We start from the raw sequence: 54,955 nt of genomic DNA on the forward strand, positions 1-54,955 counted from the left end.
TCATAAAGACGATGGGCATTTCTAAAGGAACGGAGCTGAGGAGTCTGGTGAGAAATGGCGAGAGATCTGGCAGCAGAAAAGCAGAGGAGCGGTGGTGTTGGAGGGAGAGAGTATTTGAGTGGGCGGCATTCAAACACTGTCTCAATAAATGTTCCAGGGCATTTACTAAATCAGGCTACAGCAGTGAAGCTACATGACATTCAGCTGTTATAAGCTAGAATGGACATTCAATGCAGCAAAAAACAGCATAAACTGCGAAAATCCGAAATGTAGTCTCAGGGTCGTGTCATATTACTGAAGCAGGTGAATCATCGCCTCTTTTTGGGAAGATAGAAACACCTGTTTCATCTATGATGTGATGAAAAGGGTGAATATGGAAGTTAACAACAACATTATTAATTGAATTGAACCTTGTGCAAAAAACACATACATACATATAATACAACAAAATGAAATAATTCAATATTATAATGCTTCCCAGCTGGCTGCTGTTTTAGAATATGAATACATTGGCAGCTGCTGTCGTAATTATTACAAATGTTAAGTCATTCTTTTTCAAATTTGGTGACTTTTTAGATAAAGAAAAGTATTAACTGTCCCTCTATAGATTGAGAACATTCACTACTTCTTAAGATATATGAACACTCAACTATAAGGCTGAAAATAAGGTTGTTGGTTTTAGCAGCTCATGAAAGCTGATGAGTTTGAGAGGCGTGATTTGACAAGACTGTGACAATATGTTAGATGTGACCGGACACATCTATGAGGCCTTACAGAAGGTAAGGTGGCGTATTAGTAATGACAACTGAGCAGAGTAGTCATTTTCATGCATGTTCTGCTGCTACTAATTCCTCTGGGGACCTTCTGTAATCCTCTCATGGACACCTGGAGAACGGCTGATGTTTTACTGGTGACATATTTTTGTGTGTCAAACACCACTATCTCATACGTATGAATGAATATGCGCTGCCAGATCCTTTAAAGCACATAGACACATTTGGGATCTTTGGTCCCAATTTTTTAATGGTTGCTTTATTTTAGTCAGTTAGTGATATCATTATGAAATGCAGTGATTTCTTTATATCTCTTAGAGTTGTAATGCAATAAGGCAATAATTAGCCTCATGTAACCTTAAATGAAACATATTCAAATCACTTCTTTGCAGTACGCTTGAAAGATTGGGATTTCAGGAAAATGAGAGCACTGGTGTTGGAAAGGTATTCTGTATCTTGAATTAGGTTATTGGAAACACTATCAGGAGAGAAAGTGTCAAAGTGATAGATCAAAGTGACACTGTCTCACACAATCTTCTATAAAAGCTGGTAGAGAATTAAAGAAATGCTGAGAATGACTTGCACGAGCCAACAGAATGAGGTCACTTTCTCTTTCTTGATTTTCATGTTGTCCGACAGACTTATGCACGCACACACGCACAAACACATACACACACACACAAGCACACTCACCCCAGCAGCAGCTCAGGAGAGCGGTACCACCTTGTAGCCACATACTCAGTGTAATTGGCATCTGTTCCTTCAGACAGGTTACGAGCGAAACCTGAGCCAGAGAAATATGGAGATGAATACATCTCATAGATACTGACACTATGTTTTAGACATGCAGCACTGTGTGAAACATATAAATGGCTAATTAGTAAGAGTAAAGTGTAATCAACACTCTTGGACGGCGACAGTAACAACATGGCCATCATCCCATGTGACCAGACTCTAATTAGTTATGTCACTCCAGGAGGGCGGAGACCGTGGTGCGGCTGTACAAAAGTCCAATTTAAGCATGAAACATCACAATAAGCAGAATGCCAGCTCTAACAGTGAATAACAAACAATTCTCACCCCAGCTGAGTCAGTAGGATTGCATTAGATAAAAGTATGCAAAGCTGACCGACTGTGATTTTGAAAATAGGCACAGAAATTCACCTGGGAAACTCGAATATTACAAAGCAATGCTCTAACTATACGGTTAGTATTTTACAGGGGAAACAAAAGCCTAACCTTCACTGGACTTTCTTTAGATATTACTATGGCAGTTTGATTGTGCAAAAAACCACCTCAGTACGTTTGACACAGCCAGTTGGCTGCTTTCCAGTGGCAGAATTGATTTTTTTACTACTTGCAAGGGGACAAATTAATGGTGGGATATTTCACAGAGACGTGAGGCCAAAGAAAACAAACTGCCAAGGTTAAAAACAAAGATATAACTTTAAAAAATCGCAGATAATGTGAAAGCATCATAATGAACCTTCATGTACAGCAGGATGTCTAATCCTGCTGTACATGAAGGTAATAGCTGATTCCCTCTGTTGAACCAATGCAATTAGATATATTTGACAAGTAAACGTGTAAAACACTGCACTGGTTTTACTGCAGTGCCCATGTAAATCTCAATAGCTCGAGGTGATAATATGGCAGCTGTAAGGAGAAGATCAACGACTCACCAAAGTCACAGAGTTTGAGAACATCCTCGGAGCTAATGAGGAGGTTCTCCGGCTTGATATCTGTATTAGAGACGTAGAAAAACAGCTTTTAGCAACATGTTTCAGTGATATAATTGCAATTGTAACACAATCCCAATATAAGCCAATTACCCTGTATTTAAAGTGAGCTAAAACAACCTGTGTTACTTAAGATGATTGCGATTTTCAGTCTAAACACCAGGTGACACTAACGTTGAGACATTGATGTAGAAATAAAAATGCACTCCTCACCTCTGTGGACTATATCATTGGTGTGACACCAGTTGATGGCTTTGATGAGCTGGTAGATGTAGCTGCGGACTTTATCAGGCGGTGCACCGTTGGGCAGCTCCTCTAAAAGCTCCAGCATGTTCTGCAAACCAGAGAAGAGAGAGGATGTGTGGCTGCAGGTTGAGTTTGCTGGAAATGTGTTATTCAAATATGAATGTTGCTGAACTTTGTCCTGGATTATTCCTACAGGGGGGATTGGACCCCCTGATCTCACTTTTCGTTTAAACCCTGATCAAAGGAATCAGAGGGGACACCATGCTAGAATTACTTACAGTATGAAAAAAAACCTGTCATGAAATAAACTCTTGGCTGGATACCCTGGCAACACAGTGGGGAATACCATTATTCACCAACAGCATAGTTCATATGTTGCCATGGTGATGCTGTTTTTATGCTTAACTGAGCAGTCTCAACATGCTGAAACTAGATGCATCAGAGTGGAGATAAGCAATGGAAGAATCAGTGAGGGCATAGCATGAAATAATAATGATAGTGTCAGGCTGACCCTCTCCACATATTCAAAGACCAGGTAGAGTTTCCCCCTCCTGCGAAAAGCCTCCTTCAGCTCCACGATGTTGTCCTGCTTCAGGGTCCGGAGCATCTTCAGCTCCCGAAGCGTCGTCTCCTTGACCTCCTCATTTTCTGTGCGGAAATTAAAAAGTCTGACTTAAATTGCTTCCTTTTTTTATCCCTCCATTTCTCCCTGCCTCGCTCCTTCACTCACCTTCGCTGTCTTTGAATTTCTTAATGGCCACCAGCTCATTGGTTTCCTGTGAAGACATCAGGATGTGAGTTGTGTTAAAACGAAAGGAAAAAAAAGCATTGAATTAACCCTCCTGTTGTGTTCGGGTCAAATCTGACCGATTTACTACTTTCATCAATCATAACTTTTTTGTTTTACATTCGATTGCATTAAGGCTTTATGATATCCTTCACAGTAGACATTTGAACATATACATTTGCTGATCACCACTTTCATTGCATTTTGGATGATTTTGTCAACTTTGTAACACCCATGGTGTTCCCGGTCACAAATGAAGAAATTGAATTAATAACCATCTGGATCAGATAACAAACAAACACACACACACACACACACACACACACACACACACACACACACACACACACACACACACACACACACACACACACACACACACACACACACACACACACACACACACACACACACACACACACACACACACACACACACACACAGAACAATTTGACACATTTCCCATTCTTATGTGCCCATCCCCCCACATGGATCACACCTGGGACACGCAACATGTTCCGTGTCTATTCTTTGTATATTTACTGCAGTTTTTCATGTATACCAGTAGTCTGATACAATATTTACAGTTTGAAAGGGTGTTAAATGAAATTTGGTGATGATTAATGGTTTTTGTGTTAATGTAATAGCAGTTAAAACAGGACCGGTCAAATTTGACCACGGACACCAAAGTAATGGGGGGGGGAACAAAGACAACAGGAGGGTTAAATAAAGGCTCAGTGATTTTCTGAGATATAATGACAGATACAAAGATACATGCAACATTAAAATAAGATGTCAGACATAGAAAGTATTTGTCGAGGGATTGGTGAAAAAGAGAAAAGCTAAAGATATTCAAATGAATTTCCTGACCTCTCTATAAAAAAAGGAAGCCCAAGTTTTTTAATTATTGTGCCACAGGGTAATCCCAACCCAAGAAACAGCACACCCTGGCATAGTTAATGTGCATCGTAGGTTTCCTTCAGCTCCTTGCTGGTAGCTTGAGTGACCTTGCTGAATTTTACAAGCTGCTGTGGATGCAGATACAGAGATTTAGCCGTATTTTGTTTCAAAGGCTGTGCTGCAGCTTCACACATCAAGTCTATTGTCCAGCTTTACTGGAAAACAATACAACTGTAGGTTCTGCTGCAGGTTTCCACATATCAGGTTGATTATTTGTGGGATTAAAAAAAAAAACATAAATTAGATGTTCTCGCAAATAGGACACTCATAGGGTAATTGCACATGTCTTCAAATCCTCTTCAGGTTTTAATAGATGTTCTACTGGCTCTGTCTATGATTGGGCAAAATACAATGAACACAGCCAGATATAAATCATGCTTTCATGATTACCCCGCAGTATTGTGTTTAAGACCATGAGAAGCTCCTGCAAAAGGGAAGTATTTCCCACAGTAAAGCAATCTATGTGAGCTACCTCTTGACACTGCAGTGAGCATTTCCGTGCCTTATTTCAGAGTACATAAAGTAACTTCATTTGGTCCCAAGTATGCTGGAGGACTAACATTAAAGGTAGGGTAGGTAAGAATGGAAAAACCAGCTGGAAAAAAAAAATCTGCCCCTTCCTTATAGAGCCCCTCCTCCAACACACACGAACGCGCACATGACCAATGAGGGCACGAGATAGGTTTGTGCACAGATGGAAGTCTGACAGGCAGGTAGGGCATCCAGTTATTTTAGCCGGGCCGGCTAAAATGATTGGTGGTGCTTTTTACAGTACTACGGCTTCCACAGATGAAATTGTTGTATGTATTTATTGTCAAAGCACTTAATTTATTCATTGCTATCGGGATGTTAAGAGCATTCCATGGAATATAACAAAAAGTGTTTCTGAAGTGAATTACCTACCCCACCTTTAAATCGCCAAATTGTCTCTGATGATTTGTTTCAGTATGCTCCAGTGAAACCCGATAAAGCTTCTCCTTCCTAACATAGAGTAGCAGTTTGGTCTGGCGATGATTTTCCTTAGAAACTGTTGAGAAATAACTATCTGGACTGAGGTAAAATTAGTCAGTGGTTATATGGTTTGCATTTTAATGAACAGTGACTATTGTAAGGCTTTAGATTAACTTTGATACATGAGAGGGGAGACTGAAGTCCTTAGATGCACACACAGACACAAGTCAAGCAGGTATTCACAGGTGAGAAAGATTATATACGTAAATATGTATTTTTTATTAAAAGATAATGCCCTTGATGGCATTTCTATAGCTTGAAACAATACATAACAGACCCTGATGTTAGACCCTGAGGAGATGTTGACAACAGCAGTCCAGAGAGAATTACAGCATCGAGCCAGTGTCCTCTGTCCTCTGATACTCTCATGTTTATCTATTGTCCTTTTGTCTAAAGAGGGTCAGAGAGACAGTCAGCCTCAGTGTCGAGAAGAGGACCACGTGGTTAGGAACAGAAAACAAAATAGCATGGGGCAAGAGCTCTTATTTACAATTAATTATAAGTAGAGCTTCAGTTTCCAGTGAAAGAAAGTACATCCGTGATTTCATTGTAATGTTCTTCTTTGTCTTCAATGATGAGGCAAAATCAGTAACACAGATTACACACACCCTGTGGCAGCACCCTGTAATGTGCTGATGATGCTTGTGGCTCTGACCTCCACTGATTTACCTTTTTTGAGCCACTGTAAAGTCAGCACATCTAAAAATAACCTCTTGCTAATTTTCTGCTGAGGACATGAACAGCCACTGATTGTCACATTCAACAAAAGAGCTATAGCTTTCACATCAGCAATGAAGGTTTATCATACAATGGCAGGATGTGTGTAATAATCAGGCTACCATAATCTGTGCCACAGAGGAGGTGATGTTAGTGCTCCTATCTTTCATATTAATACATGTCTGTTATATAGAGGTCAGCATAATTATGCTAAATGGGAAAAATACACCACACTTATATCCCATTTCTACCTTAAAGCACGTAGCAATTGGCCTGTCATCTATTTGCAGTGCTGTATTTTACTCATCTCAGCACCCCCCCATCCTGAAAACTCCATATTTTGATTGTCCTTATCTCCTTTATTTTTGCCCTTTTATTCAATTACATTTGCTTTCTGACACAGGTCCATATCTATTTACACATTTAGTTTTCTTTTATTTGTTGTCTTTATTTGCCTCCTAAATACTATTTCCATTAACTGTTCTATTATTTTCTCTCAATGTTTACTGATATTGGGATATGTACCATGCCGCTGAACTTGTGCTCTTCAACATGTAGAGTAAACTCATCTTAAACTGTGACAAAATCTTATATTAAACAAAAGCAACGTTTATTCTCATCCAGACTGATATCTTACATCAACAATCTTTTTATCGTAACCCAGTTCCTTTTATAAATATATAAAATGTCAATCAAAAGTAACTAGAGCCCAGGCACTTACTATGGTTTACCAACAGTAAAAACCACAAAAGCATTCTGCCTACAAAGATTCCAAACTTTAAAAATAGCAAAATCCCCAGGTTTTTACAAAATACTTAAAAAAAATTCAAATAGTAACTAAAACAGTTCCTGTTAACCCAACCAGTGGAAATTAATTAAAACCCCTTAAGCAATACAATACAGCAGATAACATTTAGGCACCAGGAATAACCGGCTAGCGTGTAGGTTGAGCCATTGTCACTCCCAACACACAAATTCAAGATAACACATAAGCCTCCACATACACACACCCACATACGCTAATACAACACTTCCATAAAGTGGCAGAACATTGCACAAACGCGGGCACACATTCGCTCAGCTAATTAAATGTTCCATCAAACACATGCTGTACTGTAAAGTATACATAATTTATACAGGGGCACACATTTATAATGCATTTCGTGTCTTGGTAGTACAGTTAGGCTCTTCTGAGTCACCTGCTTGGGTTTGAGCCCGCTGCCTCGCACTACCACAGACTGCTGTCGACTCCTAACAGGGTGACCCATTTACTGTAAGCATAGTCTCCATATTCAATACCTCCCTTTAAAAATCTTACTCTCCATCACACACACACACACACACACACAACACACACACACACACACACACACACACACACACACACACACACACACACACACACACACACACACACACACACACACACACACACCACACCCACACCCACACCCACACACACACACACACACACACACACACACACACACATACACACACACACACACACACACACACGCGCTCTCCCTCTGCCACACTTTTTCTCTTTTGCCCTCCTTCCAGCTGAGAAAAGTAAAAATAAACTGCTCTCTCGCAGCAAAGCTAAAAAGCTTTCATTGCCATGGTCTGATTCTCTGGCTTTATGTGTGAAAATGAATCCTCCACAACTGTTATATAAGTGGGAAACGTGTCACATGTCACTTCTTAGTAAGTTAGTGCCATAGAAAGGGTTTAACATTATCACACTTTGACAGCTGGTATCTTCATTTCTTTGGTATTGTTGGGAATCTAATATGTGGTGCAATAAAATGTAGAAAATAAAAGAGATTGAAATGAAAAAAATTATGAATTGGTGTTGTTGACCTTGGTTTATAAGTTGTTATCAAGCATTAAAACATATTGTTATTCAGAAACATTTTACACACTATGTAATTTCTTTACTGATTAAGTAGCCCTAAACTTTCATTTCTCAGTGGTTGAACACTCTCACACATTTACTGGTGCTTTTATTACAAAGAATATAAATTATAATTACTAGAGGCTCACTGCCTCTCTCTCCAAAGTTAGCAGCAAACCAAGTCATTTTTATATGTGTTCCTTTCTTGACTAGTTGATATGGGGAAACATTTTCTTACATAGGCAGCTTTACACAAAGACCTTAATCAGAGAACAGACACTTTACAGACACACACATCTTTGAAAGACAAGAGAAATGTGACAACAAATGCCCAGGTTACTTTACTTAGTCACTTTCTGTTTGCATTTAACACATCTGATCATGCAGATTGTGGTTTACCGTTTAATCTGTCTCTGCTGGGGTTGCAACTTCCTCTCTAACCCTCATGTTCTGCTAACCACCTCGTTCATGTCTCAAGAATGCATGATTGCATATTTAGAGTTCTCACTCAATGTATATAATTTATGGCTCACTTGAAATGTTCATGAAGTGTAGCGTTGAGAAAACTTGGTCAAGTGAAAGGGCCTGAAATGAACTAAACATGCCAAAATGGTGTGCGGGGACCACAGGGCAAACGCCCAGCACTCACAGTAGTCACATAATGAATCAAGCCATTTTAGTTTCATTTCCCATTCAGCTGTCACGCAATGTTAGCAGTAACTACCCAGATGTGTTTGCTTCCAAATACATCTTTGAATTCTAAACATACTTGGGTTAGCGTAGGAAACAATAATAAAAATAGCCATTTTGAATACTCTCTAAGAAACACATAAGGGTAAAAGCAGCATTAAATATTTAAAAATGTCCTTTTCCTCTCGTTGACTTCGCTGCGACTGTCACTCCTCCCACATTAGTCCTCTCTCGCTCTCGTGTGGAGTGAGGTGTTTTTCACAAATATATTATGTTCATAAATGAGAGAGAATGATACAGAATTAGACAAAAAATATGTAATGTTATGCAGTCAAAGCTGAACCTATTACTCTATCCACGCAGATTATTCTTCACTACAGAACATTTTATAATGAACGTTCCTCAAAGTGGCTTGGTTTGGAAGAGAGAAAGTATTTATTTATAAACTCTGAGAAGCCTTTACTTTGTCTAAAATAATTGTTCAAGTCTTCTCTTTCTACATCACATTGAGACAGTTGCATCATAATCACTTCAAATGGAACATTTCTGGCATTGGTTCTTTAATTTTCATTATTGTGATATATTACATCACATAACAATGTCATCATCAAAAGGAGTGTGGGAATACTTTCACCAAAATAACTTGTGAGTTTAAGGCAAAAAGGCCCTAGTTTTTTCTTTCTGTTCTTAATGACAGTACAGATACTCACTTAACTGAATAGTTTCCCCTCTCATATCTGTTCTAATCTATTTATTTTATTTTGTCAAGAACAATTTGTTTGTACGATGTGTCACACCCAATCCTACGCTGATTGTTGATGGTTAATTTGAACAGTGATGGCTTTTTTCATTCAGATTAACCTTTTCATGACTTTATTAACCAGGATGTGTTGATTGTTTATCTATCCTTGTTCCGCTTTCTTTTCACAGCTATGTAAAAAACAGCAAGAAGAAGAAGATAATACACAACAGCATTATATCGACAGTATATTTCAGCTTGTTTTCAAACTGTTAAATGAAAAAGTACTTTAACATTGGTATGCACGTTTTAGATTCAAGCTAGCAAGCAATTCGGTGTTAGCCATTAGAATTGATCATTGTTGAGGAGATTTACAAACAAATAAAATATGCTAGTGACAGTAAGGAAGGAAAGAGGTTATCTAGTTATTTGTTGCCAATTGCATTTTTCCGAGAGAATGAGTACAGACACAAAGTTGGCAATTTTTGCTTGAAAATTTACTGATTAATCCAGTCAACATATTTTATCATCTCAAAATGAACTATGACACAAAGACTTTTAGAATAATGCTAAACATAAATATTGTCATATTGTCATCTCTAAAAGTCTTACCTTATGCCTGCACTTGAGCACCACTCCATATGCTCCTGGAAAAAAGAGAAAAACAAACAAACATGTTCGTAAAAAATTGTTGAGAATTCTGGCTAAACAACAGTTAGTAGGTGAGGTGGACGCACTCTCCCACACACTCTATACACACACACACACACACACACACACACACACACACACACACACACACACACACACACACACACACACACTCACACATATGCCCATACCTTTGACAACACACACACACACACACACACACACACACACACACACACACACACACACACACACACACACACACACACACACACACACACACACTCACACATATGCCCATACCTTTGACAACACACACACACGCACACACACACACACACACACACACACACACACACACACACACACACACACACACACACACACACACACACACACACACACACACACACCTGTATTTCACTAAGAGGTCAGGTCTATGTTGGGCCTGTGTTTCAGGCATGTCAGACAGACTTGCATTGGTTGTAAGTACATTTTCCTTGCAAACTGCTTTTGTTTCCATTCAAATCACACACAAAACATAATGAGGTCCAGTCTCAGTTGTAGCTGTTTCAGTTTAAATGTTTAATTTAACCGGGGACCAAGGCGAGAAACAACTAATTGTCCTACATGTTTACACCAACAGTGATGACATAAAAGTAAAGTGCAGTTTTTCAGGAGACTACATTCTTTGTATTATGAGAAATAATTGCCTCCTTTAATTGCAGCTCTCATGTGTCATACTTTTTGATTAATGTATCCTGACAAGCACTGTTGTAGATCGCAGTTAGTGAGAATTATCTACAGAACAATAAACACTCGGTTACTCTGACTTCTCACATTAAAGTAAAGCCAGGGATACATGTCAGCCTGACTCACTGAAATAAGCTAAGATGAAATCATTCCTGCGTGGTTTAATGTGTCAAGGTTTTATACTACTACTCAATCATCATTGGCAGAAAGATTAGTTGTTTTCTCATTTATTTACCAATTACCAATTTGGTTACTCAAGCAAATTTGACGTTTTTGGTTATTCTGCAAAACACAGAAGCACACATTTACAGAAACATACAACGCAAACCATCTGGGGTTATGCTCATGACCTCTGCACTTTCATATGTTTTCCTGAGAGTGTAAAAGTTAATAAAGGTCTGGTCTCTCATCAAAGAAACTCAGAGCAGCATAGTGGTGAGTGATGACTTTGTTTCCATCCATCCATCCATCTTCTCCCGCTTATCCGTGGTCGGGTCGCGGGGGTAGCAGTTCCAGCAGAGAGCCCCAAACTTTATTTTCCCTGGCGACATCAACCAGCTCTGACTGGGGGATCCCAAGGTGCTCCCAGGCCAGCGAAGAGATATAATCCCTCCACCTGGTCCTAGGTCTACCCCTTGGTCTCTTCCCAGCTGGACGTGCCTGGAACACCTCCCTAGGGAGGCGCCCAGGTGGCATCCTAACTAGGTGCCCGAACCACCTCAACTGGCTCCTTTCGACGCGAAGGAGGAGCGGTTCAACTCCGAGTCCCTCCCGGATGACCGAACTTCTCACCTTATCCCTAAGGGAGACAACAGCCACCCTGCGGAGAAAACCCATCTCGGCCGCTTGTATCCGCGATCTCGTTCTTTTGGTCATGACCCATCCTTCATGACCATAGGTGAGGGTAGGAATGAAAATGGCCCGGTAGACAGAGAGCTTTGCCTTCTGGCTCAGCTCCCTTTTCGTCACAACGGTGGGGTAAAGCGACTGCAGTACCGCTCCCGCTGCTCCGATTCTCCGGCCCATCTCACGCTCCATTGTTCCCTCACTCGAGAACAAGACCCCGAGATACTTGAACTCCTTCACTTGGGGTAAGGACTCATTCCCTACTTGGAGTGGACAGTCCATCGGTTTCCTGCTGAGAACCATGGCCTCAGATTTGGAGGTGCTGATCCTCATCCCAGCCGCTTCACACTCGGTTGCGAACCGATCCAGTGAGTGCTGAAGGTCGCAGACCGATGAAGCCATTAGAACCACATCATCTACAAAAAGCAGTGGTGCAATCCTTAGTCCACCGAACTGCAGACCCCCTCCCCCACGACTTGAAATACGATCCATGTACATTACAAACAGGATTGGTGACAAAGCGCAGCCCTGGCGGAGGCCAACCCTCACCGGAAATGGGTCCGACTTACTGCCGAGGATCCAGACACAGCTCTCGCTTTGGGAGTACAGAGATTGGATTGCCCTCAGTAGAGACCCCCTCACCCCATACTCCCGCAGCACCTCCCACAGTAACTCCCTGGGAACCCGGTCATACGCCTTCTCCAAGTCTACAAAACACCGGTAGACCGGATAAGCGTACTCCTAGGCCCCCTCCAGGATCCTTGCGAGAGTAAAAAGCTGATCCGTCGTTCCACGACCAGGACGGAATCCGCATTGTTCCTCCTCAATCTGAGGTTCGACAATCGGCCTGACCCTCCTTTCGAGTACCTTAGAGTAAACTTTCTAAGGCTGAGTAGTGTGATGCCTCTGTAATTGGCACACACCCTCTGATCCCCCTTTTTGAAAAGGGGAACCACCACCCCGGTCTGCCACTCCTTCGGTACTGTTTCTGACTTCCACGCAACGTTGATGAGACATGTCAACCATGACAGTCCCTCAACACCCAGAGCCTTCAGCATTTCTGGGCGGATTGCATCCGCCCCCGGGGCTTTGCCACTGTGGAGTTGTTTGACGACCTCAATGACCTCCCCCCAGTTTCCACACTGATAAAATTGTCTAACAAGACAACAGCATCTGTGCATAATCAAGAGACAGTGAAGCTTCTTAGTCAAATCTGCTAAGATATAAAGCAGGGAAAAATAGAAATAAGGCCCTGGTAAATATAAGCCTGTTTCCGTCCAGGAAAATAATGGCTTGGGAAAATATTTGAGAAAATGTAGCAAACAACTTATTAATTCTGTAATTTCCCTTGTGAGGTCAGACATGGTTACATCCCACTCTATGATAAACGTCTGCAACCTTTCAGGCCACAAACTCCAATAATATCCCTCAGAATTGTGATAAAATGATCAGGACATGCCGGAGATATAACATCTGACAACTGTGATGTGCAGGTTTCAACTATACAATGCAAACTGAAACAACCCCACACCCAAATCCCCATTAAAGTGCACACTGTGGATATATGACCTCATCTGATTACCAGCCTCAGAGTTGAAGGTTAACAGCGCACATTCTCCTCACGTTCCACAAACATGCAGTCAAATCTGCTGTGTAAAAAACACCCACCTTCTCCCACAATGCCAAGGACTTCAAACTTATTCATCACATCACCGAGGGTGGGGGCTCCTCTAGCAGGTGAAATAAGCTGCTCTGGGTTTTAGCGCGGAGAATCCTGCTTTGACCGGCGGCAGAAGGGGTGAACTGTAGAGTCCATGAGAAACGACGTCTGACCACACCCCATCTTCACAAATTATTCTACGGCTCTCTTCCTCAGTCTATATCTGGCTTTTGAATGTCAGGGTTCTTTTATTTATGGATCTGATTCAAGTCGTTTCAGTTGCCTCCCTTTATTCCTTGTTGTCCTTCTCGCATTTATATCTCCACACGGTCGTACCTGCAGGACATGAAACAAAACAGAGAAGCAAGGTGTTAATAAGATATGCTGTCGAAGGGTCACTCCAAGGTCCAACTTCCCAACATGCTTTGCACCGGCAGTAGCATGCTGATGGTATTCCTGGCACAGATGGTGCCTATGTATAGGGCATGTGCATGTACAAAAAGGCAGCATTTCCTTGAGGACACATTTAAATCATGGATGACTAAAGCATGATTTCCACACAGTCATTCTCTCCCATCAGCCACACATTCTTTCTGCAGGATTCTGCGAGGGGGACAGTCTGGAGAAAATACTTTGCACAGGTCTAACTTTGAAGTTTACTGTTGGTCAATTGGACCACAACCCAGCAGACCCCCAGAGGATGAATCAAACAGGTGATCCCCCAATCCCTCAACAACTATTGGCTGGATGTCAGCTACATTTGGTATGGATAGGATGATAAGTCTTGAGGAAGTGCCTCTAGCTTGCCACAGTTTTGGCACAATTCTTGGTACAAATATACTGTAAAGGTTTTTAGAAAGATCCTAATAATTTGGTCAAACTGACGTTTCCTCTGCAGGTGAATGCTTGTGTTTTTTATAGAGATGTCTAAACAATTTAATCAATTTGCATGATATTTGGACCAGACATTCATGTTCCCGTACAATACATTTCAATTACTTCTGTGATCCTGTGGTTTATGACCAAATAGCTGGAAATATAGTTACATTAGTAACTATAGCTAGTACCACTACATGTTTTTAAAGCTCGGTTGGATGCTACAAAATCAGATGCTGTTGGTACCTGTACTTGTGGTTAAATATGTAAATTGGAATCCCTGTACATTTTGCTGTATGATGTCCTTTTGTTGTTCTGTTGTTTATGTCTTCTTGTGGAACCTACTGCTGCAGGTCTCCCTTGAAAAAGAGATCATTGATCTCAATGGGATTTTACCTGGATAAATAAAGGTTTTGAATTTAATTGAATTGACATTATAAATATAATGTAGTCACATTATATGTCCACAGTACTATACAGCTGTACAGTTTTATGCGGAACAGCAAATGATAAGATGCTAACACACTCAACTAAAATGGTTAACATGGTAACATAACACCTGCTAAGCATGAGAATGTAAGCTTTGTCATTGTTTTGAGCATGTATGCAGGTTGTAAGAGCTTCCATCTCTTTGGTTTGTATGGACCCTACCTGCAAAACTAAGGATATTCCCATCATCCTAAGGTGCCTTTAATGTTTAACCCAATGTATAATTGCATTTGAGATGTTGAACAAAATGTGTAAAATATAGGATTACTTAACATTCTCACTATTTAGATTGTTCCTTAGTGCTAATATTTAGCCGGTGCTTTACCCTTGTTTTCCAAGATAATGTTCTACATTTATACACACTCAAAGATGACGTGTTCTGGTTTAGGAAAAGAAAAAGGCTCAGAACAATTATATCCTATAAGATCTCCTCCTGTCACACGTCCAAAAACTGGCCACGATTATTAAATGCCTCTTTTGTAATGCGAATGTTGTTGGACTGGACCCATCCAAGCTTCTCGCAGTAGCAGTCCGACTTCATTTGTTTAACACTTGATATATTCAGCAGTGCAAAAACACTTTAATGTTGATTTGGCTCATGTGCCTGTGTGGGCGTTTTCTATGCAGTGTACACTCCACACAGCCTTTCCAGGGGAAGTGATAAGGTGGACGATGAGGCCATCAATGGTTGTCTTTAAGGATATGGTGCTGCCTCTGGGGAGTCATTATCTATACTGTCTGTATCACTGAATGGGCATACACCCCAAAACCCTGCAACTAGAGCAGCCTATAAGCATTAAATCCAGTAGAGGTAAATCTTCCTAAAAAAATGGGTTTAGCACACAGTCGGTTTATTGATAAGCTGCTGCTTCTCCTTGCAGCCATCAAGCAGACAGTTGGTAAATGGAAATACCGTGAAAACGTCAAGAAAGTGCAGAACATAGTCTGGACTGAAACATTCATCTCGCAAACACACGCCTGTTGATGTGTTCATGCAAAGAACATCACGGGAATTACTGAGTTTGGGATTGTGAATGTAATGGGCTTGTGCGTGCTCCCGCGTGCACGAGAGAGAATGTGTGTGCGTGCGTGTGTGTGAGGTGAGAGAGAGAGGATAGTAATGCTGCTCTCTCTGCATCGAAACTGCGTCTCTCTCCTCGCTGCGTTGCGGAGCGCACCACCATTCCGTCGCTGTCCACGCGTTTCTCTGCCTACACAGCAACCAGTGCATATATTATAAGGTAGTTCACGGACCATGTTCACGACAGTGTTGCACAACAGAACCCGCAAATAGCGTTTACCCATAAAGCCCTAATTAGACATAAATTCACGCACAAAAATCCATGGCAGCCCGTCCATCATTAAACCAATGAAGACATGTTTACCTGCAGATTTGATGGCTCGCCTATGTGAGGTGAGAAAGCTCAATCTGTGGAGCACACAGCATCATGCCCATGGAGATGATGATGTGGGAAGACGAAGAAACATCATGTGGAGCGACAGGCGGTGAGGGGGGTGAAAAAGCCCGGGCCTGTGCGTCGTGACACGATCAAATATCCTACTCACTCAATCTCCAGATGGGTACGAGACCAAATCTGCAGCCATATCGCCGATGACAGGGTATCCATGTACCGTCAACAGTTCTTCAGAGGCTCCGTGTTCATAGTCTCCGTATCAGCTGGTTATAGCAGCAAAATCGTCATTCCTCTGAGCGACGCTGCGGACAGCCAATAGGAAAGAGGACTGCTGCGCGTTCCAACAGTGGCTTCACATAGTGAGAGCTGTGATCAAATAAAACTTTGGAATGAAAATGCAATCCATCTCCTCATTTGGTAAATCTTTAAATATGCCTGATATGAATCACCCTACCCAGATTCCACACTGTCTGTGTCTGACAGTGCTGTTGCATCCCCCCTTTTGGTCAAACCATGTTGTGACACTGATTAAACATCTTCCTGCAGCACGCCCTCACTCTCTCCCACACCTCCCCTTCATTACTGCACTAATTGGTGAAATCAGTGTGAATTCACTCTCAGCAAAGACACTGGGTCAGTCTGTTTCGTAATAAGCAGGTGATATATATGTGTACATTAAATGCTGCAAAAATACCTCCTTAGCCATCTGTTCGGTTTTGTTACCTCCACACCATCCTTTTGGCTCACTGTTGTCACTGCAACAACTGTATCAACGTTATTGTGTTTAAAGCAGATTGTTTTTATCTAGCAAATTATTCTCTGACAAAAACACATGCTTTTTCTTCCTATCCAGCCAATTTATACCAATGTAAATTCATAATTCATAATTCATAATTAATATACCTAAACCAACATACAAGTGCATGTGTGTGTTTTTCTTTTTAATAAAATACCCTTCTTATCATGTATAAGGATTAATGTTATTGAATGATGGTATTGCTGAAGCATTAACATTATAAACAATTAGCTTTCAGATTAATGTTGAGGTAATATTGTCTCAAATGCAGTGGGGATAATGTCGCCTAAATATTTGAGTAAAGTAAGATAAGTATACATTATTTAGGTTTTCACAAGTGACCTGTGAGGGGACAGTGACTCATCATTACTGCTGTAATATTGTCAAATATAAAGAGACATTTGGTATTACAGTGCAAAGCTGTAATAACATGTGCAACATTTGGTCGTTTCGTAGCCAAATAAAAACATTTTCTCATCTCAATTTGTGGCACATTTGTTATTTGAGATAAAACTATTTTAATATTTAGAGATCAAGAATTGAAACAAATATTTCACATTTTGTCTGTGACCTTTTCACAAATGGAATATTTGGAAGACATTTTTCATTTTGCACCTAAAAGCAATTACACATATGTATTGTTGTTTTGAGTAACTTAGTACATTTAATCAAGTCCTGTACTAATAAAGAAAGGTATTTGTGCATGCAATTATGCATTTCAGAGGGGAAATACTGATGTTTTTTTATCTGAGCTTGAAAGATGTTTTTTTCTAACTGCCTTTAAATAGATATAGGCTACTGTAAGTCTACTTTAGAAATCATAAGATTATAAATATGCACAACATAACTATTCACTCGTAAATAATGCAGCAGACTACTACAATACAAAGTTAATATATGTTATCACATAAAACAGACTAAAGGTGGGGTAGGTAATTCACTTCAGAAACACTTTTTGTTATATTCCATGGAATGCTCTTATCATCCCGATAGCAATGAATACATTAAATGCTTTGACAATAAATACATACAAAAATGAATCTGTGGAAGCCGTGGCGCTGTAAAAAGCACGACCAATCATTTTAGCCGGCCCGACTAAAATAACTGGATGGCCTACCTGCCTGTCAGCCTTTCATCTCGTGCACACATTTATCTCGTGCCCTCATTGTTCATGTGCGCGTTCGTGTGTGTTGGAGGAGGGGCTCTGTAAGGAAGTCTGAAGGAAGGGGCAGATTTTTTTCGGCTGCGTACTTTCAAATTCTAGCTCACCCGAGCTGGTTTCTCCATTCTTACCTATGATTCTTAACTATGGAATGCCATTCAAGCCAAAATTAAATGAATACATAAATAATTATATATAATTATATATATATATATGCCTATGAAATAAATTCTGAAATAAATAAATGAGGCAATAAATATGTATACATGTACATTTAAATACACATTTATTTATTTCATGGGACTTTTATTTCATAATGACACATTTATTTATTTCAAGAGACTTGTATTTCATAATGCCACATTTATTTATTTTAGGGGACTTGTATTTCATAATGCCACATTTATTTATTTTAGGGGACTTGTATTTCATAATGACGCATTTATTTATTTCAGGGGACTTGTATTTCATAATGACACATTTCCATTCCTTATATGCAAATGAACGGGGCGTGGTTAGCTCACAGATCCAGACCAAAGCAATAGCACCACAACACTGACTCAATAGCTCTTGTTTCACACTCCAGTACTCTTAAGTGGTTTGCAAACTGCCAATAAACCAAACCGGTTCCGGTTCAAGAACAGTTCTTGTGCTTTTCTGGTGCTTAACTGGTTCTTCTCTGGTTCTGCCCCTTTTCCACTAAATCGGTTCCAGAGCCAGTTCTGGGCTAGCCTGATTTAGCTCTGGTTCTTCTTGTTTCAGCCGCAGCGGAGCCGGCTCTATACACCGAAAACCGGTTCTTAGCTGACCCCACTTGGCTGCCCGGCAAGAACCAAGAACCACGCTCACGTCGGAAGGGGACGAGATTAACCTGAGCCATAATAATAGTTTATGGCGAGTACGGAAAATGAAAGTTGTAACAAGCAGTAGCGCTGAGCAAAGTGACTAGAACGCAACCACACACTTATACAAAAATAACACACTTAAAGTCAGGCAACATTAACCAGGCTTCGTGTGATTCTGTTTATTTGTACCTTACTTTGACCATCCGTTCACTGTTATTGATCATTGTGGAGAGCAGGCAGAAGTTTTGTTTTGTATTAGCTATCGGATGTAATCAATACATGGGCTGCACAGGTTGTCATGTCCGACTATCACAAGTAGAATCATAATGAAAAATACGCCGGTAAAATGTGCCTGTAGAAAACGGCTTATGCCACAATAGGATAGCAATAGCAAGTAGTCAGTTTAGCTTTGGTTGCTATGCTAACATCACCCATTTTATACCAGAGAAACTTTAATAACAGCGTTGTGATGTCAAACAGCGTCAATTCAGACTGACACACATTCACTTAAGGGGAACTGGGGATATGTATCAGCTGCTTGTGTGACAGTCAGACAGTGAATATACTTTAGAGCGGCCGCTGCCGTGTGAGCTAACCCGGAACTAACGGGAGAATACACTCCTGTGGAAGAGCAGCACTGCAGCGGTCGGTAAATGCCGCAGAAACACATTAATAAACAATGAACCACGGCACTCTGGAGAAAAGTATAAGGTTGGAGAAGTCGTTATTTAATTTAATCTGGCTTCGTATGATTAAAAGCAACACGATCATCGACCCGACGCAGTCCCCCGTTGTTGTTGTTGTTGTTGTTGTTGTTGTGAGCGCCGTCGGGATCAAATCAGCGATGTAAACGGTGACGTCATGACGCAGCAGCGGCAGCACCAGTCGGGCTCAGGGCGGTGTGAACAAAGCGTGAGCAGAAAAGGGAAACCGGAGCTGAACCAGAAAAGCTCTAGCACGGAGCTAGAATGGGAAAAGCACTGGTGTGAAAGCCGCATGAGTCAGTGTTGTGGTGCTGTTGCTTTGGTCTGGATCAGAGCCATATAATAGAATTATATGTATATTATGGATATATTCTATTATATGGCTCTGGTCTGGATCTGTGAGCTAACCACGCCCCGTTCATTAGCATATAAGAAATGTAAATGTGGCATTATGAAATACAAGTCCCCTGAAATAAATAAACTTATCATTATGAAATAAAAGTCCCATGAAATAAATAAATGTGTATTTAAATGTAGGCTACATATATACATATACATATTTATTGCCTCATTTATTTATTTCAGGCATATTTATATGTATTTATTTAATTATTTATGTATTTATTTAATTTTGGCTTAAATGGCATTCCATACTTACCTACCTTTAAATGATGCATCAGCTTATAAAGTACAGAAGAACCCCATCAGCTGTTTAGTCTGCAAGAATATTAATACAAACCTGAGAAAAGTTTCATTCTGGATAATGAGTACTTTTACTTTAGGAACAAATTGCTTGTAATATTTTGTGTTAGTAAATATATATACTTTTGCAAGTTTTATTCTTTTTACTCTGTTGTGTTAAAAGGATGTAAACAATGATGTCGGTTATTTCAACATTAATAATCATCCAATGTCCTTGTATTGGGCTATAGTTCATATTGTTATTACAAACACTTAATCTACTAATGTTTCTCATTTTAACTCAGTGTTTTTTTCTTATTCAGCAGTCACTCACTCAGGTCTGACTAGTCTTCCGGTGTCTGCAGTTATATTAACCCGTGGCATTTTCACCACCCTCTCCTGCATTAAAACAGAGAAAAACACAATAAATGTTAATGTTTTCGTTTCCAAACGACATGCAGTTTATTATAACAAGCGAACATTAAACAATATCTGTTTCAATAAAACGACTAATTGACAATTTCCCATTACTCGGTCTGTTTCTTCTTTTTTTTTTTTAAACCTCCAGTGGAAAATATGAATTACAGCACTGCGTGGTGGACATGCGCGGAGCTGCAGCGGATATGGCGGCTTGCATCTGATAGAAAGTGAGGAATCTCCCATCAAAATCCAAAAAGGTTGGTACGGCTGCTGTCTCATTATTACTCTGATGTGCTGCCAGTGACGGGTTTGAAGGGATAAGCGGTCATGTTAGCTGCTGTTTGTCCCTGTACTGACTCAGACAGCGTGTATACTGTTTTCTGTTCAGGCGGACAGCTCGCTGCGTTCAGGAGCTACGTTGAACTCTGCAGATTCCCCCTTTGCTTTTTGTTTACTGGATTCCTGAAGAGGTTACACTTCAACCCAAAACACGTTTACGATCTTCCAGCCTTATAATGTTCCTATCACGCTCCGTTTTGTAACGAAACGTTAGTGGTGGTTAGCCCATATATTGTATGGTTTAGCCCTGTATAATGACCACTGTACCGCCCACAAACTGGGACCATAACGCAAAAGAAAATGCGTCACATGCCTTTCTTCAAATCTAATTTCTTCTTCTGCTGATTCAGTGTTTCCCCTCCGAACCTGCATCATGCAAATGAAAAAGATGTGTGCTTTTCATCAACCACACGTTCAATCTTAAGTCACAGAGATTGGACCTAAATGTTGGTATCAGGAAAACTGTTTTTATGAAAAACATTCTGAAATGAAAGTTTTTTTTGGATATGAAACCATGTTTTAAGTTACCTCCCTGGAGGTGACGGCCTGCAGCGGGTCACACCCCTCAGTCTCCCGGCGGTAATGTGTGTAATTATTATTATATATATATATATATATATATATATATATATATATATATATATAGGCTACTAGTGGATAGCCAAACCTTTAATTGTTAAATCAAGTGATTTTTTCTTCCATAGATTGACTGCTTTTCTTTGTCTTGTGGGAATGTATTTGGGCTTTGAACTTCCAACTACTTCTACTTCCACTTCCAATTGTGGGTGATACACCAGGCCAACTTGTAAATTTCTCCGAAACCTCTCACATGTCTGAATTTGTTTTGTTTTGTTTTAAATTAAGTATCACTAGAACAAAACATCGTAAAGTTTTCAGTATAACGATTTGTGCACTTATTTTATCACATGAGAAAAACTACTGTCATAAGTCACACTGTGACAGCTCCTCATGTCAAGGAAAAGTTATGACCCCTCCTGAAACCAGATCTCAGGGTAATTTTTCAGATCTTCTCACTGTTCAGGTTAGTGAACATTACTCTTCCTAGATAAGTGGTTGCCTTAGTGCAAATGGGGGTTGTAAAATGAAGTGCTTCCTGGTCTGATGGGTGTTTTGTGTCAGACTCTCTTGAGCAAGAGAGGCAGAGCAGAGCAAATACTGAAGCAGGCTGCAGCTGAGTGAAGAGCAGAGTTGGAATCCTTTTCATGTCGCCCCGCATCCACACGTCTTAATGGCTTTTTATGGCAGCTTGGAATCTTTATGGCTCCTTCTGGCTCAATGGGATTCGCTGCAGAGACAGAAGGGTCTTCAGAGGGAGGGACAGACACAATGCATTGCAGATGCTGAGATTTTTAAACCAAGAAAAGGAGACATTCTCTGGCTTCTGGAGCAAATTTAACCTCTACATTTCTGGATTACAGTGCATCACAACATTTTTTGATGCTCTCATACTGTGGATAATTTTTTTGCTTCATTCTTGAGCTATCACCATGTACAGAATTTCCAGGGAGTGGGAGTATGTTCAGAGTTTTTGTGAACCTACATGTTTGGGCCATTTGTTCAGCATTGATCGTGTGGTAACTATTTTATTTTATTAATATTATGTAACCTGCATCAGGAGTAAAGGTTAGTCCTGAAGCAAAACTTGAAACGCAGAGACCTTTGATACATTTCAAATCGACATGAGTGAACATGTTGTTGGTAGGGTTTATGCAGTGTCATAATTATTTGTTCTGCAAAATGAATACATGTTTTTATTGGAATGTAATGCATCCTTAGAGACTGTCAAATATTATCTGTTTTGATCCAATTTGATTATGATATTATTTAGTTTTTCTGTTCCTCAAACCAACTTGTTTACCATGACCTTTATGCCTTTATTTGTCTCAAATGTGTCAAAGGTCTCATCTGTTCGTACTGCAGACAACAATATTTATTAAAAAAAAAGTTCAAGTTTCGATTTTAAACAGCTAAGTAGCTTTAGCAAATGTTACTATTGCATTAGTGGGGGAATATTTAAATATATTATACACCCATTTGGAGCTCCAGTGAATATTTAGGTATAGATTGGAAAACAACCTTGGCCTTGGCTACACAGACCGTTTTTTATATAAATGACAAAAAACCCTTACCCTGTAAAATGTTAGTGCAGGATATAAATAAACGGACCCAAATCAACCAAATAAAATAAAAATAATTAAATTAAATTAAGGGGCAAACATAAAAGACTGAAGCCTTAATTGGAAAAAAAAAACCTAAAAGTTTCCCTGAAGTTTGTGTCATGGCATAAACACTTTTCCATGTTTAGTTTTACCAGAGGTAAATCAGAAATGTATTTTAGAACATTAGGTACTTTTTCACCCAACATACACATAGGATCCGATGCAAAGTCAGTGCAAAGGGAAAGGATTGTTGCACATAAGTTTCAAATCTGTTAATGTTGATGCGGATGTGAATCAAAGATGTGTATTTACTATTGAAACAATATATCTAAACATACTGTCATCTTTTTACTTGAAATGCTGTTCTGTGTCTGTGCAGGTAGCAGCCTGTCTGACTTCAGCTCCCCTGCAGCGGCACGTTTAACTGGTCATCATGGGCCGAACACCACACAGAGGTAGGCCTTCACAGTGCTGACTGAACAAATGTACTAGACTTCAACACCAGTTTGATCATAAAACAAACACAGAAGGATCAAAAATACTCACTAACGCTTTCCAACCACATAATTCGATTTTTTGGTAGTCTTTCTTTTCTCAGAACTATTCCCATAGCAGGTTTTATGCCTTCATTCTCACAGTAATTACAGTCTGTATGTCAGCAGCTCCCACATTCTGATGAGCAGTTCAATCATCTTTTGATTTCAGATCAGAAAGAGGAGAAAGAGAGACGCAGCAGCATCACAGCAGGATCTCCCCTCGACAAATCTAATGGTTGGCAACTCTGATCTCTGGCTTCTTTCTGTTCATAGTTAATCTTTTCATTAACCCTCTAAAACTTTCAGATAATAGCTTTTGTAATCCAGCCGCTTCGGTTCCAGTACGAGCACTAACCTATGTTTATTATCTTTTATCAGTACATTTCTGGTGTGGGTAAATAAGATATTTTAATCTATATGTTAAACTCCATTTTAAGAAAGTTTCCCCAGATTTTCCCAAACATTTTCAAACAAGTTTTGTTTGAGTATTTCTCTTCAGCTTCCTGGCTGGTGCAGATTTAGCAACTAAGGTATAAACAAGTAAACATGGTTGTTTTGCTCTCTAACTGCAACTCATTACTTCCAAACTATCAGTTGAATAATGCTAAGTGTAGTTCAATATTATGTTGGATAATGCTCTGTGGCTGAAGGCCTTTACAATAAATTGAAGAAGAAAAAACACTTTCCGAAAAATTATTGATTAAGCTATTTGTTTTTTATAGCATGTCTTATGTGTCCTTAGTAATACAAACATTGGGTCAGATTTGAAGTTGATTGGTCACATTGCATGGAATCTATTGGAAAAAAAGAAACAATATATATGTTCGATTTGATAACAAACTCTATTATATTACTGTTATATTAAAATACATTATATCAGGATGCACTCTGCACCAACTCTTTTAATAATCTTATTATGTTGTTTTTCACCTAGAGCACATACATACTTATATCTTAGGTAAATGTTTAACCTTATTTTACCTGTCTATTTCTGTGTATGTGAGCAATACACAGAGCAACCCAAAAAACTCAATGACATTTTTTGTATGTCTACTCATACTTGAACAAGTAAAGCAGTTTCTGATCTTATAATAATCATCCGTTTGTTTTTGATGCTAGAATCATTCAGATGGGAAGACTATCTGAGAGAAACGTCCTCGACTGCAGCCTCACCGACTTGCTTCAAACAGGTTAGCTGCTTTTTTATTATCATTGCATTTAAAGGGTCCAATGTTATTCATACCCCTTGTTGTTTTCTTTAAATGTTTGTATCTTAAAAATGGTTGAATATAGTCTGCTATAACTCAGGAAAAGCATGCCATTTTTTGTTTTAAAATTAGGGTTGTTTGGTTATAATGTGTTGTTTGAGGTATATTCTCTATTTATCTCACTGTTAACAAAGACCAAGTGCCAAATAAAACCTAACAATTGTATACTGAGTATTTTTCCGTGCCATAGAGCTCCATTCTTTTCCAAAAAAAGATTAAAAACACATCCCCTTGTTGTAGTGAGTGATATGTTTCTTTATTACGATGAACATGAGTTTATTTTTGAATATAGTAAAATAAACTGCTGCTGGCTGAAAATAGTCCTAATCAAAGAGTTTATTTAATACTGCTACCCCACCAGCTTTTAAAGGAAAACAATTTAGTTTTATTGACACATTTTTAAAGATTTACATTTATTTTTTCCAGTAGGAAGAAATTGGCTGAGTAGGCTACATTAGACGATGAATATCGGCAGCTTTATTCTCTATTTACTGTAAATACATATGAAGTCGCAGTATGCACAATATTACAACGTAGCCTACTGTGTTTACTGTGTTTTTCAAATAAATCACAATTTATTAATTGGAGTATAATTAGATGTGTAATAAATCAAGAAATATGTGTCCTCACAAAACATGATAGTGACTGAAGGCCCTTGTGTCCCTCTGCAGTCCAGAATCCCCCCCTCTAATGACTTTAAAGCGGGAATGAAGCTTGAGGCACGGGACCCTCGCAACTCTAACTCTGTGTGCATTGCAACGGTGATGGGCATGGTGGGCACTCGCCTACGCCTGCGTCTGGATGGAAGTGACAACACCAACGACTTCTGGAGACTGGTTGATTCGTTAGACATCCAGCCAATAGGAACCTGTGAGAGGACCGGAGACATGCTGCAGCCACCGCTGGGTGAGTGTCTTTAAACATAGATACTTGAGGGTATGCAGGTGATGTCGTGATGCTTTTGGAATGACATCGTTTTTTGTTTATGTTCAAAAGGTATTGTAGCTGCCTTTACACATTGTTAACTGTTGCATGCAGAGTGTATACAATATGGACATTCTACTACAGAGAAGCATGTTGACCTGTAAACTTCAATCGCAACCGGAGGCAGAAAGACATCCAGGTGTATTTGGCATACTGCATTTGACATCAGAATCAGAGATACTTTATCCATTCCACAGCCAGGACATTTTCATTGCTACATCTTTTGTCTTGGGATATACTCAGTATGCACTTTCTTGTATACTGAGCGTTTAAACTGGGAAGTTTACCTGATAAACAGATTCACTATCCTCTCTTTTCAAATAGTCTATTGATAATACATACAAATTGGGCCAATGGCGTCACGTGACGTACCCGGAAGTTGTAATTCCACTGTTTAGCCACTGTGAAAATTGGTTAAAAGCTGGCACTATGCACAGTTAATTTTCAAAAAAAAATGTTTAACCAAAAAAAGTGATTGTCAGAAATGACATTTAACTAAAATAAACACAATGTTGCTCTATTATGACTCGCAAGCTTCACTGCTAAGAAAAAGTCCCTGATTGTCAAGTTTTCACCACAGGTACAGAAGTTAGAACGCTAATGTTATTAGCATAAGCCTATGGGATTTTACCTTGAATATATAAGCATAATGGCTAGTGGACTAACACAATACTTGTAGCTTAACAAATTATTATTTATATACGCTATTTACTCACTGTTTCGTGGTTTTAGTTATTGCATTTCCTGACAGAAGAGTATGGTTGACTTTCAGTGTGGATGCACGTTTTACAGTGAAACAGCAGCTTGATCTGCAACGTGAGGTTATGATTCCTCACCCCATCTCAGTGTTCATTGACTTTAAGTTAGTGTAAGGAAGGATCACTATTGAATCAAACTGATTTTAATTAAGGCAGACACTATTTTGTTTTTCTGCCGTTTTAGCAGTTTATCAGCCGTTTTCCATTCAGGTGGAAGGTGAGGAGAGCGTGTTATGCAGGCTATGGTGTTATGCTGCAAAAGCGCCGCAAATGACCGCGGTGAAGTTAGTTTCAGGTTGTATATCCAGACCATGGATGTATAATAAGAACTGGATACAGCGTGGGAGTCGGGTCCTCGTTCATTCCTATGAGAGTTGCTCATTGGCGTATGAAGATAAAATGGCCCTACTTTTGAGAGAGTGAAACGTCACGAAAGTATTCATATAATCATATAATCCGTTCTTATTGTGCATCCATGGGTAAAGGTAAAACTCATGTAGTACTGCACACGTCACATGAACGTGCCGGGCGGCGCGGTCCCGTGGGTTAGATCCATGGATGTAGATCCGCGTTCATAATGCCGAGGAAAATAACGTTATTAGCACATTTTACAACTTGAGGACCGAATGTTTTTAATAAGGGCTATACAAATGTTCATACTGGGTAGTTTATTTATGTTTAAAAAATATCCAACGATTTACAGACGTCACTTTCCCAATGTAAGTCAATGAGAAAAAGTCTTTCCGGGCCCAGCAACTGATACGGAAGTGTAGTACCGCCATTTGGCCACAACGAATATTTTCCTCAGAGTCCGGCGCACTTCCTGGGGGCTTGATCCGGATCCATGACGTCTTCTCTCTTAGTTTGACAGGGTTTTCAACAATGTTATCTTCCATACCTTGCTAGTCTATCGCTGAAAAGTATGCTAATAATTAAAAAAATTCAATAGCTTATTTGTCATGTGACCTAGCGACTCCACATTCATACTAGATATTAAATACACTCAGTGGTTTTTAACTAAGTAGATTTACTCAAGTACTGTAGGCTACTTAAGTAACATTTGAGGTACTTGTACATTACTCAAGTATTTAATTCTGTTTCTACTTTATTCCACTACAAATCATAGGTAAATTGTGTACTTTTACTCCACTACATTTATTGAATACCTTTAGTTACTTTGCAGATTTTGGATTAATGATGTGAAATACAATCAACACTAAAATCAGACTTTAGTGACATTGGAGTAATATTCACAAGCTACCTGCACTAAACAAAGTAATTTAAAAACTAGCTGCACCTTTACCAGCTTTGATAAACACATTAATGCATGAATAGTTATACTCAAAACATATAGTATATATTATTCTGAAAAGGGGCCAATCTGCATAATGCATACTTTTACTTTTGATACTTTAAGGATATATTGATGCCAATACCTTTCTACTTTTACTTGAGTAACATTTTGATTGCAGGACTTTTACTTGTAACAGTGTATTGCTACACTCTGGTACTTCTAAGTACAAGATCTGAGTACCTTTTCCGCCTCTTTTTGTGACTTAATATTAATATAATTGGGAATAATTACGCTGTGTTTTGCGGGAAATAATCTGGAGCTTGATATCAGCATGTTATATTATGAATATACATAAATAATACTTTGAGTAAAAGGAACATTTAAACAAAGTCATATTTTCAAAATGTGTATTTATTTATTCAAGATATTGTACAAAGTCATATTTCCTTCTTGATTCCAACTGCCAACATTCCAGTGGCGAACCGTCAGGGCCTTCAAGGTATTCAGAGAATACCCTGAAACACTCAGATAAAACAAACAAAAAATCGATTTAATTATATAAATAAAATGTAATAAAATGTAATAAAATGTATATAAAATGAATACATGAGAATCGTATCCGTGTTGTTGATCTGTAATATTACAGTGTTACGTTGATTTGTTTGTCCTTCTCGGACCATGCACTACGCATTTCAATGGTTTTGTGTTAGAAAAGAAAGCAACCAATCAGATCTTGTTCTGGGTCTCTGGGTAGAATATCCTAGAGTATCCTCTACAGAAGGTCCAGTTGTGATAGACACGGTTCGCCACTGCAACATTCTATGAACTTTCCACCTTAAATAATGTTCACTTATTTCAACACAGAAATGGCTTTGTATGATATAAGGGGTAATGATCCATTTTTAAAAGGCGAGAGAAAAAAAAAAGAAAAAAAGTTTTACCTGCCATGTTGATAGGGCGGTGGTGGTGAAGTCGATAGGGACTTGGCTTGGCAACTGGAAGGTCATCAGTTCAAGTCCCGGAAAGACCAAGTGCTACCGAGGTGTCCCTGAGCAAGGCACCGTTCCCTACACTGCTCCCCGGGCGCCGTACATAATGGCAGCACACTGCTCCTAACACTAGGATGGGTCAAATGCAGAGAAACCGTTTCGTTACATAGTACCTGTACTGTGTAATGACAATAAGTTGAATCAATATGTATATGCCCCACACAAGGCCCACATGGCCAGTTGCAGGTGCTGCTCCTTAACGGGGGAACTGAGGGTGATATTGAGCCTCTCCGGGTTTCAACAGCAGTTTTAGTGATGCATTCCTTTTTCCTGCATGTTGAGTCTCAAGGAGTTCGCTCTCCACGGGTGTGTTTTGCAAAAGGTGTGCAAATGGTCAGCAGCGCTTTATACAGAGCCACGTTCTGTTTCCATGGCATTTACGTACGGGCATGACCATTTGTTGAACACAGTATATTCTTTCTGTTTAATTAGAGGCTAGTATTATTATTATTATTCTCGTTATGTATGTGCAGCTGTTTATTTTCCTTTTTAATATAGTACAGCAGCATATATCCGTGTTTTATTTATCTCTCATTAGGATAACTTGCTCCTTTTTGTGTATTTCTGCCACTTCCCTTAATTGTGTAAGCAAGTCAAATCTAAAATAATCTCAGCATCTATGTGGTTGCTTTTTTTAAAATTCTGAATATTTAACCGTACCCAACCAGTCTCTGCAATAATACACATCTGAAGTTGAAATTTAATAGATGATGTCAATTAAATAACATTTTCTTCTATGTCATCTTCTGTGATCCTAGATATAATCAGATCTTTTAGAAATTATAATGTCTCTTCTTCCTTTACCTGATGCGTCTAAGACGATGAAAGCATGGTCATTAGAGGAATTCTTGAGCGTTATTAGTAAATGGTAGGCTAAAGTCTCAAAGTCACTAGCAAGTAGTAACTGCATGTGCTGTTGGACATGTTTTTAAATGGGTAAACGTGCCATTAGGCAAAATGATTCATACTGCCAACAACTCTGTCCAGGTTTTAATAATTTAAATAAATCAGATTTTCTGTTCAGGTTTCAGGATGAATGCTTCCTCATGGCCCATGTTCCTCCTGCGGACGCTGAGTGGAGCAGAGATGGCCCCTGCCTCTGCTTTTAAAAAGGTAAAGGCAACTGGTAGACGCTACAGAAGCCAAAAATGAATTGACACATCTGATGTCAATTTATTCTTGGTTTCATTAAAAAAGTAATACAGCATTTCATTTTGAATAGGGACTCACTTTCAAGGTGTCAGCGTTTAAATGAATGTAACATTTGACCAAAAACATACTGTACAATATTTAAATGTAACTATTTGAAGTAAAGATGTGGATTTTTTTTCTCTATAATTGGGGTTATTAATAGAAGAATACATTTTGAGTTCACATTATAAAATGTGAAGTTTCATTTTTTCTTTTTCTATTGCAGTAATGAGCACAGTTGGTGGGGCACAGCGGCATAAATTATTACAGCAAAGTGGAGAAAATTGTGATTTATTTGAATGAAACAGTTAAAATGTTGTTTCTTAATAAATAATCATGTTCAAATACTTTCAGGATAGAAACAGAGATAATCGGATTGTACAGTATTAATGTGTTTGTTTATGTGTATGTGTGTGTGTCATTAGGAACCAGCCACAGCAGTTAAAAACTACTTCCAGCCTGGCATGAAGCTGGAGGCGGTAGACAGGAAGAACCCCTACCTGATTTGTCCCGCCACAGTTGGAGAGGTCAGAGGTCTGGAGATTTTCGTCATGTTCGACGGCTGGCGAGGCGCCTTTGATTATTGGTGCCACTTTGACTCCAGAGACGTGTTCCCTGTCGGCTGGTGTGCCCTGACGAAACACAGTTTACAGCCGCCTGGAAATTTCTGTAAGTAATACTTATTGATATATACTGATATTTATTTTGTATCGATTGTCATGTAACGTGTAGAGTGTAAAAATTGTGATTTAAGGCTTTTTAATGCTATTTTCTGTGAGTAGCAATAGATGATATAGCTTGTGCTGATGCCACTGGTTTCCACTAAACAATATGTAACATTTGTATATTACCGATCATGATAATGCATACATTTTCATACAAATTATAATACAAATTATTGTTTCCAGCTATGATTCCATGATTGTTTTAAGATCTTAGTTTAGACCATTATTCATGCCAATAGTTGGATAGTTTAGTGCACAGACTTACTTGGTTGTTCTTGTTTTTAAGGGGAAAGGGGTATTTTATCTCAGATCTTCAAACTACATTATTAAATTGCCCCCACTAGAGAGCAGCAGAGCACAAACTCTGATGCCTCTGCTTCATCATTACAGGCTGAGAGCTGAGTTGGGCAAATTCTGTGACTGACAGCTCAGCCTATTTGTAGAGTTTTCTTTAAAGGGTTTTTTGTTTGGTGCTCTCTCTTCTTAATCATTCCCGATACTGGGTGTCATATTTCTCGGGCGCAGACTTGAGCCATTATAAAGACAGAGAGGCCTTGTTCAGAGCTTATTCAGTCTGTCTTGCTGTCGCTGAGACTTTACATCACAAAGTGCAAGCATTTGAGTAGATCTTTGGCAAACTGTGACCTGTTGTCGAAGAAGTACTCATTGAGCTTCATAATAATTGATGGTATATTGTCGGATTATTCATTTTGATGCAGTTGATGTTCTGCAAAACACAAGGGAGGCCTATTGTGGCAGACACAAGCAGCATGACAAGCAGGAACGATAGCTAATAATGCTATTTTTAAAAAATATATAGAAATGAAAGATATGTTGCTTATTTTCTTAATCTCATAGAAAGAAAAATGTTTTTTGGAAATATCACAGATTTAATTTGGGGTAGATGAATTGCTTAGTACTTATTCAAGGTAATTATGTGGTATCATGAACTAATGGCTTAATGGGCAGTATAATTACCTTGCTAAATGTTGGTTCCTTTATTCTTGTAATGAGAAACTCTTTTAGTGACATCCTATAGATAATTATGTGAGTGTGTATGAAGGCGTAATTTAGAAGGTTAACAATTAACTGAAGTCTTCAATTGCTAGACCCTTGAGTGTGTGTTATTGTTCAGAAAGGCACACATGTTCACCCTATCAAGTTAATTTAAAATGTAGAACAACTTATAAATAACAACATCTGTTCTAATTGTTGAAGTTGGATTTTTATTTGTGAATCTCCTCTGTGTTTTTTCCTTCTGCTCTGTGTTGAGCTGGTTGTTTTTGTTGTAGAGGTTGTGACCCGCAGCTCTGACCTCCACATTTAGTCTGCCAAGTTCCCTAAAGATTCAGCGGGTTTGCCTGAAAAGATCCCACTCATATATTAATCCAGTGCTTTACATAACCAGAGGCTGTTTTTTTTAAATGTGTGATTTATTGGTCTGCTTTTGGCTCCATTTTACACATTGAAAGATGTGGCAAAAAAGCTTGGCAGTCAGAGCAAAATAACAAACACTGACTTACTCTGAGAGACACAGACTTTGTCATGTATGCCCAGAAATGTTTGTTCATAATCCTCTGAATAGTGTTCCATTGTTTGCACTTGTCATCTAATTTGACTGAGAACTGCCTCGTATTATATCTACTGTTTTGTTTCTGAGAAATGTAAAATGGCAGATTCTTCTGAGGCCCCTTCAGATAAGAAGAACATTAAACCACATTCTTCTGTGTGTTTTTATATACTCCTAATTTTCCTATGGACCCCATGTGGACTCCTGAATGTCACTTAGAAAAAACAATCCCTGTATGTTCTGCACAAATTAGAGCTTCAATTGATATTATTAAAGAGTGAACGCAGCACTGAACTACAATTATTAATCAGGATGTAATTATATGTTAATTAGACACAGCAGTTACAGGAGCATGTCACATATGATGTGCGCTAATGCTGAAGCTTAATGTTGAAGGTTTATCCGTTTAATTTCTTTGGCTGATATTTAGACATTTCTCATCCATCAAAATGACTTTGACCAATGACTCTGGAGTGGATATGTTGCAGATGCTGCAAATATCAATCATCCTCATGCTTGCTGTTAGATACATTAGCTCCCATCCAGCAATTTCCTCCATTGACCCTGTTGTTGGTGCCCGCTGGACAGGAAACAGGTGGCTTTGAATACCTCGGACCAACAACCTTCATTTTGTTGATGGATGGCAGCAGTTACATTTCTCAGTCCTCAGTAGGGCGTTGAGGCAGTCGAGTTTTCAGCCTCCAGTGTTTGTATAGTGTTACACCAGTGAGACGTTAATGTCTGCTTTATATGAGACTGCCTGGTCTATAAAATACTAATCATCGTGTGTTTAGAGAGCTGTCATGATGCAACATCCCTATACCTGCCTCTAGAGCTCACCAGGGGCCATTTTCTGTTTTGGAGTGGTCTGTATTGGCAAGACTCAAATGTGCCTTCAGATAAATCTAATGACTGGATTCATAAAAATAAACACAGACTTATTTTAAACCTATAATGTGAGCTGCCCTATCCCTAGTGAGAACTTTGTCAACAAGAAAACAATCGATGACTCATGCTTACCAGTGGCACCCATGACAAGAAAAGAGGAGAACGGGGATCATCATTTGTGGTTTTCTAACAAGTTGTGCTAGAGCAATAAGTAAGGAAAAGGTTGTTTTTAGAAACTATCCTCATTCTGCTTGTGAGATGAGGAAGCCATGGCAGCTCAGCTCTTCTACAGGTCTGCACTGCACTGAGATTTACACTACCACATACATACATATAAAGTGAAATGTCATTTGTGTCTGTGGAATTCTTCCAGAACACACAATGATTTTGTTGGAGATAATGTAGCTTGAGCTTGAGCCAGGTTAGTTGGTTTGACTAAAAAAATATGTTATCTACTCACAATTCTTAGAAAACATAGTGCACCTTTGCAAGGCAAGCCCTGGGTGGAGATCCTCGGACACTCAGATGGGGGATTGTATGACCTAATGAACCAATATAGGAAGGGGGAGACAAATCTGTCTTGTTAAATCCCAGATTTTCTGACCAGTCAGCCAACACAACTGACAGGGTTGTCATATTTCACAGTTTGTGGGTTGGTTAGCACTCCAGATTCCCAAATATGTGTGCACCAGCACGAGTTTGTCCCCAAAGAAGTAAACAGATTTGTCCAGCAGATTAATTTATACATCTGTCTGATTATGGATTAGATAATGGTCAAGCAAAGTTGTTGTGACCCAGGTCTGTGTTTGCAGAGAGCATGACACAGATGTACTCTTTGTGCGTTAGTCCATTTTGAAGAAATAAATAGTGATGATAATAGCAATAGCAGACAGCTATGTTTGTATGGGAGTACTGTAAGTGAATAAGTAGGGCTTGGTTGAGGTGTTAATGAGCTGATATAGCTGTACATGTGAGAAAGGGAGTGAGAGACAGTAATTACTACTCTATTTAAAATGTCTAATTAACTTTCATCAAAATGTCCATGTTGTGACCCTGCTATTCTTTTTTGTAAGAAGTTACAGCAGATGCCAAAATTGATTTTCTTATAATTGTTTCTCTTTTCTGGACGGTAAATCATCATGCAAAACTGATTTTTTTCTTTCATGTTTTGTGTGATACGTCTTTGTCTTGGCTTGTTGGTGAACTGAACTGGGTCAGAATGCAAAATAGCCCGAATAATGCATAGAATAATAGAGCATGCCTCTATTTTAGCAGATACAGACACTTGGTACTAGCTTGGGTCTATTTATGGTAAAATTATTTATTTTTTTGTCACCTTTTATATTCTATAGTTAGGCTAAGACATGCATTTTATTTTTGAATACTTAACTAAAGTATAAACTAGGAAAAACAAGTTGTTTATTAGCAGTGTTGTGCTAGTTACTGAAAACCAGTAACTAGTTACCATTACTAGTTACTTCATGTCAAAAGTAACTCAGTTACTTTACTAGTTACTTACACCCAAAAGTAATGCGTTACTGTGAAAAGTAACGTTTTTGTTACTTGAAAAAAGGGCTCCCATTAATGCCCTTATAGCCAGTGGTGTAGTGGGTGTTGGACGCGGGGGTACTCCGTACCCCCACTTATTTTGAGCATGATCTTTTTTTTTAAGTCTAATACATATAAAATCATTGCCAGTGTTATCAGTTGCAAGTGTGTATTTGTTGTAATAATGACGAAAACATAATACATTTCACAGTAATTATAATAAAAAATAAAAACGATTTCCTTAAAAAAGTATGATTCATCATCACGCTCGTGACCCCGCGGTCACTGACACACCCACGGCGAGCCAGCTCGCCGCGCCCGCCGATTTTGCGGCAGCTCTTTCCCTCAAGAACACTAACGAAAAAGCTCTATAATGGCAGGCTAACATGTTTTACTTGACTTATTTTCTAAAAAGAATATAATTCACAAGAAGAAAGAGGCTAGCAGCACCGAATCTACAAGTGGAGCTGCTATAGTAATACATCATCAGAAGAGCCGCCTCAAGACGTGGATAATGCTAGCAACGGCACGTTAGCTGCGCTAGCAACGTTCCCCTAGCTAGCTCAAGCTCACCTTTCCCAGAGGTATGGACGGAGGCGATGTGGCGGGAGGAAACAAGAGGCATACCCGTGGATAGACTGCAAAGCTGGGAAACTGGGCTGCAAAGTTGTTCATCCATTTTCGGATTATCAGTCTTCAAAACCAAAGGGGTGTGTGTGTGGTGTGTGTTGTGTGTGGGTGTGTTTGTGTGTGTGTGTGTGTGTGTGTTGTGTGTGTGTGTGTGTGTGTGTGTGTGTGTGTGTGTGTGTGTGTGTTGTGTGTGTGTTGGTGTGTGTGTGTGTGTGTGTGTGTGTGTGTGGTGTGTGTGTGTGTGTGTGTGTGTGGGTGTGTGCTGTGTGGTGTGTTTGTTTGTGGTTGTGGTGTGTGTGGTGTGTGTTGTGTGTGTGTGGTGTTGTGTGTGTGTGTGTGTGTGTGTGTGTGTGTGATGTGTGTGTGGTGTGTTTGTGTGTAGTGGTGTGTGTGTGGTGGTGTGTTGTGTGGGTGTGGTGTGTGTGTCGTGTGTGTGTGTGTGTGTGTGTGTGTGTGGTGTGTGAAGCAGCGCTGTCTGCTTATTTGCAATGTAGGCTAGGCCTAATCAGAATAATGTCTCAAGTCCAGATTCAATGTTTGTTTGCATAAGTATGGCTATATTTTTCGTTTTGTTTATTTAATAAGTAATTTCAGGACAAACTTTGGACATTTTGTTTGTTGGTTATGAGTTTGAAATAGATTTTTAAAAGTGGAGATAGAGAGAGAAGCAGCACTGTCTGCTTAGTTGCAATACTGTAGCTTATGCAATTTAGGCCTATAAATTGTTTATGTAACTTATGTGCCAGTGTGTCCATGGTTTTGAGTCTGTGTGTGTGTTAATAATAAATAATAATAGCTTCGATTTCTATAGCCGCCTTTCAGGGGACCCAAGGTCGCTTCACAAGTAATAGTGCAAAGACAAACATAACAAAACAAAAGACAGACAAACAGAACAACAGATCGATTTAGGGGCCGAAAGCCTTGGCAAACAGATGGACTTGAGGGCCCTTTTGAAGGCTTCAAGTGTGGGGATGTTGCGTATCTCCACAGGGAGAGCGTTCCAGAGGGTGGGGGCTGCCACACTGAAGGCTCTGTCCCCGTAGGTTCGCAGTTTGGTGCGGGGGGTGGTAAGCAGGCCAGAGTCTGAGGACCGCAGGTTCCGGGTGTTGAGCGCAGCGCCGTCTGCTTTTTGCAGTACAGTAACCAAAGTAGGACTAAGCATACCGGTAGTTTCTGTGGACCTGTCTGCCCGTTTTGTGAGTGCACTGCGCGCATGCGCACTTGTGTGGCATTGTTTGGGATGACCTAATTAAAATAGCGTCCCCCCCCAGTACAAAAAATCCCCACTACACCACTGCTTATAGCCTTCATTTCAGTACTGTTATTGCATTGGAGAATAATACAATCTGTTGATCAACTTGACATGCATTATATGCAATCTGGATTGCATCGATATTAGCTGGCTTTCCATTTTTTGTATATTCTTTCTCCAGGTAGTTGGAAAAAGTTTTCCGTCCCATATGCCGTGTGCCGCCCGGACATGCTATCATGCTAACTAGCTCCCTGAAAGCGGATGACTCCACTGTAGCAATAGCCTGCATGTGTTCTACAACATACCGTGCAATGGCTTTATCGACTTTTCCCTGGATAACAGTCCTTTGGTTAAAATCCAGCCGCTGTTGCTTAGGTGGAGGTGGAGTGGCGTCGGCTGAGTCTCTGTGGTCTTAGCTACTAGCTTCGTCCCAGCATGTTGTTTTTGCAGATGTTTTAAGATATTTGAATTACTGGTTTGGGCAGTAGATAGGATCTTTGACCCGCCAAGACACAACTTACATTTAACTAAACGTTCTTTTTCTTTGTGCTCGACAAAAGTGAAATAGTGAGAATATCTCCAGGTAGAGAAAACTAGACTTGAGCTCCGCCGCCGCATGATAGTCTTGTTATGGCGCGTTTCCACTGCAGCGGGGTAGCCCGTTTTAAGCGTCCTTAACCGGCCTCAAAGCGGCCAGGCCGGGTTTTTGGTTGGCGTTTTCCATATATGCCTAAGTTAGGTACCGGCCCAGCGGGGTACTTTTTCCCTTCTTTTCCGGCCCTCATAAAATCGTGGTTCCCCTCAGGACCAGGCCATGGGACGATACTAGTGACGTCAACCACTCCCTACCGGACTGCTGATTGAGTCAGAGAGAATTCGCTTCCACAAAGATTTGCGCGCGGGAGTTCCATCCCTAGCGTCGCACATATATTATCTAGAAGCAAGCTTTGCAGCAGCATTTTTTATAAACATCATTTTGTAAACGGATGAGCCTTACAAAAAATAGCTACTTCCTAGAAAAGCACACCGTCGGGTCGACCGGATGAGGTTGAACGAACGTTTCCTTCATCTCATTGGGGATTGATAAATCCAGCGGGGGGAGCTCGAACGGAACCACTCGAAATGTGAAGCCGATCGCCCCGCCTACACTGCGTTGCTAGCCCAGGTCCTAAACTGTAATGGGAATGCGCCACGGCCTGGGCCGGCCAGCGAGGCAGCCCACGGGCCAGAGCGAGGACGCTTATTAGGGACGCTTAAACGGGGCTACCCCGCTGCAGTGGAAACGCGCCATTAGTAAACAACACAAACACGCCCACAGCCCGTCTCCGCATGTGACACAGGAAGTATCAAAGTACATTTACTCAAGTACTGTACTTAAGTACAGTTCTCATCTCTGTTCGCCTGGCTGTTGACTATATAAAAAAACTAACGGAGTAACGCACCATGTAGTAACGGTAACTGAGTTACTGAATTTAAAAAGTAATGCGTTAGAGTACTAGTTACTGCCAAAAATAACGGCGTTACAGTAACGCATTACTTGTAACGCGTTAGTCCCAACACTGTTTATTAGGGCATTTTGCCACAATTTACCAAGGTATTATTTATTAAAAAGATGACATCAGTGCCTTAAAGTCAAAGCTGTTGTTTCCTTTATGTGAACCTTACAACCTCTTCTTTCATTTAAAATCATAAGCAGTGCAAGAATGATGTCAAATATGTAAGCTCGTTGATACACCACTGCTTCACATACTTGTATCAAATAGTTTGTTCCTTGAATCTGCAACATCAGCCCTATCAGAAGACTGAAGGGACTTCCCATGCAGGCTTCCTCTAAATGCTCTGCTCCACATTGTTCCAGAGCCAGGGTGATATCCGACTGCACCACTGTTTCCTGACACTGGACCTGGCCATCTTTCACCAGGGAATGTCTGAATAGGCTAGGGTCACAGCGAGGGGGCACCTCTTTCTGGGCTGTGCTTACGTTCGTTCGTTCGTTCGTTCGTGTGTTGAGTGAAAGCTTGCGTACGTGTTCACCAACTCCAGGAGTTTTGCCCAGTTTTCATTTGGGACTCTTCTGATCCAGTTTAACCCTTTTACCTCCCCCCCATCCCCCATCCGATCCGAGAGCCCCACAGTTAACCCCTCTCCCCCGTCTTCTCCCCCTCCCCCAGGGGCTCACTGAGAAGCAGGTGACTGATGTAGACTGTCGATATGGCCTACAGATAACATGAATAAAGGACTCAACTCCCCCCTATTCCCTCCTCACTATCCAAATACCCACCCCTTCCCTCCCTCACTCAGTCTACCCCTCCCTAGCCCGTATGCAAATATAAACACCACTCCCCCCCCCCCCCACCCCCCCCCCCCCCTCATGCTCATTCATTGGAAGGGAAGCTTTGCAGCAGCTTGAACAAGCAGCAGCAGAAGCAGCAGCAGCGTGGGCTTTGTTGTGGACTACTGCCGGGAGAAACAAGAGGGAGACACACATAGAGAGAGCAGCTGATAGAAAGACAGAAAACAGCCATGGAGTGCAGATGAGGAGAATATAGAGTAAGTTAGGAAGAGGAAAAACAGTCAGAAAGAAGAAACACATCAACACAAGAGAAAGAGTTGCTATAAGAGAACCAGGAAGCAACCAGACTGAGTGACTACTAGTATTGTTACGGACATTACTACAACTATCATTACCACTGCCTCGACTACTACTACTACTACTGCGAGAGCCACAACTAAAGCTGGGAAACTCCTGGTGAGTTTTTGTTGTTTTCTTCAAGTTAAACTTCACACTTTTTATTTCCAGTATTTTGCCTCCATTGTGTTTTAAAGGTTGTTTTAGTTATACAATGCAGTTCATTGAAGTCAAGTGGAGTTATATTTCTGTAGCAATGACATGTTTCATTAGACTTATGGGGATTCTTCTTCCCTAAAATGTTACAAATCAACATGTGTAAAAACTGCACTAATTCAGTCAATGATTTGTTCGGTTCAGGAAGTAGTAGTGGTGGTCTTAGAAATGATTGTGTTTAGATTTGATAATTCTCTCCCCAAATGCCTTTAAGGATTATTAACTAAAAAAACTGCGTTCACATTTTAACTCATTGGGCTGGCAAAACATACAAAGGGAAGTGAAAGGTAAATCTGCTGTTCACATGAAAGTTGCATGTCTTCTCACATGTGTAGCAGCCGCCTACTCGGGTGTTAATGATTAAAACTGCAGCTTGACACTGTTTTCTTTGTTCAACGTTCAAGACTTTTTGAATGAATTGCATTCAGTCAAATTCATTTCGAGAGCCTAGTGGCTATTGCTTGTCAGAGAGAATCAAACTTTGTAGATTTAACAGTTTTTTGTCAGTAATTATTTTTGGTGCTCCATCCATGTGTTTTTAATCTGTGTGTGTGTGTGTGAGAAACATCAGGAATTAGTTTGCCAAATAATGAGGGAAGGATTAGTGGTCTTCAGATATTTTCATTGCTGTTTTTATTCCCTTGTTTTGATCATTATATGAACTTATTTGACTATTCAACGGTGAACATCCACTTAAGTTGCATTCAAAACACTGGTGGTTCATATAGAATTTGTGTTGTGTTTACACATTGTGCCTGAAGCTATTTAAGTAACTTCCTCCTCTCTTCAGTCTGCACAGTCACACACACACACACACACACACACACACACACACACACACACACACACACACACACACACACACACCTGATTCGCAGTTCACGAGTTTTATACTGCTTCAGATTTACTCAACAGCATGTGTGTATGTGTTTGGGTGCTCAGCATTTGAGGGTAGAGGGTGTGTGGTTGTAATTAGATGAGGCTCTGTGTGGAGCCCCTCCCCCCACCCCCTAGACAGCAGACACACTTCCCAGCGACCCTGTTCTCATGCGTGCGTGTGCACTCACACACTGTCACATACACACATTTCCTCAGGCTGTAGCTCAGACGGGTCGACGGGTCAGTTGGAATTATATAGTCATGATCAGAACCACATGCTAGGGATGCCGTGGTAAACATTTTGAAGCTTTTTGGATGGTCCAATCAATTCACTTTTTTGGAGTTTATCTAAATGGGGCATATTTTAAGTGTTTTCCTAGATGATTGTTAGGTTTTTTAACCAGTATACAACAATTCACATTTTACTCACATCATTTTACAACACAGCTGTTGAGTTTTAGAAATGTATGCATCTTTACTACCACACCAGGCAGACATTGTTTACTATTACATTCTAAAACAGTACAGAAATGATAATTTAATGCTAATGCAGTGTTTACAAAAAAATACATATCTATTTAAATCTATAACTGTTAAGCATGTAGTGCTGATCCCATGTATTGCCTTTCTGATGAGTAAAATGAATTGTGTTCATGTATTTTGTGGAGACATTTTATAGAATGCTGCATGTATGAAGACATTTATAATATTTCTAATTTCTAAACATTTATAATATAATATTTCATCAAATAGTGCAGCCATAAAGCACACACAGTCCTAAGTTTGAGTATTACTCTTAGTATACATTTGATATGTTTTTACATCATGTATGAGAGTTTTTCAGCTACAAGTATGGTTTTATTGTCTCGTGCTTTTACATTTGTAAGTCTAAATGTATTTATGCTGCTTTTTATATATTTATTGATGCACAGCACCTTGGTCAACTCTGTTGTTTATAATGTGCTATATAAATAAAGTTGGATTGGATATTGCTTTGATGAAGAGCTTGAACAAGTGGATACAGAATATTCATGATGCTGTCAGACGGACGTAAAACATTTGAAAGTTGTAGTAAAAAATGCAAAGATGATTAGTTTGTTTTACTTTTTATAAAATGTTAAGCTCAAAACCATCATAATGTGACATTAATCACCAGTGTGGAAGTTGAACATGTTGCTTCAGTGGCTGTCACATTACGTGAATGGATTAGACTTTCTTTTTTTCAACAAGGAAAGATCAGAGTGGGCCCCCAACTCAGATTTCCCTTGGAGAATTAAAACCCGCTGATACTGATTGGTACCCTGCAAATCATTTTTGATCTGCCTTTGTAGGGCTTAATCCTGCTAGCTCGGTGAATACGCGTGCCACTGTGCGTGCAGGTTGGTATTTCTGTTCCTTTGCTCTCTGAGCACGCTTTGTGTGACCGCTCCTGGTGAGCGAGTGAGACCTCACCCTCTGAAACAAAACACTGCTCTATAGACGGCCACTTTCACTCATTTCCCAATCAAGCAGCTTTCAGGGTGCCCCGGCTGGCCCCTTAGAGAATACTGTAAACCTTCCATAGTGTCTCCATATTGCCTCAGTCAAGAAGCTCTAATGAAAGCCCGGGCCCCATGAGAGCCTCCACATGCACTCTCAGGACGCTGCTCTCACCAAACAGTTCACTTGTATTGAAAGAGGAGAGGCTTATCTTTCTCTTTTCCTCAATTTCCTTCTTTCACACAACCTCTTTGATAATGATGTGATCATATCACAGAGTCATGCAGGGCTAATGAGGACAGACGTGGGTGGTGTAGCCACTGCTTTTTTTTCCTTTCTCACAATACCTATTTCCTTTTTTCTCACTTTATTGCCACTGTCCTTCTATTTTAACACCTACGCTGATGGAGATTTTGCAATTATATTATTTTTTTGTGGAGAGACTTTTAAGCCTCCAAAAAGAGAGGTTGCTAGGTTGTTTTCTGAGGTATTCTTCATATATTTTTATTGTATAATGTGCCATTGTCGGACAAGGGATGGCACACGCCATAGCTACATTTGAACCTCGTCCTAGAATGCTGGATTTTAAAACCAATGTCTTGCTGATATACCTGCTAGGCTGATATTGTCAGCCAATTGTAGCTTTTCACAGATACAGCGACTAAAGTACTCATCCACCTTTGGAAGTTCTCAAAATGTGACAACCTACATGCAGAAAATGGTTGCCTGTCTATGCAAGTGAGCAAACGAGTATAACAAAGTGGCATTACAGTCCAAAAGGCAGGTTTTGAAATGGCGTTTCCAAAGGATTCTTATCTGATGCACATAATGGTTTGATCAGATTTTAAACTCCCAATTGACCAGCCCCAAGAATCCAATATCTTCTGCTGTATGTGGGAAAAGGGTTAACATCTTATCACCATAATAACTATTTGTGTTGTGTTGCTGGAAGCAGAAGTTTTGCAGAAGTTTTAAGGAAAAGTCTAGCAGGCAGATCTCTGGGGGTTTGTGACTTTTGACTCTGATTTCAGCGTAAGGAGGAGCCAAATACAAAGGACCTGCCAATCTCAGAGGACTCAGGAAAATCAAAACAAATCTCCTCTGCAGAACCACACAGTTCCCCCTTTGTCTTTCTTCAGACATTTCTTTTTCCTTTTTTAAAAATCTGTCTTAACACTGAACACAGTCTTAAGGGTGTAAATGTGACATTGCTAATAATTTAGCAAAGATTATTCTCAACACATGCCTTTGTTTGAAGCCCATATTATTGTTTTTGAGCTGCAGATTTAAAATGTATTCAATTAGCAAAAGTCCAAATGAACCTGTATTAATCTTTTATGATGATCTTTAGCATCTTTCATGCATATTACAAAAATAATAACAAATATTTTCTCTCTCTCTATCTCCATAATCCCATGTTTTACAGTTACGCTCCCTGGGGCACTGCTTGCTCCGGTTTCTTCCACATCATCCTCCCTCACTACACGTCGCTCCTCTTCCAACTGTTCCTCTTCCTACATGCAGACCTCATACCGACTTCCAAACCCCTTGCCCCCCCTCCCTGTGCGCAAGGGGGTCCGTGGTCGTCGTCCCAAATCCCTGACCATTGCTTTGTTGAAGGCAGCGGCTGAGGCTGCAGCGGCAGCAGCAGTAAATGGAGCATCAGCGAGTCCTGTCAGGACGAGCTCTGAGGCTCCTCTGGCCCCCAGACCACACAAAAAGCGAGGGCCCAAGCCTCGGAACAAGGTGAGATGTCACCGCGCTGTAATCTGTTATGCTGCGGTCCAGTGACCCTGTCATCTTATGTTTAAGTATTATGGCAGATTTGATGTAGAGGAAAAAGGGTCAGAGGTGCATTGTTTAACATTTTATTCATGATAAATGAGGAGATTTGCGCTAGAAGCTGAAAAATGTGCTGCAGTGCAGTTTGTGTGTACTAGTCAAAGTTTTAAATACACCTTTAATAAATCATTACTAAACTTTGTGGGTTACAGAAAGTTAATGAAAAATAGTTTGTTTGTGTTTTGGTTCAGAGGAAGCCAGGGGTGTTGAAATCTCTGGGGACACCGGCAGTTACAGCCCCCCCTCCAGAGACCAGACTAACCCCCGGACACGCCTCAGCAGACAACAACCATAGCAACAGCTCAAATGTAGTTTGCACAGGTAAGATAACAGACTGAGCCTCATGTATGTTCACTATCAACCACTCTTTCTAGCTGGATTTAAAAGTCAACAGTCAGAATTCAACAATGTTTGGATTGGTACAATTTTCCCTCTCTTTGTTTATTCCAGTGTGTGTCTATGTGAACAAGCACGGGAACTACGGCCCGCATCTTGACAGAAAGCTAGTGCAGCAGCTGCCCGACCACTTTGGGCCGGCTCCAGTCAACGCAGTGCTGCAGCAGGCTGTTCAGGCCTGTGTGGACTGCACGTACCAGCCCTCTGTGATGCTGTCCTTCCTGCAGAGCCAGTCCCACACAGGAGGAGAGGTCATCAGAGGTAAATACAGTAAACACCACAGGATTACCCCTCTGAGAGAAGTTGTAGGTTAACAATGTGACACAGATATATTCTGTCCGACTGAAAGTGTAAAACTCTTATGTGGTCAATGTGAAATTAGATGAAAATATCAAATCTCATGTTTGAGAAGCAAATTATCAATTGTTGGGCTTTTTGCTTAAACAAAATATGATTTCCACTTTTAGCAACTTATTTGTAATGTTTTAGTAATTCACTATTTCAACATGTTTCCGTTGAAAGTAAGAGCACATACATGCACACTGTTAAAATCATATTTGGGACATTTGACTGAGCTTTAACTTAGCATTAACATGTGGGAAACATGCTTGAGCCTGGCTCTCTGCAAAGGTAATCAAATCTGCCTAGCAGCACCTCTAAAGATCATAAATTCCACATGTTGTCTATTTAATTTATACAAAGTGTAGAAGTGATTGTTTCACCTACAGTAACACAGCAGGCTATTTGTTGGACTATTTCTTAGTTGTAAGCAGTAACTTCCTGTACTCTCTATTGGTTGAACGCCAACTGGTCCCGGCCAAGAAAAATTCCAAATAGTACACACACTTCAGTTTTTGTACAAATTAAACAAATCAATAATACCTAAAATAACCTGCCAGATTTGGAGGTGCTGGTAGACAGATTTTGTTATCTTGCAAAGAAGGAAGTGTTGAAATATTCCTTGGAAAAAATCACTTCTTGAAAATCAGTGCTGGAAACATTATAATATATTCCTAACACCTAATGCCATAAAGCATGGATTTGCAATCAGACAGGTGCAATTGGTTTAAGCACTCACACATGGGTCATGCATGTTGCATGTGTGTGTCAGTTTGTATGTGTGCGGGGAAAGAGTGGCAGAATAAAAGACAGGGCCTGTGGCAGCAGCTGATGTGAGCCCTGTGTCTGTAATCAGAAATGACATGTGCGGCTAACCTGGTTTTGGATGCTGGGATTGGGTCTCCCTTGGGGGGCTGGATTCGGAGAGGTAGGGTGAAGAGGAGGCGGGGCAGGGGGATTAATTTGTGGAAGCTTGGCTTGGGTGGGTGTTGGTGGAAGGAGGGGTGTTTGGTGCAGTGTTGGATGGGCTAAAAAAGGTGGGTTTTTGCTTCTAAAGGGAGGGTGGTTACCCTAAACCATCTGCTGTTTTTCTTAAGATGTGAATGCATACAGTGTGTATGTGCGTGTGTGTGTCTTTGTGTGATGCTAACAGCTCTTTGTGTTGTACCCCTCAGTGCGGTCAGAGCATGGTATCCGCTATGTGAAGCTGCCCTCGGCCTCCAGTACGTCGTCTGTGCTGCGGTTCTTGGAGAACATGTGCCAACATCTGGAGAGTGACAGTTTGTTCAGCTCCCAGCCGTTCAGCTCCTTCGGCAACAACACACGCTTTTACAACAGGACCAAGTCAGGTGGGCAGAAGTGTGGACGGAGTAACTGTAAACAGGGGCTTGTGCAGTAACAGGGTGAACGTTTGAGTCAGCTGTAGGCTCACTTACTTACTGTGAGCCATAATATCTTGAAACAAATGATATATATATATGATATTTTCTAGAACAAAATAATTTTTTGTTACTGATTATACGATTATGATTTATTTTCAACCTTTGCATTTTTACGGCAGAACTGGTCCCACCTAATTTACACTAGTTGTTTTTATAATGTACATTGCAAAGTGATGTTCTTTCAACAGTCCATCTGAAAAGTGGAAAGGTTAAACATCATTTGTATAATCACTAAATAAAGCTAAAGTTAATTGTCTTTTGTCAATGACAGAATTTGGTAGATAATAAGACCATGTTCCCAGGGGGTGAATGGTTGATTTCTGTTAAGATCTAGATCCATTTTGAAATTATATATTTTGTAGCAATTCCCTTTGTTTTAAGGGAGGATTTTTCAATATGAAAAATGAATGAACTGGTGTGTTTTGATCTTAAGGTTTAGAGCACTGTGAGATCTTATCAGAGGCATGTTCTCTAAGCTCTTTCTCCATAAGTTAGTCACTTTATGGCTGCGTTGTTCATGGTACAGTTCTTTGCAGCATCTTTTTGTTTGTACACAACATTAACAGTTTCTCTCTTTCCTTTGCTTGCACCAGAACCACTATCCCACCCTGAAAATGGCCTGTCTAAAGAAGACTCAACAAAGGATGCTGCTCCCAGCACCCACCCCTCTCACACAACCTCGGACTACAGAGTAACAAAGAAGGAGCGGCCATATTACCCCGGACACTCGCACACGCCGCCACCCCTCAGACGCGTCAGTTCAAACCCCACTGAGCTTGGCCAGATGTGTCCACCCAGACGAGTTGAGGGTAGGGTTACTAAATGTAATAATGACATTTAAATACAATTATTTATTTATATTATGATCACATTTCTTTAAATGATGCCCTTAAAAATTATTTACATTCAAGAAGAGGACGGTAGTTGCTCGGTTGTTGAGGTTTAGGCACAAACATAATTTCCTATAAACCTTTTTAATTGAACCCATTTCAATTACAATCATAAGGAGAAGGTATAATTGATTTGTTTTTTTTGCCAGCCGCTAGCTCGACGACAGGCCCAGACCACGTGAAGCAGGACAAGGAGGGTTCAGGGAGCGACACCTCTTCCTGGTCAGTTGACGATGTCATGCGGTTTGTCCAAGAGGCTGACCCCCAAACTCTCGGCCCGCATGTCGAACTGTTCAGAAAACATGTGAGTATGTCATGTATATGAGCAGTCTTCTTTGTCAAATTGGTGTTTCACCATTTAACTTAAAGGTCACCTATTTATACTTTTTCATGTGTCTCCTATGTGTAAAGACATTTGGAAAGTTTCAAGAAAAAATAGATTCTCTCTCTTTTTGTCCTGATCCATCTTTATAAAAACCGGTCTGAAAATCAACTGATCAGATGTTGGCCACATTGTGATGTCACTATGTTTTTTTGGGTATTGCAACCATGAGCCAATAACCAACCAAGGTAACACCCGCCCATTTTATCAGCTGAATCTCGTCCTAGAGCACCATTGTTTTGTTTTAAACCAAACCAAGCTGCCAGCAGCAGCTCATTTACATTTCAAGCTACAGACACAAAATCAGCACTTTTGAAACATGGCTGAAACAGAGGGGTTTATGGGATGCTACAATGCACAATCTGTTTGGTATTTCAAGCCAAACACTTCAGAGACATGTTTTGTTTATATTTGAGACCTATAATATACTGTTGAAAAAGAGTATAATAGGGGACCTTTAAAATTATTCTGAAAGTATGTGTTGGTAACGTGTCCCCCTGAATGATCCCCTCTCTGCAGGAGATCGACGGCAGAGCTCTGATGCTGCTGCGCAGTGATGTCATTATGAAGTACATGGGACTGAAGCTGGGCCCGGCGCTCAAACTCTGTCATCACATTGAGAAGCTGAAACAGAGCAAACAATAGAGGATGAAGGAAAGCTTTTTACCTACTGGCAACCAAACCCACACAAAACACTTATTGCTCTACACAGGGATGTCGTGTAAACCCGCCTGACCCAGGGTCGTAGCTACCATTGAGGACACTGTGGTAAAGTCCACTGTTTTTTTTTCTGTATTTGGAGAATGAAGGAAGTTTGAAAATACAAACTTACAAAATGATGGCCATTTATTGAACTGATTTGATAATTTTTTCACTTTTACAAAATGTGACTACTTTTGGCCAAATACTTCCGTAATCTTAAAGGTCCCATGTCATGCTTTTCCGGTTATTATCCGTCCCCTTGTGTGTTATGAAGGTTTTTATGCATGTAAACGGTCTGCAGAGTCAAACACCCTCAAAGTACACCCTGTAGCGAGTAAAACTCTAACACAGAAAATACCTCCCCAAATCGCCTCGTTGGAGATTTCTCATTTTCCAATGTTTTCTTCCTGGGTATCATGACGTAGGGATACCCAGTAGCTACGCCCAGAGCTATGGCCGCACCCTCTGCCAGCCTTTCACGAATCAAAGCTTCCTTAACCTTTCAGCGATTCATGCCGAATATGTACAGCGTAGGGCACTGAAGAACGATGCTGTTCCTACTTTGTTTGGACCAGCGGGAGATTCGGGTACACAGCCTGTAAGTATTCATTGTTGTTTGTGTATTTATGCTGTTTAAAACAAACAAGGTATCTACCACGACTGTTTAAATGGGTAAACGTTTTTCGGGCTACTACGTTGGGATCGCGGAGAAATGCTCTCCGCAGACCCATGCTCACAGCGTTATAAACCTTTTTCTTACTCAATATCAAGCCACACTTATTGTTTTTACTTCGGCTGTGAGTGTTTGTGTGTGCTCAGGATGAGTTTCGCTTGTTCTCCTGTATCGCCGACACGGAAGCCTGTCTGCTCCGTTGCAGCAACGAGCCTCTCAGCTTCGCGACCAATCAGAGCACACTGGGCTCGCAGGGAGGGGGGGCAGGAGCTACAACAAGCCGTTTAAGACAGAGAGTGAATACCGGTGAATACACATACTTTACAGAGATGCTGTATGAGAAACCAATGTGAGTTTGGAAAATTGCACAGTATAGATCTATTTTAGTATACCTCAACAATGGAATTATGATCAGTAGAAATGGCCATGACATGGGACCTTTAAGTCCTGGATAACAGAGTGTGCACCACTTACATTCTGTCTTATTTTGGAGGAAGACCTTGAAGATCAGTTCCTGAAGAGTTATTTCTCTTTGTTTATGTGTGTTTTGTGTGCTGGAAGACACTGAAGTTGAACATTACAACATGAGGACTGATGAGGCTACATGATTGTTTTATTCTTTAACAGTCTAGCAATTAAACACGCAGGCACAAGATATAGGCCTTCAAAGACTGAAATACTGTACGTGTTGACATTTAATTAAAGTCAAGGCCTCTAACTGTTTAGTTGCAAAGTGCTCCTCAGAGAGTGGGAGGAAACTGTTTTGTATAAAGTCAAGCCAAAATGTTTTTGATATAATTTTCTATTGTAACAAAGGGTAAAAGCGTAAATGTAATCACATTTTTTCCTGCCTGAAATAGTTTTTGTGCACACCATCAAATAACTACCAACAGGATGATCCTGTGTGGGGGTAATAATTCATATGTTTCAAAGTATGTATCTGTTTTCCATGGCAGAGATACTAATTTTCTGAACATTTCAGAACCATTTTAAAACCAAATCATGTGTGTTGTAGCTGCATTTCACACTGTTGCTCTCCTGTAGTGTTGACAAATGGAAACTTTACTTGAAACTTGCTTTAATTTCAAACTCAGGTTTTAGAAGGGGTTGTTTCATAGAATATGTTTTACATAGTTAACATTTTGCGTTTATTACGACATAGACGGACTGCACAATAACCAACTATGTATATTTGTATGCCTTGTCATCTATTACCGCCCTACAGCCTTTCATGTGTACATGTAAACGTGTTTTTACTGTAATTTTGAGAAAATGTTTTTGACAAATATGTTTGAAATGCAATCATACCAATAAACATTTGTTTATGTCATCTAAATGTTTGCTGCTTAAATAGCCTCATCAAGAGTTTTTCTCATGCTATATACAGTACTTTTGACCGTTTAAAACAAAGGAATGTCCACTTTTGAGTATGTCTGAGTAATAACAAAACTAACCAAAGAGGTTTTTATTTCTTGTCAAGTTCAGAAAAGGACAGATTATCCAATAATTCATAAGAAAAAAGCAAGCCCACGTTCATACGGGTTACAAATAATTGTATGTAGCAAGCTTTTTCTATTTGCTTCTTTCATCAGTGAAGCACACAGTTCCAACAAGAAGAAAATATAGACAAAAGGGGATCACATTTATGCTAAAGAAAAAAACATTCCACGCTACTGGAAGAAGTTCATGTCCTTTTAGTTTTGATTTGTGTGTGTCTTTCATTACATTACATTACATTGCATTTAGCTGACGCTTTTATCCAAAGCTACTTACAATAAGTGCGTTCGACCAACAAAACACAAACTTGAGGAAAACAGAATCATATAAGTACATCAGGCTTCATAGAGCAAAAACATTTCAAGTGCTACTCAACTGGCTTTAGATAAGCCAGCCCTTTATTAGTATATAAGTGCTTTGTTAATAGTTCTATCGCTCGAAGTGGAGTCGAAAGAGATGAGTTTTCAGTCTGCGCCGGAAGGTGTGTAAGCTATCTGCTGTCCTGATGTCAATGGGGAGCTCATTCCACAATTTTGGAGCCAGGATAGCAAACCCACGTGTTTTTGCTGATGGGAACTTGGGTCCCCTTCGCAGCGAGAGTGCAGCGAGCCGTTTGGTTGATGCAGAGCGGAGTGCACGTGCTGGGGTGTACGGTTTAACCATGTCCTGGATGTAGGAAGGGCCAGATCCATTCGCAGCATGGTAGGCAAGTACCATTGTCTTGAAGTGGATTCTAGCAGTTATCGGAAGCCAGTGAAGGGAGCGGAGGAGCGGCGTGGTGTGGGAGAATTTAGGAAGGTTGAAGACCAGGCGAGCAGCTGCATTCTGGATGAGCTGCAGAGGTCGGATGGCACATGCAGGTAGACCAGCCAGGAGGGAGTTGCAGTATTCTAGGCGTGAGATGACGAGAGCCTGGACCAGAACCTGCGTCGCTTTCTGGGTCAGCTGGGGACGCATCCTCCTGATGTTGTAAAGCGTGTATCTGCAGCAGCGGGTTGTAGCAGCGATGTTTGCAGTGAAGGACAGGTTGTTATCTAGGGTCACACCCAGATTCCTTGCAGTCTGAGTCGGGAAAACAACAGAGGTGCCAATGTTGATTGTTAGGTCAAGAGTGGGACAATCTTTTCCCGGAAGGAAAAGCAGTTCAGTCTTGTGTTGAGCTTGAGGTGATGATCAGACATCCACTGAGAGATGTCAGCTAGACAAGCAGAGATGCGTGCGACGACCTGGGTCTCTGAGCGGGGAAAGGACAGAATTAATTGGGTGTCGTCAGCGTAGCAGTGGTATGAAAAACCATGCGGGCTAATGACTGATCCGAGCGAGTTTGTGTACAAGGAGAAGAGGAGGGGACCAAGAACAGAGCCCTGAGGGACCCCTGTAGTTAATTGACAAGGGTCGGACTCGGACCCTTTCCAAGTAACCCTGTAGGTGCGGTCTTTGAGGTATGAGGTGAGGAGGGAAAGTGCAGAGCCTGAAACTCCAAGTTCTTGGAGAGTGCGAAGGAGGATCTGATGATTCACCGTGTCGAATGCAGCAGACAGGTCCAAAAGGATGATGACAGAGGAGAGGGAGGCTGCTTTAGCAGTGTGCAGTTCCTCAGAGACAGCAAGGAGGGCAGTTTCTGTGGAGTGACCTGCCTTGAAACCAGACTGGTGCGGATCCAGAAGGTTGTTCTGATGGAGATAGCAGGAGAGTTGTTTAAAGACAGCGCGTTCAAGTGTTTTAGACAGGAACGGGAGGAGAGAGACAGGCCTGTAGTTTATAACATCAGACGGGTTGAGAGTGGGTTTCTTTAGGAGAGGGTTTACTCTTGCCTCCTTGAGACTGTTTGGAAAGTGACCAGAAGTTAGAGAAGTGTTGATGAAATGGGTGAGAAACGGTAGAATATCAGGAGCGATAGTCTGAAGGAGGTTTGAAGGGATAGGGTCCAGAGGACAGGTGGTAGGGCGGGCAGAGATAATGAGGGTAAGAACCTCACTTGGAGAGAGGGGAAAAGGAGGTCAGTGTGTGGGTGAAAGGAGGGTCTGGTGACCCAGCGGTGAGTAGAGGTGAGTCAGAAAAAGAAGAGCGAATATCATCAACCTTTTTTTCAAAGTGGTTAACAAAGTCGCTTGACAGAAGGGAGGAGGGGGAAGGGGCTTTGGGGGGGTCCAGGAGGGAGGAGAAGATGGAAAATAGTTTTTTGGGATTGGAAAAGGAAGATTGGATCTTATCTTGAAAGAAAGTGCTTTTTGCCTGAGAGATCGAAGCAGAGAAAGAGGAGAGCCTGATAGGTTAGGAGGTCGTCACGGTGTTTGGATTTCCACCATTTCCGCTCTGCTGCCCGAAGGACGGTTCTATTAGCACGCAGTGCATCATTTAGCCAGGGAGCAGGAGGGGACTGACGAGCCTGCCGAGATGTGAGAGGACGGAGAGAGTCCAGAGAGGATGAGAGAGTAGAGAGGAGAGTTTCTGCAGCAGAGTTTGGAGGTAGTAGTTGGAACGAGTCCGAGGAAGGGAGGGCTGAGAGCACCGATGAGGCAAAGGTAGAGGGGGAGAGGGAACGAAGGTTACGGCGGACAGGTGCAGGATGAGAAGAGATTAGTTTGTTATGTTTGGAAAGGGGTAGAGAGAATGAAATGAAGAAGTGATCGGATGTGTGGAGCGGGTTTACAGAGAGGTTAAAAGTAGTACAGTTCCTTGAGAATATGAGATCAAGGACATTGCCAGCTTTATGAGTTGGTGGGGAAGGAGACAGTGAGAAAGCAAAGGCGGTTAACAGAGATGTTAGTTCGTCTATCTGGAGGTTTCTAATTTCTCTAATTTCCCCTCCTCGACTCCTTGAATCCTCGGTCCTCCGTTAGTGACCCGGAAATGGATTTCAGCGTGCCATGTTGAAGGATATCTAGGTTGCGGTCGGATAATCCAAAAATCAGCTCCTAACGTCTAACCCTATCGTCTATTCCTTGACCTCTGAGTGTAACGTCACGGGGTTAAGGGATAGTGGATAGGAGAATTCAAAAGGACTTAGGAGAAGAGACTGTGGTACTTTAGAGAATCCGAATGCACTTTCACTATCCAACGTGATTATGATGCGCCAGCGGACGTCATAAATGTGCGTCTGCTGCTGTGGGGAAACTATGGAAACTACAGTTTTCTATACAGCGGACTACAACATGGATGTTTAATAAGAACGAGGGACTACTGTAAACTCATCTAGAGACTCTGCACCGTGCTCTGATGCTGTTGTTTTATGCTTTATGAACGTGAACAGAGAAACATATTCTTCATGACCAAAGTTGGAATTTAAATAAAAAAGGAAAGTGAAACTTATGCTCGTCACCCTCTCCCTCCGGTCCACATTAATACAAATGATCCCAATACGTATGATTGTATGAACTATTAAAAGATCTTAAAATCAATACAAATGTATTTATTATAAACGTTAGTCCTTAACATCTATCACTGTGGATATCACCATTCAAACATCTTTTAAAAGTTGAACAAACCCCACACAGCTCAGTAAAGACTGTGAAATGTTGACTGTATTTGATAATTTCAGTAAAAACTAACGATCATATTTCTATTTTTGATTACAATACTGATGAACGTTCAAAACAAAGCACTTTGGCAACTTACCACATATACGTTTTAAAATGCTTAATAAGCACCGTAACTTTCATGATATAATTTTTCCATTGTGGGGCAGCATTTTCTCCTCTCCTTTCGTCAAGGGAGGTCCAGTGGTTCCTAAGCTAAACGAGGTTATAAAGGAAGTTTGAAACCTCCTTTCCTATCATCTACAGCAGAGGTGCCCAGTACGTCGACCGGGGCAATGCTGGTAGATCGCGAGTCATTCTTAAAAAAAAAAATCCAGCTCCGTTAAAATAGACAAAACAGGGTTTGATCCCTCCTCCCTTGGCCTCCCTGCCACTTAATTCAGGAGTTTACTTGATTGACAGAAAAAGCGACCTATCGCTTTCCAGTCTGTTAACCCAGAATGATACAAAATCAGTCAAGTGCCGGGAAAACTCAAATTAAGTTAAAGAGACAAACAAGAGACAAACAACCAAATGAGTGCGGGACCGAGCAAGAAGCTAAAGACAAACCACTTCCACCCAGAATGGGAGGAAGAATATTTTTTTGTGATGTCACATTCAAAGGTTATTTGCCTTATTTGTAAAGCAAGCGTCGCTCTGCCAAAGAAAGGTAACGTGGAGAGGCATTATCAGAGTGTTCACAAGGCATATGACAGCGACTTCCCTCCGAGTAGCGAGTTGAGAAAGAGAAAAGGTCTGTATTATTGCTACACAAACATTATCTCGCAGTCTTAGTGTCGCCAACTCGTTTCTAACATGCAAAAAGACAAACAAATGAGTCTATGGTTGGTGTATTTTCAATCTTTCCGATCCAGACGAGATCTCTCTCTCCCCCGTCTGTGCGCGAGGGGGCGGGGCAGTTTACACACACGCGGCTGCTACATGCAGAAACACACGGCGGAGATGGCGGAGAGAAGCGCTCCAAGGTGAGGTTAAATGTTA

The 54,955-nt window shown here is 40.5% G+C and overlaps 2 protein-coding genes across 10 annotated transcripts in view; one reads left to right on the forward strand and one right to left on the reverse strand.

Annotated features, from left to right (window-relative positions):
• cdkl5 (cyclin-dependent kinase-like 5) overlaps positions 1-16,725 on the reverse strand; it is a 32,836-nt gene extending 16,111 nt beyond the window's left edge. For 3 of the 5 annotated variants that reach the window (XM_034221220.1, XM_034221221.1, XM_034221219.1), the window contains exons 1-8: positions 16,220-16,725; positions 13,478-13,805; positions 10,172-10,206; positions 3,489-3,534; positions 3,270-3,406; positions 2,726-2,846; positions 2,456-2,515; positions 1,467-1,557 (exon numbers count right to left, since the gene is read on the reverse strand). In XM_034221220.1, the coding sequence (XP_034077111.1) occupies positions 1,467-1,557; positions 2,456-2,515; positions 2,726-2,846; positions 3,270-3,406; positions 3,489-3,534; positions 10,172-10,206; positions 13,478-13,514 (527 nt within the window). In that variant the 5' untranslated portion in view covers positions 13,515-13,805; positions 16,220-16,725. The remainder of the gene's footprint in view (positions 1-1,466; positions 1,558-2,455; positions 2,516-2,725; positions 2,847-3,269; positions 3,407-3,488; positions 3,535-10,171; positions 10,207-13,477; positions 13,806-16,219) is intronic. The other 2 variants (XM_034221218.1, XM_034221217.1) reach the window with 2 other exon arrangements.
• A 4,288-nt stretch (positions 16,726-21,013) lies between these two features.
• scml2 (Scm polycomb group protein like 2) lies at positions 21,014-48,724 on the forward strand. Of its 5 annotated transcripts, none has more exons than XM_034221296.1 (14): positions 21,014-21,114; positions 23,756-23,831; positions 24,082-24,147; positions 25,032-25,102; positions 25,852-26,086; positions 30,290-30,378; positions 30,882-31,125; positions 43,699-44,018; positions 44,285-44,435; positions 44,565-44,771; positions 46,025-46,198; positions 46,885-47,115; positions 47,331-47,485; positions 48,083-48,724. In XM_034221296.1, exons 2-14 carry the CDS (start codon positions 23,810-23,812, stop codon positions 48,206-48,208), a joined length of 2,091 nt encoding a protein of 696 aa, XP_034077187.1. In that variant the 5' UTR covers positions 21,014-21,114; positions 23,756-23,809; the 3' UTR covers positions 48,209-48,724. The 5 variants fall into 5 exon arrangements, with proteins under 5 accessions (XP_034077187.1, XP_034077186.1, XP_034077189.1 ...); XM_034221295.1 differs by lacking the exon at positions 21,014-21,114 and adding an exon at positions 22,495-22,791; XM_034221298.1 differs by lacking the exon at positions 21,014-21,114 and adding an exon at positions 22,495-22,791 and having other exon boundaries at positions 44,306-44,435; positions 48,083-48,723.
• The last annotated feature ends 6,231 nt before the right edge of the window (positions 48,725-54,955 follow it).

This window comes from Gymnodraco acuticeps, unplaced genomic scaffold (assembly GCF_902827175.1).
Source record: "Gymnodraco acuticeps unplaced genomic scaffold, fGymAcu1.1, whole genome shotgun sequence".
NCBI lineage: Eukaryota > Metazoa > Chordata > Actinopteri > Perciformes > Bathydraconidae > Gymnodraco > Gymnodraco acuticeps.

Bases quoted from the DNA above. Each gene is read 5' to 3' on its own strand.
- scml2 (XM_034221296.1), top strand. From the start codon at position 23,810: ATGGGCCGAACACCACACAGAG. The intron at 26,087-30,289 runs GTGAGTGTCTTT...TTTTCTGTTCAG, and splicing joins CATGCTGCAGCCACCGCTGG to GTTTCAGGATGAATGCTTCC. The intron at 44,019-44,284 runs GTGAGATGTCAC...AATGAAAAATAG, and splicing joins GGCCCAAGCCTCGGAACAAG to TTTGTTTGTGTTTTGGTTCA.